This window comes from Sardina pilchardus, chromosome 1 (genome assembly GCF_963854185.1).
Source record: "Sardina pilchardus chromosome 1, fSarPil1.1, whole genome shotgun sequence".
Lineage (NCBI taxonomy): Eukaryota > Metazoa > Chordata > Actinopteri > Clupeiformes > Clupeidae > Sardina > Sardina pilchardus.
Genome location: NC_084994.1, coordinates 49554107 through 49624527, shown reverse-complemented (window position 1 = coordinate 49624527; position 70421 = coordinate 49554107). Strand labels below are relative to the sequence as shown.

The window sequence follows — 70421 nt, the reverse complement described above, 5'->3', positions numbered from 1 at the left end:
AATTGTCAAATGCCTAAACCCTGTGTGTGCACTTTGGGTTGTCATTTGCAGGAGAAGAAGCAGATGGAGGAGAGGATCTCGGAGTTCACTGCCATCCTGGCTGAAGAGGAAGAGAAGTCCAAGAGTCTGCAGAAACTCAAGAACAAACACGAGGCCATGCTCACGGACTTGGAAGGTGAGCAAACAGAAGATTTGTGAAGATGGTGGCCTGCTGTGCACAAGTTGTTGTGAGTCTTTGCAGGGCTTTTGGAGATCCTGGACTAACGTGCCTAACTGCTGTCCTGTGTTTTCCACGCTGTCTACTAGACCGCCTGCGCAGGGAGGAGAAGCAGCGTCAGGAGCTGGAGAAGAACCGGCGCAAGCTGGAGGGCGACTCCAACGAGCTCTCCGACCAGCTCGCTGAGCTGCACGCCCAGATCGCCGAACTCCGCGCCCAGCTAGCCAAGAAGGAGGAGGAGCTTCTGGCCGCTTTAGCCAGGTGGGTTATTGACACCAGTCCCCCCCCCACACCCACACTGACAAGGCTACCAGTTCTATTTCGTTTGTCCTGACCGCCAGAGGTGGTGCTTTCAGCTCTGGCGGTCATCCGAAACTCATAGAACCGTTATATGCATAACCTTCGTTTTCCACATGTAAAGCTCTTGAAATAATTATTTTTTTCCATCTATAAACTATAATACTTGATTTTGAAATAGGATGCTGAATTGTGTTGATTGGGTTATTTATTTGAGGATGCTGCTAGAGATATTAGTGCGCCACATCCATTTTCATCTGACTTTTGCTCTCTCCAGGATTGAGGAGGAGGCTGCCCTGAAGAACACGGCCCAGAAGAAGATCCGGGAGCTGGAGGCTCAGCTGTCTGAGCTGCAGGAGGACCTGGAGCTGGAGAAGGGGGCGCGTGGGAAGGCCGAGAAACACCGGCGCGACCTGGCCGAGGAGCTGGAGGCCCTCAAGACCGAGCTGGAGGACACGCTGGACACCACTGTTGCCCAGCAGGAGCTCAGGTAACCTCACCTGATGTTGTACACTGATCCACAACCGAGTGATCTTATTAGTCAGAAACATTGTAACTTATGATCGTTGATAAGCTGTGTTGAATATTTATACAAATTGATCAACTTTAAAATGGCTGATGTATATTCTGAATACACACGTCATCAGCGTTCTAGAACGTGCCAGTGATTCTTTGCACCACTACCATTTATTTCTATCTACATTTCAGAGCTAAGCGAGAGTCTGAGGTGACCGAGCTCAAGAGGACTCTGGACGATGAGGCCAAGTCCCATGAGAATATGCTGGCTGAAGTGCGCCAGAAGCACAACCAGGCCTTCGAGGAGATCAACGAGCAGCTGGAACAGGCTAAACGGGTGAGCACTGGCTGGCAAACCTCAACCACTGCGTACACTATGACTCGTTAGCCAGTTAACACCGGCAGGGCTAATACAATCAGCACTTAGTTTGACATAAGGTCTACTCCACTCGCACATAAGTAGACGCTTCATATGTGTTTTTTTTGTTTTTTTTATCCTAACTGATTTCATTCATTAAACAAATAATTTAATGAATTGATCAATATGCTGGGCATCACTATACAGTAGATATGACTCGCTGTTGTCTTCACTCCAACAGAACAAGGTGTCGATGGAGAAAATGAAGCAGGCTCTGGAGAGTGAGTACAATGAGGTGCAGATCGAGCTGAAGACTCTGACCGAAGGCAAGAACGACTCGGAGCACCGCCGGAAGAAGGCGGAGTCCCAGGTGCAGGAGCTCCAGATTAAGCACGCGGAGAGCGAGAGGCAGAGGCAGGAGCTGGCCAGCAAAGTGGCCAAGATGCAGGTGAGCAGACACACCTGTCCATTCAGAGATCCAAAGGTCTACCAGTGACTTGCAGTATGTCATCTGCTGATACACCATCCTCATTCTCTCTATGCCGCTGATCCCACCCCAAATCTTCCTAGACGGAGCTGGAGCATGTGAACACCTCACTGACGGACGTGGAGAGCAAGTCCATCAAAGCCTCCAAGGACTGTTCTGCTGTGGAGTCTCAGCTTCAGGATGTGCAGGTACAGTGCTGCATGAACCACAAACACTCCACGTGGCCATTTACATACATTCATATACAACTGGAGGCGACTTCTGAATTAACGTTATTGCAAACTTGGTCCAAGTACATGGATCAAGTTTAACCCATTAAGACCCATTCTGTCTGGTCTGACTGATAAAAATCTGTACTTGTCAGTACTTGAATTTGCTCAATTTTGAGTACACCATGTTTTATACACTTGATTTGTCTGTTAATGTTTCCTTCCATTTGTCCTCTACAACCCCAATATTCTACAATGTTTCTCGGCCTCTTGTAACACTCCAGGAGCTCCTTGAAGAGGAGACGCGGCAGAAACTGTCTCTGTCCTCCAAGCTGAGGCAACTGGAGGACGAGCAGAACAACCTGCGGGAGATGCTCGAGGAAGAGGAGGAGGCCAAGAAGAACGTGGAGAAGCAGCTGTACACCGCACAGGCCCAGGTGAGTCCAGGAGCCACCACACACACACACACACACACACATCCGGAGGAAGAGGGTCACCTGAGAGCTTTTACAAATTCCCTTCCCATTTCCCCCCTGCCAACACACTCTAATCTAATTCTGCTACTTCTCCTGGTTTTCTCCCTCCACTCCACCGTTCACCCTGTAGCTGGCGGAGGTGAAGAAGAAGGTGGAGCAGGAGGCTCTGTCCCTGGAGGGTGCGGAGGAGAGCAAGAAGCGCGTGCAGCGCGAGATGGAGAACATCATGCAGCAGCTGGATGAGAAGAACTCGGCCTACGACAAGCTGGAGAAGACCAAGAACCGGGTGCAGCAGGAGCTGGACGACATGCTGGTGGACCAGGACCACCTGCGCCAGATCGTCTCCAACCTGGAGAAGAAGCAGAGGAAGTTTGACCAGGTATGTTTCAGATGCCTGTGTAGATGTACGGAATGTAGAAGATGCCTTATTCCTGTGTAGATGTACGGAATGTAGAAGATGCCTTATTCCTGTGTAGATGTACAGAATGTTTCAGATGCCTTATTCCTGTGAAGATGTACAGAATGTAGAAGATGCCTTATCCCTGTGTAGATGTACAGAATGTAGAAGATGCCTTACTCCTGTGTAGATGTACAGAATGTAGAAGATGCCTTATTCCTGTGTAGATGTACAGCATGTAGAAGATGCCTTATCCCTGTGAAGATGTACAGAATGTAGAAGATGCCTTACTCCTGTGTAGATGCTGGCGGAGGAGAAGACCATCTCCACTAAGTACGCTGAGGAGCGCGACCGAGCGGAGGCTGAGGCCCGCGAGAAGGAGACTCGGGCTCTGACTCTGACCCGGGAGCTGGAGACCATGACCGACCAGAGGGACGACCTCGACCGTGCCAACAAGATGCTCAAATCGGAGATGGAGAACTTGGTGTCCTCAAAGGACGAAACTGGCAAGAGTGTAAGGCCACGTATCTATTCACGTTTCAGTATTCGCCATAGCACTCTGTAATAGGACAGTCCCTTACGAGTAAGGGATGGTAGCATGGGAGGGGCCTCACCCAACTGTTCTTCCCCTCTCTTCTCTGTGAAGGTCCATGAGCTGGAGCGTGCCAAGAGAGCGATGGAGCAACAGCTGCTGGAGATGAAGACGCAGGTGGAGGAGCTGGAGGACGAGCTGCAGCTCACCGAGGACGCCAAGCTCCGTCTGGAGGTCAACATGCAGGCCATGAAGGCCCAGTTTGACCGGGACCTGCTGGGTAGAGATGAGATGGGAGAGGACAAGAGGAAACAGTTGATAAAACAGGTGTGTGTGTCTGTGTCTGTGTCTGACTACCAGTACCAGAAATGTAAAAGAGAACACACACATAGACACAGACACTTAAGCAATTCCAACCAGTGGCAATACTGTTTTTATACAATTAAATTCACATACCCTGAATTTTTCTTGTGAAAACATGTGTGACCAAGCAGAACACATTATTTTTATTTGAATGGGTTCAAATTAAGCTAGAAAGCATCACAGAATAGTGCAATCATTAAACAGCTTTGACTATTCCCCAGATGTGTTCGGACCTCAAAGTTCAATTTTGGCCCCATCATTCCAAATGACTTTTCCTTCAGAAGTTCTAAGACTTGTTTACAATATGCCAAACCGCACCCACAGTAGACATCCTGTTTTGTGGCATTGATGAAGTAATGACTTTGTGTGTGATTTCAGTTATTACTATTGCAGCTCAACTGAATATTGAAATGCAGGCATTGATTTATTCCTTATGTGATACCAGTCCAAAAGCTGTTCCGTGTTGCGTTTTTGTGCATCTTGATGTTGCGTAACATTAAACACCTTCCCTTGCCCAGAGCCATATAAAGAGAGAGTTGCGACAACTCCATTGACGCTAATGTTCCATATTTTCTCAACAATAGTTCCCGGAAGTTAGGATCGAACACTCGTTAACAGACAGTAAAAGACGGTTATTTTATGATTCTAACGAACAGTCAAAATCGTTTCCGGGAACTATTTGAACTACTTGAAGTTACACGAACCACGTCACAAACTGAATTTTCTGTACCCGGGTTGTCGCAACTCTCTCTTTATATGGCTCTGCCCTCGCCCCTCCAGGTGCGGGAGATGGAGGTGGAGCTGGAGGACGAGCGCAAGCAGCGCACTCTGGCCATGGCCGCGCGCAAGAAGATGGAGCTCGACCTGTCCGACCTGGAGGCCCAAATCGACATGGCCAACAGGGCTCGAGACGAGGCCCTGAAACAACTCAGGAAGCTACAGGTAAGGAGCGCTACAAAGCACAAAGCTCAGCGTTCAACATCTGGGCCTCGTGCTACAAGTGCATGAGTGCTCACTAGCCAGTGTGGTGCCTACTTAACACCCCTGTCTGCCCTCTGCCCCCAGGCCCAGATGAAGGACCAGATGCGGGAGTTTGAGGAGATGCGGATGTCCAGGGACGAAGCCCTCAACGAGGCCAAAGAGAATGAGCGGAAGATCAAAAGCATGGAGGCTGAGAACTTCCAGTTCCAAGAGGTTTGTAAGGACTCAAGGAGTCTCCCAACCATCTGCATTTACTGTTAGTCCTGCATCTCATATTCAAATGTGTTCATCTGAAAAGCAACCAAGAATGGTGTATACATAGTAAAGCTACTAGTTAGTGAAATAATGTATGAATAACCAGAATCCATGTGCTCATTGTTGATTGTATGATGTGTTCAGGATTTGACATGTGTATTCCCCCCTCTCTTTAGGATCTGTCCTCAGCTGAACGGGCAAAGAGACAGATACAGTCCGAACGGGATGAGCTGCAGGATGAGATCACCAGCCAGAACAGCAAGAAGTGAGACAACGATTCATACTCTGTCTCTCTCTCTCTCTCTGTGTGTGTGTGTGTGTGTGTGTGTGTGTGTGTGTGTGTGTGGTGTGCTGACATTCTCCTCTCCTGTTTGCAGCTCTCAGCTGAATGATGAGAAGAGGAAGTTGGAGGCCCGCATCGCCCAGCTTGAGGAGGAGCTGGAGGAGGAGAGCCTCAACGTTGATCTGGTCAACGACCGACTGAGGAAGGCCATGCTGCAGGTCCGAAGATTGAATGGTTTTTGACTGACGCAAGTTGAAGTGTTTTCTAGTTAGAAGATGTAGCCTGCTTGTGATGTGTACTCACGGCCCCCGTCCTCCACAGACCGACCAGATGACCACGGAGCTGTCGTCCGAGCGCAGCACCTGCCAGGTCCTGGAGGGCCAGCGCTCCCAGATGGACCGCCAGAACAAGGAGCTGAAGCTGAAACTGCAGGAGATGGAGGACACGGTCAGGTCCAAATACAAGGCCACCATCACCTCCCTGGAGGCCAAGATCGCGGCACTTGAGGAGCAGCTTGACACTGAAACTAGGTAAAGTCACAAAGTGACACAAAGTGTGTGGGGGGGGTGGGTGTTGGTGTAGGTGTGGGAGTGTGTGTAGGTGTGGTCACAGTTTAATATTGAAGAGATATTGGTTTTGAGGTGAAGCATTAAAGGGAGAGACGATCGATAGCGTGACACTTTTGAAACTCACTGTGAACTGATGTTGAGGGCATGATTTGTGTATCACAATTAGTTTATCAAGTAATAATGTTGTTTCTATTGTATGTCAATGGTTTCTTTCTTCTCCTCCCAACCCCAGAGAAAGACAGCAGGCCTCTAAACTGGTGCGGCGCACAGAGAAGAGGCTGAAGGAGGCCATTTTACAGATTGATGATGAGAGACGCAGCACAGACCAGCACAAAGATCAGGTGAGCCGGATGGCATAGAGCGGGAATAAATGCAACATAAACTTTGCCATCACTGTTCCTAGAGGCCTGCCGTATGCTGCAGTTCATGGAGGGCCTCTTCTTTGCCTTCATCCTTTAGGTTGACAAGCTGAACGTCCGCATGCGTCAGCTGAAGAGACAGCTGGAGGAGGCCGAGGAGGAGTCGACGCGAGCCAACGCCTTCCGCAGAAAGCTGCAAAGGGAACTGGACGAAGCCACGGAGTCGGCCGACCTCATGAACCGCGAAGTCAGCTCTCTAAAGAGCAAACTCCGGTATGTCATTAAAGTGTACCGGTACCTATACCCTCCGCTCTGAGCACTGCTCCACCTCCACCCAAAGGCTAAAGAGTGGGCGAGGTGTTTACTAGACCGGAGTGTATGGACAGTATATCGTGAAGTGGAGGAACCCCAAGCAGTCAACACTTGAATCACAAAATCATCTAAGGCCAATGTAGATTAATCACGCTACAGTCACATGATGTAGTTTATTGCTCAAAAAACACATTGAAGTTTACTGTATCTCTTTTAATTCTACTCGGTATGGCACATGACTGCACTGTGTCCATTCCACCACTAGCTTCAGTGGGTGACCTGTAGTGTTATCTGAATCAGTTGACAAGATAAATGGTAACTTCTTCAAATTGTATTTTGTCCACATCAAATGTATTTTGCCCTGACGGTAGTTTCTAGTTACAGTATGGTTTCACTTGACAAAGCCATCATGCTGGTGTTACTGTACATTACAGCGTGATTACTGGTATATCCCATTAAAACCCACTGTGTTTGCTTCCAGGCGTGGGGACTACTCTCTGAATGTGAGGAGACTCGTTGGTCGCACAGGCACGGATGGCAGCGATGACGAGGCGGAGGTGAAGAGTGAGACCCCTGAGCCCACACCGGAGTGACCTCTGACCCCACCACTGCCCCCCTCACTCGTGGCGCTCAGATGATTGGAATTGCGCTTACCTCACCTTCCGTGTCGTTTACCCAATCTCACGTTCCCGCCTTAATTGTGACGTGCTTGAAATGAAAACGCCCCCTGTGACCTGCTTTTACATGTAACCATGTCTTGAAGGTGTACTTGCTAGCAGCGTAAGGACCAGTGAGCAACAATACACAATGTTTAGAAAAGGAACATAGAAGCACTCAGGATTTTGGTGAAATTAACATTTAAGAGATTTATTCAAATAACTGCAGTTTGTCCACGTTTAACTCTGTTTCTGGTTTTTTTTTTTTTTAATCAGTATTTTTTTTCTACTTTACTTGAATACCTTTAAAGTACCTACATTCCTGTGCACACTTAGTTCTCTTGGGGTGTTACCACTTCTACAGCTTACCACAGTTGTCTTTCTACCTGTTTTGTTCTTAGAGGAGGCTTGTTGCAACTGAATCTTACTGTACACGTTTTCTGAAGACTTAATAAATTACACATTGTTGTTTACAAAGTCTCACCAAAATCAACAGTTCACACCTGAACGGGCACATTTTGTGGGAACAAAGTGGGAACTGCTGTCTTGTGTCGCCTTAAAAAAAATCTCCATTTCTGAATGGGCTCATTTTTTTTCTGCGTTTTTGTCTTTCTGTTAAAGATATTTGGGTGATGGATGCCACTAGGGGTTAAGTATAAATGTATGCTTGCAATTAATCCATTTTAAACATTTATAGTCCGCTTACTGTGACCAATCAATTTTATGTACTGTTGGTCCATTTAATGTATATTTGCATTTCAATAAAGTTTATGGTATAACTTGCTTGAAGGGTATTCCATTATTCAACAGCTCAACATGGATTTGGCACCCCTAAATCATGACATATCTTGACCCATCTCTTATGAAATGTAAAGCCTGATGATTGCCTTTTCAATTACAGATAGACACGGCCTAGAAAATTGCATCAAATGGCACAGTAGCCCATCATATGCACCACTGGTTTCCTGTCCTCTCTCAAGGAAACAATTTGTGCTGAAGCCTAAATGTGTGCACATTGGTATCATATGGAGATGTATGATTTCACATTAGAACTGCTGTCTTGCCCTCTTTGGACTTTGATTGTGGAGCTAACATTTACAACATATTGTATTATGTCAATGCGGAAACGAAATGCACAACTAAGAAATTACCAGCAGAGGGCTCTGTGTTCGAAAATTCTAGCCTTGGATCGTTACGCCAGTGAGTCACTTGCACCAAAGTCCTTTTATGTGTCTCTCTGCTTGCACACTGCATACTCATGCACACTTCTGCTGGAGTGAGATAGGCTGCTGAAACCTGGCAGAAACCGGTTTGCAGACATTTTGGTGGGCTGGAAAGAAAGGAGTGGCCAAGGTCGACGTAAAAGTTTAGTAGGGGTCGACGTAAGCACTGCAGGCTTGACAGATCATACCGGTGTTTGCTGACCCTGGTCTGCGGCAGATGAGCGGTGAAGCCAGCTAACCAATCGTGTAACGTTAGCTAGTTGTGAATGCATTTACCACTCGCTGTCGTTTGGGTGCGATGAGGCTTGTGAACTAATGTTAGTTTGTTAAAGTTTGCTAATAAGATATCTTTTACCAATGCGTTAGACTGATAAGTTACACTCGTAACTTATTTTAGCATAACGTTAGCTGAGCTTGCACAACGTTACGTTGCTTCTGGCAGTAATACGCCTTTCAAGTCATACTCACATGTTTTATTTAAGTAACTAGCAGCTAATCTTAACAGCAAATTATTAAACGAGGTCCCAAACATTTCGCCAAAACTAAACACACTAGACCGTTAACGTTTACGTTACTAGTAGCTAGCTTCTAGCTATTTCGCTGACGTTAAGCAACTGTTAGCTTAGCTGTCGCTACAATAGCACCATAAGCGACACTTAACTGTTAGTTCAGTTAACTAAATAGACACCAAACGAATTGCATTGTAACTTCACAACACCGATAGGTTAAACAATATGCTACAACTTGCTATACGCCTTTAATGTGTACGTAGGTATGACAAAGTATGCAACATAGGCAGCATTACTAACTGAAACAGCGCTATCGCTAGCTAGCTAGCACCATTTCAGCTGCCGCACCGTCAAACTAGCTTGGATAGCTAGCAGGCTACCACTCTGCTACCAGCATGATGCTCTTGCCTCCTCATACTGACAGAGTCGGTACTTAATTGGCGACCATAAGAAGTAAGTTAACGTTACTTATGTCAATGTTATAGTACTGCTAGTCCTGCATGCGTCACCCAACCTCAACAGATTGGAAGTTGTAAGGGTTGACACTTTAAGTTACTGTTGCCATTTGTGGGTAGACAAATTACTGTAAACGTGAGGATGGGTAGCTAGCTCTTGTCACCTCAAGTCAGATTGCTGTGTGGTCATACAGGTAAATAGTGTCTACGTTGAGGAGCTTGCCCTGTGTGGCTCTAAATGTGGCTCTCGTTAAGTTTTTGCTGATATATCTGATAATTTCATGTTCTAACTTAACGTTATGGTTCTCTGATTGCCTATTGCATGGATGACATTGCACATCTACATTGAAATACCGGCAGTCTGGCACGTTGTGAGACTAACCTTTTTTATGTAATATGTAAGCACTATCTTTATAAGAATCAAATACATTTGGTATACCTTAGCAAACAGATTTTGTTTTGTCAGAACGCGTGGTCTCTGAAAAGACACGGAAGGTCAGTTGGCAAGGTTGTTGCAATTACCGTATCCTTTATTGTACATTTTGTTTTTTTGTTGTTGCAATAGTTGTTAAGTGTAGTCCACATCAGTCATCACGACGGCGAAAGAGATAGAGGAATCAGCACCCATTCTGCAGGCTTCAGCAGCTGCATCCCCTCCCTCCAGAATGGAGATGGCTTTGGTGAGTTCACTTTAGTCTAACGTCTGATGTAGACTAAATGTAAGAAGCTCAGAAGTTCTACTACATGTTTTGTCTGTTTCAGTTGGTATTTCAGTTGCATTGTAACATGGTGTTTAAGTTAGTATTGCAATTGGACTTGGTTGATGCCTTACTCCTCCATTGTTTTGATTAGGGTTAAATTCCCACTCCAGAATGATATGGAGGTTTGATGTTCGCACTCAGGGGCTCTTATCACTTCAGACCACCTTAAATCCCCACGGACATAGCAAACGAGGGTGGGACTTTGGGGGTAAGACCCCCATTATTCTCAGTGTCTGATTGGTCTTGAGATAATTGGCCGTTGCCATGGATTTCCATTTAAAAGGTGGGGTAGAGAGAATGAGTAAATTGGAGCAGCTGAAGAGGGAACAAGTTGTGGGTACCAAGCTAGGAGAAGCAGACCCCATTGGGTAAATGGCAAGCGCTCAGTACGAGCGTCACTAACTGACAGCATGATCACTGTGGCTGGAGGACAATACCTAACCTAGTTTTACACTGGAGGTGGTTTTAGATTTGCAAGTCATTATCATCCTCACTGCATTTCACACAGCCTCAGATTCAAAATACTGACCCATATGCAGTCCTGATTTGTCACATAGAAAAAGCACACATGTACACTCTCTCTTAAACGCATAGGCTAGAAGCAACTGCAAGAGCAACTGCATGACTCATGACATTAAAAAACCCTCTCTGGTAGAGAGCAAATCAGCGGAAAGCAGTGTACAAGTGTAAGCGAGTCTGAGAGAGAGAGAAAAGCACTGAGGCTCATGGATTAAGCTGCTTGCTGTGGCAAAGAAAGAGCGCGAGGGGGAGTGCGAGGGAGGGAGGGATGGAGGGAGGCATGGAGGGAGGGAGGGGGAAGAGATAGGCATTGTGTGTTGGGCAGAGAGAGACCGGGAAGGGGGGAGAGATGGAGGCTCCCACTGTAACATGTTGTCTGTAGCTGCAGAGAGGGACAGAGGTGTAACAGGGAGAAATGCAGGAGAAACAGGACTCTCCAGCCAAAGCCAGCGGCGGCCCGGGAAAGGTAGGCCAGCTAGCCAGCGGCAAGCCAACAGATCTCGTTGTCACCCCTTCTGTGGCATGCGTGTATTGTGTGTGGTGCGTGCGTGATGCACCTACGCACTGGTGTGTGCTCTGGGTGCACGCGTCGTGATTCCATGGCACATCGGTCCCTATCCAGATGTTTCCATTGGATATCCATGGTGGGTTTTGGTGGGTTTGGATGTCCGTGTGTCCGTCCATGTCTTGTCGTGTGTCCGTGTGGCAGTATGTGATGATGGCGTGCGTCTCCATGAAGCGTATAAGTAATACTAAGGATGAATACGCTTTGACAGCTTTGCTCTGTGTGTTTCCTCTGTCTGTCTCCATCTTCATCATACTGTATGATGAGGTTTTATGTGCGTGTGTGTTTGATAGTATGTGTTTGCTGGTGGTTGGTGCTGGGTTTCAGCGTTTTCCATCTGTAATTATGCAAATTGCCCCCTCTTATCTCGCAGTATTAGAGGCACAGTTGTCTGAAATCCTGTTGCCGGCACACTCCAAATTTCATGTCGTTTTTCTGAATGCTTCACATGTATGTCAATTTGTATTTCGATTGACACGTGTGTGTGTGTGTGTGTGTGTGTGTGTGTGTGTGTGTGTGTGTGTGTGTGTGTGTGTGTGTGTGTGTGTGTGTGTGTGTGTGTGTGTGTGTGTGTGTGTGTGTGTGTGTGTGTGTGTGTGTGTGTGTGTGTGTGTGTGTGTGTGTGTGTGTGTGTGTGTGTGTGTGTGTGTGTGTGTGTGTGTTAAGAATCCTATATGATGTGTGATAATGTCTGTAGTGGTGGCTGCAGTATATCATTTTTGTGTCGTGTCATTCGTCGGCGTTACCCTAAAGCAGATCATTTTCAGTGATGCACCATCAGTATCCTCCACACCTCACATCCCTCTCTCTCTCTCTCTGTCTGTCTCTCTCTCTCTCTCTCTCTGTCTCTCTGTGTCTCTCTCTCTCTCTCTCTCTCTCTCTCTCTCTCTGTCTCTCTGTGTCTGTCTCTCTCTCTCCCCCCAGGCCCACCCGGCGCTGAAAGCCTTCATGTGCGGCTCCCTGAGTGGCACCTGCTCCACGCTGCTCTTCCAGCCGCTGGACCTGGTGAAGACGCGCCTGCAGACGCTTCAGAACAACATGGCCCCCGGGTGAGCCGCCATTCTCCTCTCTACTCCACTCGCCATTTCACCTTCTCTCCTGGCCTTTTCCTCGTTTTTCCCCCTCTCTCTTCCGGTCCCGGTGCCCTCCCCCCCCGTCCTCTCCTGTCCCCTCCTCTCTCCTCTCCTCTTTGGACCGGCTCTGGCCCAGAGCTGCTTGACCTACATTTACGTCTCACGTCCTCGTGGGCTAATCGAGTGTGACCGTTTGTTTGCTGTGAGCGTGTTGTATGTAGCAGACTCACATGACTGACTTCAGTGTCGTTCTACAAGGTGTGTGTGTGTGTGTGTGTGTGTGTGTCTGTGTTTTGTAGGGAACCATTATCGTTTTGCGGTACTCTGCATTTGGGTTAAGAGGCTGTGAATGCACAGTCTGTAAAAAGACTTTGGAGAGCTTTGCTCTAAAAGGCATGTGGGCTGCCTTTGGCGCTGCTCTGGAAGAGAAGGCTGTTATTTTACCTTTCTCAGTCCCACTCCTTTTGTCTCTCAGCGCGGAGGTGTCATTACTGTCATTTGCGATCGTAGTTAAATGTAGATTAGGGCTAAAACAAAACATCGATATGGCACTACAGAATGTTTTACAACTAAAGCCCTATTCGCACGGGATTAGTATTACCTGTGGACCTCTGGTCATTTTCAAATTATCGCCCCACCTCTGTGTTACTTGCAGCGCATTCACACGGGATAAGCAAAGTCTGTTAATTACTCTATTTTCACTGACATTACACCCGGATATGTCGTATCCTAACGTCCGAAAACAACGCAGAAAGTAGAAAAGATATGCAATTGCAATAGCAATCACTGAGATGCAGATTCGCACGGGATTAGTATTATCACCGGACGTCTGTGTTTGGCGAAATACAGTAGGTAATTTGCAGCAGAATTTTTACTTTACAAATTACGGACATGGCACATTCGCACGGGACTAAGATCTCAGGCATCCTCCGCAATTATCACAAATCACCAAAGGTCCACAGGTAATACTAATCCCGTGCGAATAGGGCTTTATTTTTGCGATGCATCGTTATGCTGTTGCTAAATCTAGATAGTTTTACTAAAATATTAAATTCCACAATTCATATTCAAAACTCATTTGCCAATTTGACTTGCCAGCGTCACTTGTGTCCTTGGGGTGGCACTCATTTTCTAATGTATTTATTCTGTGAATAAATACAGAACTCCTTCTTTGGTCTTTTTTCTTCTTCCTCTTCATGTATTCATTTGACATTGTGATGTGGAACTGCAATGTATTGAGTAGAATTGCTGTGTCGTGATGGTGGGCAAGGGCCAAGGTATGTGTCTGTCTGTCTGTCTGTCTGTCTGTCTTCCTGTCTGTTGGTGGTGTTGAGTTTAGTGTTCTGTGTTGGTTGTGTGTGTGAGCAGCTCTGCTCTCTCTCTCGCTCGCTCTCCGCAGGGCTCCCAGGGTCGGCATGGCGACAGTGTTCCTCAATGTCATCCGCACCGAGCGGCTGCTGGGGCTGTGGAAGGGCGTCTCTCCGGTGAGGACCACACACACCCACACCAGCGCTGCCATGTCACCACACCGCACCGCACCGCACTCATGTCAATCAGCAACATCAACTCACAGCATTATGGGTTACTGTCACACACTTGCTCTTGGTTGCACTCACAAAGCTTCAAATGAAAGCATGAGACTGAGTGATGTAGTCTGATGCCTGTAGTCTGCATCATTAGCATCATGTGACAGGGTTTTTTAATGTCCTATGGCCAATGCATACAGACTACCACTGTGTGGCATCAGTGAGATGGCGTGTCATTCTTTTCACTTGGCTGCCCACAGGAGCAGAATAGAGCTGCATGCGTCAACAGCACACAGAGACAGGAGTGCAAACACAGGCAGTGTGCTATACATGGAACTCCGCATAGGGGGAAACACACAAAAATATGGTGGAAAAATATGCCATTTTGATAGGTGTGTGGGAACAAAAACAAATTTATTTCACATGTCAGCCCAAGCTTGGAAGCTTATAAGTTAATCATTATTTATTGTAATGGGGGATGGGGGGGACGACTTCCTATCGCTATTTTACAAGCGATAAGACCTGCTCAGAGTGCATAGAAGTGCCATTGGCCCTATTACAGTTTTTCTCAAATGCTAAAACACATTTCACAAACGTTTCCTCCATGTTCCCCAATGTCTAAACACAATACCCTTTTCTAAAGCTACATAAGCACAACCACACCTTCTCACTTCAAAACTCAAACTTTCACACCAAAAGAGCAGCTCGAAGCTTAAACACTATACACATCATTACACACCACAGCAAAACAATTTAAAACACAATGCTCAATTTGTGAGAAGGTTCTTTGCTTCATAACTGCCAATGCATATTTTTAAAAAACTTCAGAGTAACGGATCTTCTTAGATCTCTGCAGAGGATTAGGCATTTAGAGTTGTGAGTTTCATATGAAGAGTACAGAAAATTCTGCAAGTACACTACTGTAACACAACTCAATGCAAAAAACAGAATCTATTGCACACAACAGTATTCATGAAAACATGATCAGGGTGTGAAGTTTTTATTTTTTATTTTCTTCATTCACACCACACACACACACACCACAGTCACTGTGCGCATTAGCAACAAGTGTCTTCAATTTGTAGTCGTTGTGTTTAATAAATGACACCAGGTGTGTTCATTGTGTTCAGTTATTGCTGACTGTGGCAAGCATTTTGCATCACATGAGCTTTCATTTGAGAATATGTTTTGCAACATGTGTGTCTAAAAAATACAAAGCAAAATATAGGATTAATGGATTGGGTAGGCTGTTCAGTTTTGGATGTTTCTTTCCTTCAGCATTTGTGAGTTAAACTCAACTATTCAGGTGTTCTATATATTTGCTGCTGTGATGTTAGTTGACAAGGACCATATAGCACTGAATAAATAACAATACTGTACACCAGTGTTTCTCACAGAATTGGATTCAATTTGTGGTGGTATCTGACTTGGGCAACAATGAAGTTGAATAGAGCACGAGTGACCTCGTCTAAACTGACAAGCAGCTGTAACTAAGCATGCTCAGCTCGACATCCAAACAGTATTCTAACGTTAGCTTAGAGATACGACTTGATTGTATAACTTAACTTTATTAACTTTTTAACTTTAGTCTCAACAATTTACTATGTTGTGATGAGACCTTAGCAGAGAGAACTTGAATGCAGAAATGTTGAACAAATTTGCGCCTTGGTCACGGTGTTAAGCGGATTTAATTACAATTTAGCCCGTCGTCTTCTATGCGATGCTTCTATGTGCCAACAACAATCCTTCAACAGTTGTTAATGTTTTGCTAGATGTACAAAACATTACACAACAGGGGGGGCAGTGGGTCCGTTATGAGAGAGAGAGAGCGTTGCGGGGCAAGGAAAGGCTGCATGCGTAAAAAGTGCAGCTCAATGACAGGATGTTAATCTCATTTAAATAGTACAGCATAGAACATTATTGTGTGGCCCACCACAGATTAGTCAATGTATGGGAAACACTGTATACAATACTATAGACGGCATATAAAATAACGCTGTGTCTGTTCCCTCCGCTCCGCTCTGCTCTGTCCAGTCCTTCATGCGCTGCATCCCCGGCGTGGGCATCTACTTCAGCACATTCTACTCGCTCAAGCAGCACTACTTCCTGGACCGCGCGCCAAACGCCGGAGAGGCCGTGCTGCTGGGGGGCGGCGCCCGCTGTGTGGCAGGGGTGGCCATGCTGCCCGTCACAGTCATCAAGACCCGCTTTGAGGTGCGTGCGTGCGTGCGTGCGTGCGTGTGTGTGTGTGTGTGTGTGTGTGTGTGTGTGTGCGCGCGTGCGTGCGATGAAAGTTGTATGGAGAGACGATTCATGATGTATGGCATTGCGTGGACAGATGGCTGGTTAAGCTTCAAAAGGTTGTTCTATGGTACTCAATGTGAGTTGATGCTCAAGTTGTGTGTTTGTGTGTCTGTGTGTGTTTGTTCCAGAGTGGGCGCTATAACTACGTGAGTGTTTTTGGGGCGCTGCGCAACGTGTGTGAGACGGAGGGCCCCAGGGCTCTGTTCTCCGGCCTGACCGCCACCCTCCTCAGAGACGCCCCTTTCTCTGGCATCTACGTCATGTTCTACAGCCAGGCCAAGAGGTCTCTCCCACCGGGTACGTGTGGGTGTGACTGGGTGTGTGTGTGTGTAAAACGTTAGATCTGGCAGATGCACAGCTTATTCGAAGGTTAGGGTATTTTGATTTTGATTTTGATTTTTTCAACTATGCTGTTGTACTGTAAGTGCTAAGTCGATTAGCTTTCAGATGGTCAGCTTGCGAGTTTTAGATAAAAATGCGTCCGTATGTGGAATTTTCACATACCGACCTTTCGGATATAATGTTGGGTTGGTAACGTGTGCTTACGAGGCCAAGCAGTAACTCTGCTATGCAAATATTACGAACTGACATCAACTAAATAAATTGATACACAAACACAGCAGCGGAGAATCATCTCGAGTCAGGAGAAGCGGTAGCATTTTGCGGTCAGGCTTGCGTGAGTTTGAAAACGGGCATGATATTTCTTGTGTACATGATCAAGAGTGGGCACAGGACAGACCCTTAATGAACATTTGAAAGTGTTAGTTTGAAACTACAGCAAACACGGAGATCATGTAGAATTGTTGCAGATTTTCAGGAAAACGGGTCTTCAGTCGGATCATTGGCAGGGACACATCATACTACACAGTGTAGGCCTAATGAAATAATATCAGTAATATCTCCATAATGTGTGCTGTCATGAATAAATACAGTATTCAGAGATATAATGAAGCAAAAATATTTGTATATGTTTTTATAAATCACTAGTATGTGAAGAAAGTGTTTGTATACCGAAAGCTTTATTCGTGATCAAATGTGAATTCTATTTGCCTCTAACTGTAGAATGAAATACAGACCCATAGAGGGCTAGTCATGCTAAATTAACAATACCGTGATATACTGTGAAACGGTCAAAAAAAAAAAAGTAACAAAAATTTGATTCTCATTTTTGGTCGTATCGCCTAGCACTACCTCCATAGTACCTTATGGGTCTTTTTCTTTCTGTAAATGGCACGTCAACACCCATCAGCTGTAGCCAGAAACAGAAATCGGGGACAGTGAAAAATGCTGAGAAAATGTGTGCGTGAACTGATCTTTTAAGGTTGATTTGTGGCGCAGTGGGAGAATGTTGCCTCGTTTCCTTACAAAAGCCACCACAGGCGTGCTAAGAGGCTTAAGTGTTGCGTAAGTCCAATATTAGCATCATCAATGGCAGCAGGACCATCATTATCAGCTCTGCTTCCTGGAGGTGGCCACACTGTCATGGCTAGCAAAGCACTCTCGGATTTGCCTGTCTGCATTCACTGAGCAGGCACAAACAAATTACGTAAAGAGGGTGTCTGTAGGTTAACTTAAGGACACGTCAGAGGCTACCCATGTCTGTCACCTCTCATTCGGCCTCTTCTGTTGTACCCTGCTCTCTCTCTCTCTCTCTGTCTGTTTCTCTCTCTCTCGCTCTCTCTGTCTGTTACTCTCTCTCTCTGTCTGTTTCTCTCTCTCTCTCGCTCTGTTTCGCGGATTCACTCTGATGTGCTGTTTCTCTTCCACAGAGGTGGCGGCGTCTGCGTTTTCTCCTCTGGTGAATTTTGGCTGTGGCGTGGTGGCGGGGGTGTTGGCATCGTTGGCCACCCAGCCGGCAGACGTGGTGAAGACCCATGTGCAGGTCAGCCCGGCCCTGTACCCTCGGACCTCTGATGCGGTGCGCTTCATATACACGGTAATGAAATGAGTAACGCAATTTGTTTAATGCAAAATATTTGCTGATATATTACTGATCATTTTTTTGAGTATATTGTTATGTAGTTTAATGTAAATAATAATAATAATAATAATACATTTTATTTATAATGCACTTTACATCAGAGATCTCAAAGTGCTACAGGTTAAAAACAAAAATAAGATGAGCAATTTCATTAAAAAGAAAACAAAAAGAGGAAAAAGAAAAAGGTTTAAGAACATCTAAAAGGGACCAAAAGCTTTGCTAAAAAGAAATGTCTTTAGGTCTTTTTTAAAACAGTTAATGGATTGTGGTGCCCTCAAGGTGTCAGGGAGGGCATTCCATAGATGAGGGGCAGCAGCACAGAAAGCCCTGTCTCCCATGGTCCTAAGTCTGGTTCTGGGTATGTGGAGGAGGTTTGAGTGAGTGGAGCGGAGGGAGCGTGTTGTGTTTTGTGGGTTGATTATTTCTTTGAGGTAGGGGGGGCATGACCATAAATGCATTGGTGAGTGAGGAGGGAAATCTTGTACTCAATCCTGCTGGAGACCGGAAGCCAGTGGAGTGAGTGGAGGATGGGGGTAATGTGCTCATGTTTCCGCATGTGCTACAAGTGTAATTGCAGTCTATTTTTTGTTGACTTGATAATGAATATACTTCTAGTCTGACTGAATTATGATACAAAACACATTATAAAACACAACATTTTGAATAAATTGCCCCAACGTTCATTTTAGTAGGTCAGGAGAGAGTTGTTTAGGGTTCTTTTACCTCAAAAACAAAATCTTTCCCCCTGCAATAATGGCGATAAATTATCATGGATCTCTCTCTCTCTCTCTCTCTCTCTCTCTCTCTCCCCCTCCCTCTCTCCCTCCCTCTCTCCCTCCCTCTCAGGAGCATGGCCTGAGTGGGTTCTTCCGGGGCGCAGTGCCTCGCTCCCTGAGGCGGACCCTGATGGCCGCCATGGCCTGGACTGTGTACGAGCAGCTGATGGCACGGATGGGGCTCAAGTCCTGAGGTCTCGCTGGACTGCACTGGGAAGTGTGGTGTGCAGATTGGATTTTATACAGAACTGAGTGGTGGGATGGAGAAGGGGTGTGTTTGTATGGAGAGAGAGAGAGAGAGAGAGAGAGAGAGTATTTATGCTTGATGTGTAAGTGCAAAAAATCTATATTTTTTCACTCTGGAAGGACAATTGTGTATGAGTTTGATGAAGGTGAGTGCCGTGTCTACCGTCATTGTGTTGAGATCATTTTCAACATGAGTGTGTGTGTGTGTGTGTGTGGTGTGTGTTTGTGCTTGTGTAGTGTTCATGTTGTGTAGAAGACCCCAGCCACACGTAACCCACGGTGACATTCCTTAGCGTCCATCTGATCTGACTCTGGTGAGGCCGTCATGCAAGACGACACTCCCAGGAGAATTTATTCGGTGTCTAGTCCTGTGTTGCCGGCCATTTAAAGAACTGCGTGCCCTGATCCCAGACACCACACCTTACCAACCTGTCGCTCTTAGAAATGTGTCTCAGATAAGCACTTCTCTCTCTAATGGATGCAGACGACCCAGAGGGAGAGGTGTGGTTGAGACAGAAGAACACACAAGCTCAGACAATCAACAGTCAAGATTAAATGCTAACAACTTATGGCACATGTATGATTAATGTAACTGGAATCTCTACTTGTTGCAGTGCTATGTGGTACAGATTGCTAAATTCTTTGCTGACAATAGGCGTGAACTTGGAACATACTGAAGATGTTTAAGGATTTTAAGGAATTTTTAAAGTTTATTTTGTTGTTGTTTTTTTTGCAGTGTGGATCCAGATAACTAAACCATTTCAGTAACTAGTGGTGCCATTTTCTTTTGAATCCAACAGTCCTGTGCTTTACCTAGTTGTCCCATAATAACCAGTTTCTGCCTTTGTCATTGAGTTTCATTGCACTTCCATCCTTGCAACTGCAAGGGAGTTTTTACCTGTCCAACCCATTCCTCCTCAAAATTGATCCAAGGAAACACCATTGTACCGCTCTCATGTACAATTTGGATGTGGCTGGTGCTTTGTGATGTGAATTGTTGTGTTGTGGGACGTCCCTCATCACCGTGGTTGTCATCCCTATATAGACCGTTCCGTTCAAAACACTGGAGGAGGAGAAGGGAACATGTTGGACATGCGACGTGAGCCTTATCTTTGTAAAAGCACTGAAAAGATGGCTGGCGTCATCTATTGAGTTTTAGCAATCCGGAAGTCTGCCTCTTGGTGCCAATCCAGAACCGGAAGTCTGCCTCTTGGTGGCGATCCGGAAGTCTGCCTCTTGGTAGCGATCCGGAAGTCTGCTTCTTGGTGGTGATCCTGAAGTCTGCTTCTTGGTGGTGATCCGGAAGTCTGCTTCTTGGTGGCGATCCGGAAGTCTGCATCTTGGTGGCGATCCTGAAGTCTGCTTCTTGGTGGTGATCCGGAAGTCTGCTTCTTGGTGGCGATCCTGAAGTCTGCTTCTTGGTGGCGATCCTGAAGTCTGCTTCTTGGTGGCGATCCTGAAGTCTGCTTCTTGGTGGCGATCCTGAAGTCTGCTTCTTGGTGGTGATCCTGAAGTCTGCTTCTTGGTGGCGGGTAGGTTAACTCCTCACGCTCAGTCAGAGCATGCCATTCCTAGCTTGCCTGGAGCACTTCCAAGTGAAAAGCTCCTTTCCAGGGACTGTCCTTCAGGAGTACGGAGTAGTAAATTTGGCTACTCGCATTTCAAGATGGGCAATTTTCTAACTTGGTGACAGTCAAGACTAGCAGGAGGTGCCCAACAACTGGACGGAGCCTGGTGTCATTCTCTTTCATTGCCTTCTCCCTTGAGGTTGTGAATGGGTCATAGCCAAATCCCATCACACATAACGTGCAATTGTGCTTTACTGTTACAGGGTGACGTAAACGTATTCCATTTGTTTGTGTATGCGTACGTACACAGATGTTGACTCCAGTGCTGGATGTGACCTGGTGTCTTGGTTCTAGTGCAGACTGAGTGTTCACATTTTCCTGCTTGTGCTAGATCAGCGCCATTCAGTGGGCGTCGGCCTTAGCCTTTTTGGAATCCGCATTCGTCAGTATTTTTGTCCTCATGGTTGTTGTAGATATTGTCTGTCCGTGGGGTGTGTTTTTTTGTTTTCTTTTTGTAAAGTTGTCCTTTATTTGTTTATCTGTGAATAAATTTGCCACCCTTTTGATGAAATGTTTGAGACTGTCATTTTGCATTGGTACTTTTTTCCCAATTAAATGCAAATCAAAGTAATGGTGAGGCCACATAAAATGCTTTGTCTTATAATGATGTGGGTTATCAAGGTTGTGTTGAAGAATTAAGAAAAAGAGAAGGTGATGAGGACTATCTGTCTTTAATACACTTATTCGGGCTATATTTGGTTTTAAAACATGTATAGAAAACTGCAGAAAATTGAAAATCTTACTTTATCTTCATGCATGTGTTTGCTCCTCGCTATCATTTCATTTCCTAAGGTTCCCAAAGGATGTTTGTCAGCCATATAATGAGAAAACCTCATGAAATGGCTGACAAACACCAGCTGTCTGTTCATTACCGGTGCTGTGTTTACTGTGTAAACCTTAGCTCAGTGATATTCAACCGGTGTGCCGGGGTAATTGTCCAAGTTCACTTGGTGCAAAAACATGTATTTAGTTGTTACTGTACATATAGTAGGCTATGCCATTGTTGAGTGTCTGTGCCTGCAATGTAGTGACTTGTTAAGTAAATAAATAGGGTGATCTCATGCAGCTAAATTGGCCCACTTTTTGGTAAATCGCTTGGAATACAATATCATAAATGCCTTTTTGATGTGTTTTTATGATTATTAATGACAGTCGATGTAGTATCTAGCTTTTTAATATCTTTGAGTGAAAAGATGTAAAATAGCGATGGATAGGCCTACTTTAAAGGAAAATGCAGACTGAACTGAACTGTAAACAAATGGAGAGACTAAATTGTCATTGTTTTTGCTGTATTAGGGTACAGTGTGTAATTTTGTTACGTTTTTGGTTGGTGGTGTGCTACAGGATTTTTCTAAATGTAGGAAAAAAATGTTGAAAAACACTGCCTTAGGTAGATTACTGTTAATCAACTCATGCAACCCTGTCTTGTTTGTAGCCCACTAGTGTGCTGTGTGATGCATCATGTTGTTCACTCTTGACCTTTGGAGTTAGTTCACAATTTCCAATTGAATCTAGTTCATGTTGTAATGGAAACCTTGTGGGAGCAGTCGACGAAGCGGCATGAGCTCAATGCAAATCAAACCAGTGATAGACTACTTAATGAAATGCCATGCCAATCTCTAGGTATGGTGAAGGGTGATGTGGGGCTATTTTAATTCCAAAGGCTAAGAGAACTTTATCAGGATGCTTAGTATCCTGAATCCATGAAATAACTGGCCTTTAAAAAATAAAAATCTGCCTGCCTCTATGGGATTCTGAGGAACATTTATTTGTTTATGATACATCATTCCTTCACAAAAAAATTGGTGTCCTTAAAGGTTGTATTTTTCCTCATGTTGTTATATCAAGGCATCAAAATCAGTTTCCAAAAGATGATTTTATACCTCTTTTTAGTCAACTTGGCAGCATGTGTATGTAAACTTCATGACCACAACTGTAGGCTCCAAATAATAACAATCCAAGTTAAATTTAACAGTAAACAATTTAAAAGTTGATAGTACTACATTAAGGACAATAGCAATACACAACAATGTCAGTTCAATCAATAGCCGACTGTAAAAAGATAAATATGGTCAAGTGTCTGCGCATTTCTGATTGTTTTGTAAGTTATTGTAGGCCTATTACTAGATAACATCCAATACGTCACGTCCCAAAGACCAATATACACATTTGCTTTATTATTTGCCTGGATAGTCCAGTAGATGGAGCTAAAATACATATTTTATGATAAAGCAATGTTCAAGTTAGATCTGCTGCATGAGAGTAAGTGTCGAGTAAGACACCTGTGCCCTGCTTGTAGGCCTTTGTTTAATAAATTGGTCCATCTCATCTCATGTTTCAGTGCACGATCCGAATAATGATATCACATTTGTTAAGCTCCGGCGAAATCGACTGGCGATGCCTCTGCCTAGAGCTGCGCCACACATCAGCAAAACCATCACTCGTGCAAACACAGTGGTCTAAAAAGGGAGTGGCTGCTGAACCGCTCAACAGTGCCGTGACTCATAGAGACGCCTCTAAATTGAGTTTCTGCCCACCTAGACTAGGCTATACAGTGCCAAGGTCTGTCTATTGTGGGAATCGGCCTCCCATCTCTCCGCTTCAGCATGAGGGGAGCACTGGTTTTCTCATTCTGTAAGTAGACTGCTTATTCTGGCCATCTTTTGCCATTCTGTTGACAGGGCTTTGTCTTATCTTTATAAAAGGCTGTTGACAGGGAGCAGGGCCTTATCTTATCTTTATAAAACCTAAACTATAGTGGGCCTATAAATAGGCCTAGCCTAAGCCTAAAACTCAGAAAATCATTGTAGGCCTGTTTGAAGTTGAAATATTCAGGGAGGTGGTGTTTTTCTTTACGAGGAACTTGTAATTTCACAAGGTTGGATCAATCACACCACTAACCTATCATTAACCTGTCGGTCTAAGCTACGAATTTGCCTTTAACGTGGTATAGGCCATTTGATCTGGTCATTTTTGTCTAGATGTCAGTGACGGTTAACCCAAAAAGCTATTGAACATTTGTTGCGTTTCTCTCTCTACATTTGAATTAGTAAAATATGAAGCATGTTTAATTTATATCCCTTGTGTGGACATACAGTAACACTGTGGACCTGTACTTGTGTGTTTGTGTTGCAGGGTTCTATTCATTTACTGTCTTTGGACTTTCAGCTGGTAATATACTTTTATTGATTCATTTACCATCTACGGCGCCCAACACAGAAGGGTAGAATTCAAATAGAAACAGAATGTGATAATCTACAAATCTCATAAACCAATATTTAGTTGCAAAGGACATACACCACATATTTGACTACCACTGGGGCATGTTTAGTACTGTGTTGTTACACTTCTTCTTTTAAGAACATTCTGTAGATGTTTAGGAACTGAGGAGAGCAGTTGTAGAATGAAATGTGGTCCCAATCTTGCTCAAATCATAATCATATCATAAATACAGTTTCTTCTTTTGCTTGGTTATGTTTTAGCCTGGCTCCGCCTGACTACGTACTTTCGCTCAATTTCATTTATCTTCATACTCCGGTCTCCAGGCTAGTAAAGTTCACATTAGCTTTTGTGAATTGAGTATCAAGTTGTGCTAAAAGACATTTGGTTAATACTGGATGTTTTCCTGAGCCCATAAAATGATTTTCTTTACAAAAACCGGTCTGGTTTTAATGCAATGCCACCTTAGGCCCAAAAGACAACGACCATCCAATATTGTCTTTCAGCTCTGTCCCTAGTTTGCAATGATTCTAGATTCTCTGAATATTTTAATAAATATGACCACCGCTCAGTCCTGCACATTTTCTCCATAAAAATAAATCACGCTTTGTCTCCATCTCCTCTCTAGCCCGTACTCCTGCAACGTTTGTGTATGTAAATGAGTGTGTGCATAGTGTGTGTGTGTGTGTGTGTGTGTGTGTGTGTGTGTGTGTGTGTGTGTGTGTGTGTGTGTGTGTGTGTGTGTGTGTGTGTGTGTGTGTGTGTGTGTGTGTGTGTGTGTGTGTGTGTGTGTGTGTGTGTGTGTGTGTGTGTGTGTGTGTGTGTGTGTGTGTGTGTGTGTGTGCGTGCGTGTGTGTGTGTGTGTGTGTGTCAAAGTCAAATTTATTTGTATAGCACAGTATCATTCATTCATTCAACCTTTATTTATTCTCGTGTGTCATTGAGGGTAGCCCTCATTTTCAATGAAGCCGAGATAAACCATTTAGCACACACAAGGCATTGATACAAAAGCAAAAGATGCTGAACGGAGCGGCGTATAGTCGCCATCGTACCCATGACATCAAGAACAAACAAATTCACAAAGTAGCAAGATGAAGAAGACAAAAAATGCCGGAGGAGCGGCGTAATCGCCAGCGTACCCATGACACCAAGACACAAGACAGACAACAAAACAAATGAACAAATAATAAAATGCAAAAGAAATTAATAACTCAAAATGTAACATTTACCCACATCATCAACCCATCATACACAATGATCATTTAAAGTGCTTTCGTAGATAAGCTGGGGGAGATCACCCATCAAACAAAACCCTGCCCCCTGCTGTTCAGTTGAGGTTCAGTTCCATGCTGTATCAAGTCAAACATATCAAGCAGGGCAGTGAGCTCTTTAGACAGCATCATGAGGACTGTTAATGTGAACATTGAAATCACTAGTTATAACAAAGTAATCCAAATCTGTAGTGTCTTTGGCAGACATGTTCAGAACTGGAATCCACGGATCAGCCGCACAAACTGTATCACACAAATAGTCTCTGTCTTCTTGGCTCCCTCATTGCTGTTTGTTTAAATTGTAATTATTGATTAATTATGAGTAAATAGCATATTACTTTAATTATATCTATATTATATTTGATTAATCAGGGATTTGTCTTTCCTCATCAGGCCCTTGGATTGTCCCTATACTCACTCATGACAAACAAAATGAGAGTCTATCCAAAGGATCTTCTGTGACTCTTAAATGTGACGTTGGTGACCGCTCCCCAGAGTGGCAGTTCCTCTGGTACAAAATTGTTCCTTTCAGAGAGGACTTACCTGCTGACTCACACTGGGCTGGAAGATCTGCATATTCCCTGGAGCTCCTGTCAGACAGCAGCAGAGGAGCTGGAGGCTCCTACACTCTCAACTTAACTGGCTCTGAGCAAAGAGGAGTCTATGTATGCAGAGCAAAGAAAGAAGAGCCGGTCTATTATACAGGCTACAGCAACCACGTCTGTCTTTGGTTCAAAAGCAAGTGATGTTTATGTTTTAAGTTTGAAAGTTGGACTGAGATCTTTCAATTTTGATTTAATTTTATTAAGTGAAAGGTGGTCTGATTTTATCTTCTTTTGTTCTTTCAGATCCTGATTCTACAGGCCATCTGAGTATCAATCCAAACAGGTCAGCTCTCTTCATGTCTGAGTCTCTGTCTCTTAGCTGTGGGGGAAATGGAACTGGTTGGACTCTCCATCGGATCACGGATCACATGGAGATCTCCCAGTGTCCTTTCAGTAGAGGAGCATCGTCCTGGGAGAACAGCACATGCCACATCGGTGCTCTGTCTCAGTATGACAGTGGAGCGTACTGGTGCCAGTCTGAGTCTGGAGAATTCAGTAATGGGCGCCACATAGAGGTTCATCATCATGGTAAGGCATTGATGGCTTATGTACTAGGTCAGAAGCTCCGTTTTACTTGCTGAAATCTAGTGTCAAAACAAAACAAAATGAAGCCGTCCAAATGTATTGGTGTTGCCAGAAAACGAATGGAAATTATACTATTTAAGTAATTCCTATCAAAGATTTTTGTTTAAAAGTGAAAGTTAGCTCATACTGTCATACCTACGTTTTGGACTGATGTGTTTTTGACCGTCAGAGGCTATGTAGGCCTATATGACTATTTGTGTTCCGCATTAGATTCTTCTAAGCAAAATACTTTTAAAAGTTTTTAATGCAATATGCTGGCTTGGCATAACCTCTCAAATAATAATTTAATTTCTTGTTTGTTTCTGACAGATGCAAAAGCATATGTCATATTTACCGCTGATTCCAGGCCCACCATATACGACAACCGTTTCCAGTTTGAGATAGGAGATCCTGTGAAATTGCGCTGTGTGGTAGATAGCTACTTAGCAGGCTGGAGGTTTCTCTTGTACAGAGTGGTTCCACACAGGGATGGGCTTCCAGAAGCTCCTCACCGGAGTGGTGCGGCGCAGCAGTCTCTGGAGCTCCTCCGAGACAGCAGCACACACGCTGAGGGCACGCACACTTTATACCCTGCTGCTCCTCAACATTCAGGTCTCTATGTGTGCCGAGCAGAGAGAGGAGAGCCTGCCTACTACACGTACAGCTCCCCTAACTTGATCTGGATTAAAGGTAACAACATTACCTCTCTCATTCTACTGTATCATTCTTAGATGCCTACTTGCCTCTTTGCATTGCTTGGGACTATAAGGACACCGGGTTTATAAGGACACTTTATATACAGATTGTGTTTCTTTCTCACTCTTATTTTTGATTTTATTCATACAGTTGTCATGTCAAGATTGGTTAATGACAATGTTATTTACTATTAATAACAGGAGTACCTAATGAAGTGTGTGTGTGTGTGTGTGTGTGTGTGTGTGTGTGTGTGTGTGTGTGTGTGTGTGTGTGTGTGTGTGTGTGTGTGTGTGTGTTTTGAAAAAAAAAAAAAACTGGTGTTCCGCATTAGATTCTTCTCCACACGCCTCTCTGAGCATCCAACCCAGCAGAACACATTACCTTGAAAATGAGCCAGTCTCATTCCGCTGTGAGGTGCCAGCCAGTGTTTCTGGCTGGATGTTGAGAAAATATCAAGATAAGGGAAGAAACTCGTTGACCCTCTCACTGATTCAAGATTCAATGATCTTCCCACTGGAAGTGGAATCTTCTGGACAAAAAGCTGTGTATGACATCGTCTCCCTGAACGCCTCAGATAATGGAGACTACTGGTGCCAGTCTGAATCAGGACAACTCAGCAATATTGTGAGCATAAGAGTGGAGAGTAAGTTATTTTGTCCACAATGTTTCTATATGTTATTTAAAAAGCATTCGTCAGAAATAGTGTCTTAAGACCTAGAGCCATTACTGCATGCATTACAATGTTCTTTCCAACAGAGAGACCTTCGGCATATTTGAATGGCCCTCAAGAGGAATGGCTGACTGCTGGAGATTCCGTGTCATTGCGCTGCAGTGTGGGCCTGTACTCCTCAACCTCTGACACAAGGTGGAGAATCCTCTGGTACAAAATTGTTCCTTACAGAGAGGAGCTGCCCACTTTTACAGACAAACAGGGCAGCTCTACATTTTCGGTGGAGCTCCTCCCAGACAGCAGTGGAGATGGAGGCTCCTACACCCTCAACTCAGTTGGCCCTGAACACTCAGGAGTCTATGTGTGCAGAGGAGAGAGAGAACAATCTGATTATCACACAGAATACAGTACACCTAAGCTTCTCTGGGTTATAGGTAGGTGTTGGAAAGACCCAGATAATGGAGACTGAAATTTCTATAATGTATTTTTTAGTATAGTATGCTTTGATAAGAGAAGCACGTGGACTTTAATCCTGTCCTGTCTCTTACTCCTCCAGATCCTTCCCCTAAAGCTGCTCTGATCGTAAATTCCAACAGAACTCAGTATTTTCAGTCTGAGTCCCTCTCACTGAGCTGTGTGGCGCAGGGCAATGCCAGTGGCTGGAGTCTGAGGCGATACGTGAACGATTACTCTCCCTCTCTCTCAGGATGCCCTTTTAACAACACAGTGACTTGGGATCAGTCCACGTGTAACATCAGCTCACTTGATTTTTCAGACAGTGGAGTGTACTGGTGTCAGTCTGAATCTGGACAGTATAGTGACGCTATCAAGATAACAGTGAATCATAGTAAGTTATGACCACAAAAGCATAATGATTTCTTCATATACCTCACGCATACTACATACTACACTTGTATGTAAGCAAATATTTTTAAGGTTGATAATATACTGTATCAGTTTTGTCAATCCAGTAAAATTACTCTTGACCCCCAAGAATGGTAACTTACTGTATGTACAGTATATTCATTCTCATGTCTCCTTGACTCTGTACTGTAATGCTTGTAGATCCTCGTCCTACGTTAGATGTGTCTCCCACCTGGCCAACTAAAGGAGATACTGTGACTCTGAAGTGTGCGGTGTCAGGATCCTCATCTGGCTGGAGATTCCACTTTTACAGAGTCATTGTTCCAATTGAAGAAGTTCTCCCCTCAGAAGATACCGACGTCTTTTCACATGAGCTGAAATTATCAGAAAACTCTACTGAGCTCCTCTCAGACAGCAGCAGAGAGGCTGGAGGATCCTACACCTTCAGCACTGTGGGTCCTGAACACACAGGGTTCTATGTGTGCCGAGCACAGAGACTAAATTCAAACTCTTACACTCGTTACAGCAACCTTAGGCATCTGTGGGTAAAAGGTAAGATATCCTATTTGTAGCACATATTTGTACATTTGTATTGTATGTGTCATTTTGTCTTTATGTCAGCAGTTCCCAAACCTTTCAGGCTCTCCTCTAATATCAAAAACTGATACCTCAGCCAGCTAGGATAGTCAGCTTTTCATAAATGTTGTTTCTACATTTAAACAATTTCATCATATCAATCAGTTAAACTTCAATGTTGTATACCTTATATTTGACTTGATTGGTACAGCGGATAACCAAAATCGATTGGTTTATTTTCAGGTGTGAAGACATTGATGTGATGCCATTCATTATTTATTTATTTCTCTGATGAATTCCAGATCCTTCTCCTCCAGCTTCTCTGAGCATCTATCCAAACACGTCACCATTCTTTGAAGACTGGGAGTCTGTCTCACCGACCTGTGAGGTGCAGGGCAACTCCAGTGGTTGGACTTTGAGACGGTTCAGCGGGTTCGCTAACCGCAACAAAGCGTCACACTGTGCTTTCAAGCATGATGCAGTTACTTGGGATGAGAGGCCATGCAATCTAATATTAACGTTTGAAGATAGTGGACATTACTGGTGTCAGTCTGAGTCTGGGCAATACAGCAATGCTGTCAACATATCCGTACATGGTAAGTTGTTTTGCGTCATGTGGATAAAGTCATGGTTGCTTTATTTTTCTAGGCCTCTGTCAGCTGTTGAAGTTACTTGGTTCATGAAAAGATCAGAAGGTCTAACCAGCTTTTTTCCATACTGTTTATTTGCTATGGATGAAAAACATTTTGTCGAGAAAAGTGTTTTGTTTTGCAGGTCAACCAACTCCACATCTTCGAGTCGCCCCCAACAACTGGGGAACTGAAGGATCTTCCTTGACATTGACCTGTGAGCTCAGAAGCTCCACTACAGGCTGGAGTTTTCTCTGGTATAAAGTTAGTCCACCAAAGAAAGGCTTTCCTGTTGAATTTAACAGCGTCACAAGGTTTGCCTACTCCGTGGAGCTGGTTGCAGACACAAGCGTGGGAGCTGGGGGCTCGTACCCCCTGAAGCCGGCTTCTCCTGAGCACTCCGGTGTTTACGTCTGCAGAGGGCAGAGAGGAGACCCAGCCTACTACTCTCAGTACAGTCCACCTCAGCTCGTCTGGGTCACAGGCGAGTTCAGACCCATCTCTACCCGTAGCACTAGTCCTGTGTTTGTTTGTGAAAATGTTGTCGTTTGATCACCAAGTTGATTTGGATGGTTTTAATGTGGATTTGTGTTATACGTGTACTTATAGTTGCAGTTTATGTATCTATTCTCAATTCAAATACAAATGTGATTTCAGGTCCTTCGCCGTCTAGCTGGCTAAGAATCAGTCCCAACAGAACTGAGTTCGTTCCATCTCAGTCTCTGTCCCTGAGCTGCAAGGTGCTTGGGAACGCAGCTGAGTGGACATTGAGGCGCTATACGTCAGCAGAGCTTTCAGACTGTCCTTTTAACTCAAGATCGGGCACTTGGGCCGAGTCCACATGCAACATCAGCTCTTTAGACACATTTGACAGCGGTGTGTACTGGTGCCAATCTACATCTGGAGAGCGCAGTAATGCTGTCAACATAACAGTACATGAGAAAGGTATGTTCCAGTCCATGACTGACACAAGAATTGTAAAACCATTGATTGTGTAGAATGTTACCCCATATAGCAAAAAACACTGGGACTGAACTGGGCTACACCCACGGTATACCACAACATCCGGCACTGTACAAATTGGACCCGATCCAGCGTTCAAAAGCATATCTCTGTCCACAATTGGTCTGGATCTGATTGATGGATCTGGTACCAATAGGGACTAACACTGGCCCAGTACTGTATGATACTCTGTGTTACCCACTTGGTCCTGATCTGCTTATCATATGCAATACAGGTCCGATTATTATGTGTGGTATATGGACCCATTTATCAGTTCTTAGCCGGCTGTAGTATTTCCCAAACTCTCACTGTTTCAGGATACTTTGACCTGTAGTAAGTCAGTGAGTGATTGGGAAGTACTACAGAAATCTGAATGAGAAAAGGCCCTTTTATTGAATTTTGGTGAATATTTTTATGTGAAAATGTGAGTTTATGTGAGTACTGCGTCCATGTACGTTCACATTTCATCATAATTTGACCTGTAGGAAGTAGTAGTGAGTGATTGTGAAGATGCCATGTATGCGCTCATACAGTACAGTACAACAGTAGCCTACAGTACCATATAATTCCAAATTAATTCAAGGTGCTAGATTAGGGTATGATTAATTCAAATGCAATTTCTAATGTATAAGTCTACAGCTGAAACCGTTTGTAACCTCATAAGGCTGTTTTTTTGCCAATGGTTTGAAGGCGGGTAGTCGTTCAGAGCACTCAGAGTGGCATAGTCAAGAGCAACTAAATATTTACCTGCCTTCAGACACCGCGTCTTAAGGCGGTCGCCATGTTGTTGTAATATACTGTAGGCCTACTGTATGTGTGGAGGTATACTCAACACTGTTTTCCTTCATTCCTGTTTGTGAACACAAAGCACTGTGAAATGGATATTTGACGTCTGACATTCTTGTTTGCCACAGGAGACTTTAAAAGTCGACTGGAAGTCAGTCCAAATCACTGGGTGACTGAAGGATCTTCAGTGACTTTCAGCTGTTCAGTAAGAGTCCCCTTTCCAGGCGTGAGGTTTCACTGGTACAGAGCTGTTCCAGTCAGTGAAGGCTTACCTCTGGTCAGGAGCCCATTTGGAGAGACTAAATACTCTGTGGAGCTCTTGTCAGACAGCAGCAGAGGAGCTGGAGGCTCCTACATTCTAAACTCCTCTGCTCCAGAACACTCAGGCCTCTACGTCTGCAGAGCAGAGATAGAAGAGCTAGCCACTTACACTGAGTACAGTCGTCCTGAGCTCCTTACAGTAACAGGTAGGTGATGGAGAGGATATCAGTGTCTGATGAGGAATAGAAGTTTTTGGTCCCCCTATAACTCTGTGTTCGGTCCCCTGAAAGCTGGACAGACCATGCATATTTTGTGGAATATTTCTGTGCCCAGTGAAAGACGGCGCAATGCAAAAATGCTAGTGACTTGTAACACTAACACACCAAATCATATCATGACAACAACCCCCAGATGAATGTCAACTGACATTCTGTTCCCAGACGGCACTGCAATTTACACATTTCTATGTCAAGAACCGCTCAAGCAAGTTTCATTCGGCTTAGAAAACAAAAAAACAGTGTTGTGCTAATGTTTTGTGGTGTGATGGTTCAAAGCTAATGCAATTTGATGTGCTGCATCTCTTACCACATTTTTAAGATGCACGCCAAATTTGATAAAATTCAACTGACATATTTCAAAAACTGTGTGGACCCCAGTGATCACTATTTGTGGATGGTGCAGTTTAACAGTCACTTTTGGAGCAGCATATGGTGTGTGAATACATATAGATTCAATCTATGTTAACATCTATAGACCTATAGATGCAATCTAGTATTTTTAGTCTGTTTCATAAACATTCTGTGCTTGAATTTCAATATGTTTATCTTGTTATTTCCTGTGCTGGAACATGGCTGCAACGGAACTTGGTATTGGTATTTTAAGCTGCTTGAATTTTCCCGTTGGGGATCAATAAAGTATCTATCTATCTGAACTATAATCTCATGAAGTACGTTGGGCTATAGGCAGAATGGTTTGAGTACAGTGGTAGCCCACTCTTGATTTGTCTGTTTTCTCAACTCTTCCAGGTCCCTCTCCCTCTGTCTGGCTTGATGTCATTCCCAGCAGATCCCAGCATTTTGTATCTGAGCCTCTCACTCTGGCCTGCAAAGCACCGGATGCTGCAGCGGTCTGGTCAGTGAGACGGTTCACTTTATCAAAGGAGCTGTCAGACTGCCCCTTTGATAAGAAATCACAGATGCTGGGTCCATCCACATGTAACATCAGCTCTTTAACTCTGTCAGCCAGTGGGGTGTACTGGTGCCAGTCTGAATCTGGGGAACGCAGTAATGCTGTCAACATAACCGTGCACAGTGAGTGATGGGGCCATCAGAACTTGAAGTGAATAGCCTAATAGAGAATAAATTGCATGAGAGAACACAGAACAAAATCAGATTTAGCCAGTTTCACATTATATTGATAAATATGAATATACCGGATTCGTGTCAATGATGGGTCAAAGACGGAATGGCTTCTCTTTACTGATTGAGTATTTCCTGTTTACAGCTTAAAAAATACACAAAGTTCAATAATATGTGAATAGACTTCTGACCCCTTTATGTTTAATGTGCGGTTCTTAATCATGGCCTGAACCATGGCCTGATGCACACTAATTTTCTTTACTTGTGCAGGTGGCAGTGTGATACTGGAAAGTCCAGTGCATCCCGTGAAAGAAGGAGAGCAATTAACACTCCGCTGTTTAGGCCGAAAAAGTGTCAAATCAAACCTCAGTGCCACATTCTATAAGGATGGATTACATGTGGCGAACCAAACCTCTGGAACAATCACCGTACCGAACATCTCTAAGAAAGACGAGGGGTCCTATGTTTGTGAGATTGAAGAAGAAAGGAAAAGAAGGTCATCCGGAAGCTGGGTCTCAGTCAGAGGTGGGGAAAAGTTATTATTTATTTTACCTCAGATATAACATGAGGTTGAGACAATATTCTGTTGATGATATTTGACTACTCTTTACATTTTTCTCCACAGTTGCACCTGGAAACAGCCAAGGACCACATGAGACTGAACCCAGAGTAGGCTACCATAAATACAAAGAAATACTTTAAAATTGGTTATTGATTATCGGCTAACCATGAATGTTTCAAATCTTCAAATTGTAAATGCATTTTAATGTGTGTGTGTGTGTGTGTGTGTGTGTGTGTGTGTGTGTGTGTGTGTGTGTGTGTGTGTGTGTGTGTGTGTGTGTGTGTGTGTAAAGTGGATGATTAAACATTTTGTCATTTTGTAATGTTACATTTTGTAATTTTGAAATAAATTGCAAAGTTGTGATGTGCTTGCTTATGAGTTGAAGTAGCTTACTTATTAATTAGTCAGATAGCCTATAGCCGACAGTGAAAGTGCTTTATTGACATGATGGGCCCCCAAAAGCTTCTGAAAGCTTTCAAGTATGCTCATATGAACATCTGTGACTCACACTCGTTTCTGTAATGTCCCTCATTCTTATTGATTATTGTGGATTACTGACACAAGGAGGCAGAATATCGCAAGGTTCCGGTAAGCCATGCAGCGACTTAGTGGAATGATCCACATAGCTTCAGGGTTGTCACCCCGTTTTTGCTGTGGTGTTGTTTGTTTGTCTTCACGAATTGCATACAGGCTTTACACAGCAAGTGCGACTACTTGCTTGATTAATAATCGTACATTTGTGGATGCTAGCAGTGAGTCTTTCAGACGAACTTATGTCACAGGCCACTTTGGAGCGGAGGTGCACACAATGTCGGATATTTGGTTGATTCGACCATTAGTAAACAGTCACTTTACTTTGGATAGACAATGAAAAAACGTTAATAGCCCTGAGCCAGCTCCTATATGTAATCTCGTGATGCAGCGTTTGTTTGCGTCCCCAACAGGCGTTTAGGCTACTGTACCTGGTTATGTCCCCAAAACGCCCACAAACGCCGTATATTTGTGTGACAGAATCATCTTTTGAGGGTGGCTGTAGCCTACAGCATGCCGTAAAGGAAGTGGAACTAGAATGAACCAGAGCCATGTCTTTATATGGCTCTGGAATGAACCATAAGGCTATGTGCGCATGGAGTTCGAGGACGAGGATGGAACGTTTACCTGTTGTCGCACTAATTATCTGTGAGTAGACTATACGAAAAGGGTTTAATATCCAATGCCAAACACATTTGTGAAAAGTGGGATGTGGCAAGTAAATCGCAAGCGTGTCTAAATGATTTGACAGCCTAATCCATCAAAATACTTATTGATGTGATAACTTTTGCCTACTTATGGCTGTCAATTTGGGATGTCAATGTAAAAAATTGTTGTAGCCTAAACAAGACTTTTACGATGAAGGAATTCAGTTGAACGGCATCAAAATCGGCTAGGCTACTTTCGATTTCCCCTCACTGACTTTTTATGTGCTGGGATTTGCAGCAATAGCCTAATGTTTAAAAACACCAGCCGCAATCCATTACGAAACATGATGTAGGCTACTCAAATGTACTTTAAATTATTCCTGAAAACATATCAAAACTACCTAATTTATAGCCTATAAAGTGTCCTTTAACCTTCATCTTAAAATGCCATCTTAAGATGTGACCCCCTTCTGGGTCATTCCACGTCAATTCAACCAGGTCCACCCACGTAGGTCTCAAAAGAAATTGGAAAAAAATAGGCCATTGTCTATCCAGAAATATGAAAAAAAATCTCTGTACATTTCCACAAGGTGGTAGGGTGCTCTGAAACTGAGATCCACAATGATTTTTCAGATTTGTGAGGTCTACTGAAGTCTTCTTGAATTTCCCCTTGGGGATCAATAAAGTATCTATCTATCTATCTACTGTTCAGACCCATGAAGGAATTTGTTTTCTCTTCATTGGTTTTTGTGAGAGTGTTTCTACATATCTCAATAAGGAATATAAATTAAGAGCCTTTATTGAGTACAAATATGTATTCTAAAGGCCTAAACAGAGAGCCCAGCCAAAAACTCCAATAACATTTCGATCAACTTTGAGAGACAGCTATGACCATGCAGGATCATCCAGACCAAACATAGCCTACTATTCCTATGTACCAGAATGTAAAATTTGAGGCTCACACGGTTTAGTTATTGTGCTATGGGCTTGTGAACTTTGACGGAAAAAAGAGGCCGAACAAAATCGACACCCCCCTCCCCCCGTACAACTGGCTGTATCAAAAGTATATTGATAAGGGGTGAAGTGAAGGGGTTTTGTTTCTGAGTGATCACGCCCTTCAATGCCATGGTCTATTGTCATTTTTTGTGCATAAATTAATTTAAATGTGAAAAGGAGCACTAAAAGAGAATTCAGGCAACATCTGGTGTTTTGTGCAACCGGCCCCTGTTCTCAAACAGAACAGGTACTGTAGTTCCAAACAGTAAAACTGAAGATCTAATGCCTGAGGTTGAATATGACTTTACTTAATAATATGCATATGGCTTTCTCAGGTCAGGTTGTGCAAGCTTTTTTATACTTGTTCCATTGACACATGCATGGACTGACCTACAAGTGTGATTTCATGGAAAAGCTTAGGGGCGTGCCTACATACTATTTAGTGTTTCTAAATCTTGAAGGTATTGTAACAATTTTCTGCTCTAAATTTTTAAAGTTAGCACCTTCCGAGCAGACATTTTTGCCTACCAATTTGGGAACCTGAAAAACCTCACCTGTGAGCAGTCCCCTAAAGCTTTAAGCTGTCGTGATATGAGAGTGGAAGTGAAAAGAAGGAAGTGAAATTAAATCTGCCCAGAAAAATTCCAGCATAGTGCAATACTAGCCTATCTCATGTTCATCTGCTGTAATGTACAAATACACTCAAGAGCAAACAGAGCAGGTCATTGGCCTGAAACCTATATACAGTGCCCTCCAAAAGTATTAGAACACATGCTTAAAGTTAAATATAAAATCATCTTTTGGAAATGTATCTCAATGCCTTAAATAAAACAATGAGGAACTATTCAACCTTTAAGGACATTCATTTTCTTTGTGAATTAATAATGTATTGTAAATAAAATACAGGGGGTCATAAGTATTGGAACGCCCATGTTAAATTCCCATAGAGGATTTTTATTTTTATTCTTAAAGGCCAGTTATTTCATGGATCCAGGACACAATGCACCCTGTTAAAGTTGGAATTCAAATAACCCCATGTCAGCACTATACCCTTAACATACTAAGAGTTTGGCATGCTTTACAGTATGTCAGTTATTAGCTGTTAGCTAATTAGCTGGTTTCATTCTCATTGAGCTCAATGCAATTCAAACCCCGCGAATTGGTGTCTGTCGTCGAGTCTGACAAGCAGCCTGCTTTAATACAGTGGCCTATAAGTGTCTTTGCTGTTGACAAATAAAAACCCAATCACATTTCAATAATATTCCCCTAATCAGAAAGATCACATAATATGTTTTTGTAAATTGGGCTTTTTTTTAAAAAAAAAATAACAAAAATAAAAAGCACTGAAATCAGGGAGTGATTTCCTGTTTTCCTGCAAGCCAGATATAATGTGTGTGTCTGACTGATCATCAAAACTTGATGTGTTTGTACGCTGTCCATAATGTGGCTCTGTAATGTGTTTGTGTTTCAGGTTTCTTGTCTCTCATAGACTGTGGACACTGCCATGGTAATTGCTTACCGTTGATGAATATACAGTAGACAGTTTCATACCTGTATCATAGATGTTTCAAAAATGTTGTAAATACGATCATTCTTGTAAAGTCGTGCGAGTCAGTCAGATTATCTGGCCATATTCTGTGCCATACCATAGGGGCTGATGCATCACACCCTCAGCTTCCATCCAACATTTTCTAGTGTTAGCTATATGACTTAAATGGACAAAATAATGTTATGTTGTCCTCAGAACTCCTCTTAAAATAATTCTGTCCGGATTTCTCTTTTAATAACTAAGTATAAGTATATATACTTTTTTGATACCGTGAGGGAAATTTAGTCTCTGCATTTATCCCAATTTGTGAACACACACACACAGTACGCAGTGAATACACAGTGAGGTGAAGCACACACTAACCCAGAGCAGTGAGCTGCCTGCCCAACAGCGGCGCTCGGGGAGCAATGAGGGGTCAGGTGCCTTGCATAAGGGCACTTCTGCCGTGGACTGGTCAGGGATCAAACCAACAACCCTCTAGTTACAAGCTTGAAGCCCTAACCAGTAGGCCACGGCTGCCCAACTACAACAGTAACTTATTTGAGGATCATTGCTTTGAGATTGTCTTGAATATGAACCCAGATATAAATGTATCATTATTTTTTTTTCTATTCACCAGAGAGTGGAAATGTGCCCAAACTCACTTATGACAAGGAGAAGCAGTGTCTGTCCAAAGGAACATCAGTGACGTTTACATGTGACATTGGTGACTCTTCTCCAGATTGGCTGTTTCTCTGGTATAGAGTGGTCTCCCTCAGACACGGCTTACCTACTCTCACACACCCTTCTGGCAGATCTGCATATTCCCTGGAACTCCTGCCAGACAGTATAGGCGCTGGAGGCTCCTACAGTCTCACCTTAACTGGCTCTGAGCAAAGAGGAGTCTATGTATGCAGAGCAAAGAAAGAGGAACCGCTCTATTATACAGGCTACAGCAACCACGCGTATCTTTGGTTCAATGGTGGGTGACTTCAGAATGACTTTAGACTTATCTCAAATCTGAAAGTGGCGTATACTTATAATATTACCACATTCATTATAAAGAAGGTTATTATACTTATAAAAGAATGGGTATAGAACACCAGCCATCAATCTTGGCACCATGTGTGCTAGGGCCTTCATTACACCAAAACTCTGGAATTCACTTACTCAGAGCTGCCAACTCTCACGCTTTCGGCGTGTGACACACGATTTTGCCTGTTTACACACGCACTCACGCCATACATGCATTTTCTCACGCAGAACAAAATCTGATTTTGGGCTGAGACTCGTTCGTTCCTTTTAAAACTTGCTAAGAAGTGCCACTGTACAGTAGTAGACATCCAAGTTTGCGACAGAAGAAGGAGACACCCGCGGGAGAAAATCGCCATCTGGTCAGAGAGTATGTTGACAATGTCACATATCATAGGCCTATTGTTAATTAAGAACTCACTCTCTTAAATTTAAAATCTTGAAAGAAATCCGTTTTTGTGGATGAACTTCATTCCCTAGCCTATATGTTAACTTTAGACTATTGCGCTTTTGTTGCACTGTTTTGTTTGCTGGAACGTGTGGATAAATAACTTCTGGAGAGAGCTAATTCATAGTGCTCACTAAAATCATAAAGGAACATTGCAAGACACTCATCTCTTATATGATCCCTGAAAGATTTTCTTTGACTTGTTAGTGTTTTGTACATGTATTTTATCTAATGACACAAAGCAAAATTAATTGCATCCACATATCCTTGTCATGCATCTTTCATTTCACTCGCGTAAAACCGTGAGATAGAAAGCTACCTCACGTATTTCTTAAAGCGACAGGCACTCAATTACACACACCACTAATGCACACTCAATTAGTCCTAGGCCTACACACCATTTAAAAATAGGCCTATGAGTAAGTGTAATAGTCTTGAAATCAGTACACAAATGACTAATTTTTTTTAGCTACTAATAGTTATGCAGATTGTAAAATATAACATAATCAACAAAATATGTACAGTTATGAATTCCAAAATATAGAAACATATGACCATCTTTTTCTCTGTGTGTGGAGGGTTGAGCAGAATCTTAGATGGCCACTGGTGTGAATGATCACACAATATTCATTATTAGGTTACTGATGATTAAATCACCAAATACACTAAAATTGTATTTTGTATTTATATTGTTATAAAAAAGCATCGAAAAAGTATCGAAATCACAATTCTTGACTTAGTATCGGGATCGAAACAATAATTTTGGTATCGCGACGAGTGCGGTAAAAACTTTTGGTCACCCCCGACAGAATCTCACTCCAAGGTTTTTTGAAAAGTTGGCAGCTCTGCTTACTGTACCTCTCAACTCTGTGAACTGGACATTATCCATTTTATGCTTAGTTTAAATCAGCATATTCACTCTAGCTTCTTGAACTTCATCTAATTCACATTTAACTTATTGCAATATTCAAAAACGGAAGAGATTGTCTTTAATGTGTTTAATTTGTAGGAGTTATGTGAATGAAGAGATCTGTTTTTGTTTTGTTTGTTTGTTTTCTTTCCATTCAGATCCTGAATCTTCAGGCCGTCTGAGCATCAATCCCAACAGCACCAGTTTCATTGAGTCTGAGTCTCTGTCTCTTAGCTGTGGGGGAAATGGAACTGGTTGGATTCTCCATCGGATCACGGATCACATGGAGATCTCCCAGTGTCCTTTCAGCAGAGGAGCATCATCCTGGGAGAACAGCACATGCCACATCGGTGCTCTGTCTCAGTATGACAGTGGAGCGTACTGGTGCCAGTCTGAGTCTGGAGAATTCAGTTATGGTGCCTACATAAAGGTTCATGGTAAGTTAGTGACCTAATGTACAGTATCTACATCTCTCTTGTATGACTGGGTCAGAAGCTTTGAAATATGACATTTCCTTACAATACATTTCTAAAATTCAATTTCATTAGCTTTAATCATGATGGATCGGACACATTAAAGGCACCCTAGGGTTTTTACACATTATTTTAAAATAATGTGTCCAAAATCATTTTGATGGGACATCAACCCTTAAAAGTCACCTCTGCCGCACTTTGAGCCGTTTTATCACTTGTAAAACAGCCATAGGACGTTTAGTGTTCAGGTAGGAACACTGCCCCACTTTATGGTATCGGAGCCATACTTTGTTGCCAAAGGCATATATTTAGTTTGTTTATCATTGAGCTTCTCAACTATAGGGGGACCTGAGAGCAAATCTTCTTTAGTGTTGCTTTAAGTTTAGATAGAGTATCACTCCAGTTCCAATCCTTAAAGGGATGGTTCAGAGTAATTTCACCCTAGGATCCTTTCCATCATGACTTTGAGCAAAACACCCCAGAAGCTTTTTTCCCCTGGTCAAACATTGGTCGAGTCAGGACTATCAGCCAAAGGCACTAATGGAATCAATGGTGTATCTTGTCAATTCTCTCACTAATAATGCCCGGAATGGTACCAAACTTCTACAGCTCAAATAGGGTCTGTAGGGTCATAAAATGAGACATTGGAAAGTTTGTAGGTACACTAGGTGTTTATTTAAATAATGCTTGCCTGATGACTTCTACTCTCTGTTGCTACTGTTACCACTGCGTCGACGTCACTCACACGTACACAGGAAACACATACTACTTCTGCTAGGGAATAATTGATAGTCATCTGCATACAGGTGAAAGGAGATGTGAAAGGAGTTTGTTTTATTATGTTGCCTAGAGGACGCATGTATAAGCAGAAGAGGACTGGACCAAATATGAACCCCTGGGGGACCCCACAGGACATAGAAGCAGAGGATGAGGACTACTGATCAATAGACACTGAGAATGATTTATTGCTAAGATATGAGGAGAACAATTGAAGAGCTGTACCTCTCATACCAACCCATGACAAATAAAAAGAGTGGTGTGGTCGATGGTGTTGAATGCAGCACTAAGGCCTAGTCAAATAAAAATAGCATTATCACCAGTCTAGAGTGAGGAGCAGATCTTTGTCACTTTCAACAAGGCTGTGTCAGTGCTGTGACATGCTTTAAAACCTGATTGAAAGGGCTCCAAAATATAGCATTAGATGCCGCTCAAAATCGAACATAAAATAAGACCTTGAACGCATTACATTCTATATTACTGTCTGATATACCACAACTTGATACAGGAGTTAGAGAAGCTGCATCTTGACATTGCTTGGCAACCATTCCTCCCTCCTAAGGGTTTCCTCGCTTCAGTTCTTGATACCATTGCCTCTGCTTTATTCTTTATTCCTAGTGGGGACAATATTGATTAATGCTACCCTATATTGATTAATGCTACTTCAAATAAAGTGCTGCAACTTGAAAGTCTAGTGCAAGTAATAATCTGACATCAGAAATGGACTGTCACTTCTAGCCTCCGTTTGGACACTTTTAATCTGATTCCAATGGAGTAATGGCTCAATCTGAACAAAAATCCCTCATGTAAACACCTAAACCAATCTGATTCAGTCCAATCCATATAAATCTCCAAACGCCCTGGAGTCACCTGATAATACGGATCAAGAAGCTACTGGAGATGTGGAAGGTCATGGAACTTGCACATCTAGAAAGGCACATTTCTCAGAGAAGGCCTTGAATACTTCAGTGTTAAGACCCTGCTGGTCAGTCCTGGGGTTGCGCCCTCTGGTCTAATGCCTGTGTGGGCTCTGCCCCTTGAATCTGTTTCCCTGATTTGCAGAGCAAGGACCCCATTGGTGTTTGGAGTAATGGGTGGTGCTATATAACGACCAGAATGAATGGACGTGTTCTCTCTGGCTCTCTGATCTTGGCTCTGCTCTCTGCTCTTCGCTTGGGCCTGCTCTCTGCGCTCGATGGCTGCTCCTCTGGGGAGAGCCGCAACCCGTTGCCAGCTTGCACCTAGACGTCGCGTTTTTACACTCTTTGTTTGATCACCCCTAGACACTTTGCATTACACTTTTCTTTATCATATACTGACTTTACTCTTTTAATGTTTCAATAAATATAATATTTAAAACCTTTAGCTACAGTGTGGTCCCATCCTTAATGTCACGGCTACCTTGAGCCCGGTGGTTGTGACATTCAGGAAGACAATAGTTATTTGCACTTATCATAAGAACATGGCTCCATGGTATAAGAGTCCAGGTGCTAAGATGGCCTGTTTTAGCTCATACCTGTCTACTGTCCCAAACGTCTTGTAACATGTTGCTGGCATCAGATTCATAGAATTTTTCTGTGACAACAATATTGCTGTTTTTTTGCGCATTTCTGGAATTAGGGTTGTACATTTCAATTCACCTTTCTGATTGTTGGTTTAATCTTGTTTCATGATTTTGTTCTTTTTGATGTTTTCAATTCACCAGGACATGGAATTGGGCCCAAACTTGTCAAGGACACAGGGAATCAGTCTCTCCTCAAAGGATCTTCTGTGACCCTTAAATGTGACATTGGTGACCCCTCCCCACAGTGGCAGTTCCTCTGGTACAGAGTTGTTCCTTTCAGAGAGGACTTACCTGCTGACTCACACTGGGCTGGAAGATCTGCATATTCCCTGGAGCTCCTGTCAGACAGCAGCAGAGGAGCCGGAGGCTCCTACACTCTCAACTTAACTGGCTCTGAGCAAAGAGGAGTCTATGTATGCAGAGCAAAGAAAGAAGAGCCGGTCTATTATACAGGCTACAGCAACCACGTCTTTCTTTGGTTCAGTGGTGGGTGACTTCAGAGTTATCTCAAGTGTTGACCTCATACCGTACATACATGCATACATACAGTACATACAGTACATATACTGTGGATATCATACATAATTATTTTACATACATACATACAATGCTGTGAAAAAGTATTTGGCCCCTTCCTAATTTGTTCTATTTTTGTATATTTGTCACACTGACATGTTTCATTAATATCATTTCTAATTTTAATAGAGAACAACGTGAGTAAACAAGAGCAGCTTTTAAATGATAATTACAGTGCATGAAAATGCACTGTAGCTGCTACTGTTATCCTATTTACAGTGCATGAAAATGCACTGTACTGTTCTTCCTAGTCTTCTTATTACAGTGCATGCAAATGCACTGTACTGTTCTTCCTAGGCTTCTTATTATTATTCCGCTGATCGATTTTTCTAACCGCAATTTCTCTTCAACCGTTTAACTTAGAAACTTCATTCAAACTCTGTAACGTAGGTATTCTAATGGATCGGGTTGCTATGACTTTTCAACTTTGTAACTTTTATACTTTTTGAACTATTAAATAAAAACTATTCAAAATTTCCCCATAGACTTAACATTGGCCTCTATGACATCACAATCGGGTCGTTGAGCAATTAGAATCTTATGCCAGGTGGCCAGCACCACCTGCAGCAGCCCTCTCTCTCTCAGACTTTAAGCATACAATCTCTCTGTGAAGACTACATATCCTGTTAACTGTTTCCTCTTTCCACAACTGTTTCAAAATAAAAGTCCTCACTGCAATAATACACTATTAAATCATTTAACCACTGAAACTACTCAACTATTTAACTGTTCAACCATTCCAACTGTCAGTTATCATCAACTATGCCTCCAGTCAACTAAATGAAACCTCCATGTACCTAGCAACCAACATAGCAACCATTAAAACTAAGCGTTTTTGACAGTTTCCATAGCAACCAACATGATTACACTACAGTAACTTCTTTATTCCTGATAGTGGGCACCATGGATACCCTAGCAACTACTGTTTCAAAATAAAAGTCCTCACTAGCAAGTTAGCATTGTTAGCATGGTTAGCATTGGTAGCATTGTTAGCATAGTTAGCATTTTTAGCGTAACTGCTAAAAATGATTAGCTAAGTTAGCTAATCAACCTGGTTAGCATTGTTAGCATAGTTAGCATTGTTAGCATTATTAACATAGTTAGCATTTTTAACACAACTGCTAAAATGATTAGCTAAGTTAGCTAATCAACATGGTTAGCATTGTTAAGATAGTTAGCAATGTTAGCATAGTTAGCATTTTTAACATTACTGCTAGAAATCATCAGCTAAGTTAACTTATTAACCTGGTTAGCATTGTTAGCATAGTCAACATTTTAGAATACCTGTTAGAAATCATTAGTTAAGTTAGAACAGGAATGTTTAAGCTTTAAAATGTCTACCTTAACACCATCAACTCTCTTTAAACCAGGGGTCTCAAACTCGCGGCCCGCAGGCCAATTGCGGCCCGCGAGACGATATTTTGCGGCCCCCGGGCTGAAGTCGAAGCTTAATGTTAGTGCGGCCCGCGCAGATGCATCTGGGCATTTTATATTTTGTAACAATCGTGGGCTGGGCTCTATGGCTGCGCTACCATAGCTCAGGTTCGTGACAGCATCACGAATTAGCAATTGTTTACTTGCAACATGTTCCAGCCCGCAACTTTCTGTCAAAATAATAATGTAGCCTAAGTCGCCCCTTGAGGGTATTTTTTATGCAATAAACGACGCGGGTTAAAACAGACGGGAGGTACGGTGACAAATCTCATTTGTAGCCTAGACTCCACCTGATAGACATCAAGTGTTTCGATTCAAGCAACGTTTTCACGAACTAGCCCCCTCATTACAAACTACACGCAGGAGACATGCGGTTTGTAATGACGCGGAAGCGATGCATGCAGGCCATAGTTTTGCACAAACTGAAGCAGAAATACATCAAATGTTGAAACAAAAAATCACGTTTGGTGAGGTCTTGGGTCTCTTATTCACATATCTGATTCTGAAGTATGTCTGCCTTTTGGAGATTATGATCGATCGTAATTGACAGTGATCTGGGTGCGTCTGTGAAGGTGCGTCTTTTGAGTGAACGACAGTGTTTTCTAACCGGCTACCATGCTTCGACCCTCTGCCCAACATAAATGGAGGTGCTAGTGGTAATTGAGATGATAGTGTCCTGGACCCCGTACAGACAGCTGAAAAACTACAAAGTCATTTGAAAGGCTACTTCATTGTTTACAAAAGCTTTGTGTTTAGTAGCCTAGTAGGCGTAGCCATAGTTTACTGTTGTTGGTTTGCATTTGACTGTTTTGCTGTTGATTTCTTATGTAGGGGAAATTAAAAAAAAAAGTAAAGTAAAACAGCTCAAATATGTTCAACATTCAGTATTTACTGAGAGGTGCATAATTCGAGGTAGTTGTCATCCAGACATCATATGCTGATTAGATAGGTATAGGCTATACAGTATTTACACCTTCGTAAACCACAGACTTGGGGGGGGGGGGGAAGTGGCAACCTATGCGGCCCCCCAACCAGTTGATGTTGGTTACAGTGGCCCCCAGCTCATTTGAGTTTGAGACCCCTGCTTTAAACTATGCAACCACCATGTTTACCCTAGCTACACCTTAGTAGCCATATCTAAATTTTTTTGCATTTTCATGCACTGGTAATTCCTTGGAATTGCATTTCTAGTTATTATTACAGTGCATGCAAATGCACTGTACTGTTCTTCCTAGGCTTCTTATTATTATTCCGCTGATCGATTTTTCTAACCGCAATTTCTCTTCAACCGTTTAACTTAGAAACTTCATTCAAACTCTGTAACGTAGGTATTCTAATGGATCGGGTTGCTATGATTTTTCAACTTTGTAACTTTTATACTTTTTAAACTATAAATTAAAAACTATTAAAAATTACCCCATAGACTTAACATTGGCCTCTATGACATCACAATCGGGTCGTTGAGCAAATAGAATCTTATGCCAGATGGCCAGCCCCACCTGCAGCAGCCCTCTCTCTCTCAGGCTTTAAGCATACAATCTCTCTGTGAAGACTACATATCCTGTTAACTGTTTCCTCTGTCCACAACTGTTTCAAAATAAAAGTCCTCGCTGCAATAATACACTATTAAATCATTTAACCATTGAAACTACTCAACTATTTAACTGTTCAACCATTCCAACTGTCAGTTATCATCAACTATGCCTCCAGTCAACTTACATGAGACCTCCATGTACCTAGCAACCAACATAGCAACCATCGAAATTAAGCGTTTATGACCGTTTCCATAGCAACTAACATGATTTTACTACAGTAACTTCTTTAATCCTGATAGTGGCAGCCATGGATACCCTATCAACAAATGTTTCAAAATAAAAGTCCTCAGTAGCAAGTTAGCTAGTTAACATGGTTAGCATAGTTAGCATTTTTAGCATAACTGCTAAAAATGATTAGCTAAGTTAGCTAATGAACCTGGTTAGCATTGTTAGCATAATTAGCATTGTTAGCATAGTTAGCATTTTTAGCATAACTGCTAAAAATGATTAGCTAAGTTAGCTAATCAATGTGGTTAGCATTGTTAGCATAGTTAACATCATTAGCATAGTTAGCATTTTTAGCATAACTGCTAAAAATGATTAGCCAAGTAAACCAATCAACCTGGTTATCATTGTTAGCATAGTTAACATTTTAGAATACCTGTTAGAAATCATTAGTTAAGTTAGAACAGGCATGTTTAAGCTTTAAAATGTCTACCTTAACACTATCAACTCTCTTTAAACTATGCAACCACCATGTTTACCGTAGCTACACCTTAGCAACCATATCTATATTATCTATCTACATTTTTTTTGCATTTTCATGCACTGGTAATTCCTTGGAATTGCATTTCTAGTTATTATTATTCCGCTGACAGCTTTTTCTAACCGCAATTTCTCTTCAACCGTTTAACTTAGCAACTTCATTCAAACTTTGTAACGTAGGTATTCTAATGGATCGGGTTGCTATGACTTTTCAACTTTGTAACTTTTATACTTTTTGAACTATTAAATAAAAACTATTAAAATTTCCCCATAGACTTAACATTGGCCTCTATGACATCACAATCGGGTCGTTGAGCAATTACAATCTTATGCCAGGTGGCCAGCCCCACCTGCAGCAGCCCTCTCTCTCTCAGGCTTTAAGCATACAATCTCTCTGTGAAGACTACATATCCTGTTAACTGTTTCCTCTGTCCACAACTGTTTCAAAATAAAAGTCCTCACTGCAATAATACACTATTAAATCACTTAACCACTGAAACTACTCAACTATTTAACTGTTCAACCATTCCAACTGTCAGTTATCATCAACTATGCCTCCAGTCAACTAAATGAAACCTCCATGTACCTAGCAACCAACATAGCAACCATTAAAATTAAGTGTTTTTGACAGTTTCCATAGCAACCAACATGATTATACTACAGTAACTTCTTTATTCCTGATAGTGGGCACCATGGATACCCTAGCAACTACTGTTTCAAAATAAAAGTCCTCACTAGCAAGTTAGCATTGTTAGCATGGTTAACATAGTTAGCATATTTAGCATTTTTAGCACAACTGCTAAAAATGATTAGCTAAGTTAGCTAATCAACCTGGTTAGCATTGTTAGCATAGTTAGCATTTTTAGCACAACTGCTAAAATGATTAGCTAAGTTAGCTAATCAACGTGGTTAGCATTGTTAACATAGTTAGCAATGTTAGCATAGTTCGCATTTTTAGCATTACTGCTAGAAATCATCAGCTAAGTTAACTTATCAACCTGGTTAGCATTGTTAGCATAGTTAACATTTTAGAATACCTGTTAGAAATTATTAGTTAAGTTAGAACAGGAATGTTTAAGCTTTAAAATGTCTACCTTAACACTATCAACTCTCTTTAAACTATGCAACCACCATGTTTACCCTAGCTACACCTTAGTAGCCATATCTACATTTTTTTGCATTTTCATGCACTGGTAATTCCTTGGAATTGCATTTCTAGTTATCTTTATTATTATTCCGCTGACAGCTTTTTCTAACCGCAATTTCTCTTCAACCGTTTAACTTGGAAACTTCATTCAAACTTTGTAACGTAGGTATTCTAATGGATCGGGTTGCTATGACTTTTCAACTTTGTAACTTTTATACTTTTTGAACTATAAATTAAAAACTATTAAAAATTTCCCCATAGACTTAACATTGGCCTCTATGACATCACAATCGGGTCGTTAAGTAATTAGAATCTTATGCCAGGTGGCCAGCCCCACCTGCAGCAGCTCTCTCTCTCTCAAGCTTTGAGTATACAATCTCTCTGTGAAGACTACATATCCTGTTAACTGTTTCCTCTGTCCACAACTGTTTCAAAATAAAAGTCCTCACTGCAATAATACACTATTAAATCATTTAACCACTGAAACTACTCAACTATTGAACTGTTCAACCATTCCAACTGTCAGTTATCATCAACTATGCCTCCAGTCAACTAAATGAAACCTCCATGTACCTAGCAACCAACATAGCAACCATTAAAATTAAGCGTTTTTGACAGTTTCCATAGCAACCAACATGATTATACTACAGTAACTTCTTTATTCCTGATAGTGGGCACCATGGATACCCTAGCAACTACTGTTTCAAAATAAAAGTCCTCACTAGCAAGTTAGCATTGTTAGCATGGTTAGCATTTTTAGCATAGTTAGCATTTTTAGCATAACTGCTAAAAATGATTAGCTAAGTTAGCTAATCAACCTGGTTAGCATTGTAAGCATAGTTAGCATAGTTAGCATTTTTAACACAACTGTTAAAATGATTAGCTAAGTTAGCTAATCAACGTGGTTAGCATTGTTAAAGCAACACCATGGAGTTTTTGGGGTTCGGGTACGAACCGGTACGAACCAAAGAACTACAAAATTCGACTGCTTTACGGCATAGGCTACACTTCCCCCACCACTTCCTCAAATTCCGTGCGAGCGTTGAATAGACAGTTGCCTTATGAACATGAGCTAGGCCTACGTGATCTTTTGGCGTTTGAAAAAAATAAAACCCACGAAATTATATTCATATGACGATATGCTGAAATGTAGGCTATGCTATAGGCTAGGCTACCTGGAATATACATTTCACACGCAACGCATGCAGTCCGAGTTTGCCCAAGAGGTGAGAACTCCTCCTGCAGAATTCGGCTTGTCAACAAAAGCACATGTATCCTAGCTCTGTCATCTAGTGTCATCATGCTGCCAACCAAACTGCACGGGAGCTGGTTATGCTAGTTATAGCTCAACGTGTAAATCTACCACATAGGCTACTGACCAAACAATTATCTTGAAAAACAAAGTTATCACGTGTAAGATTCTGTCATCATAAGAGCTCTGCCTCTCAAAACATTTTGGGCGTGCAAATATATGCCAATGGACGTGAATACCATAGGCCTACAATATCTGGTGACCATCGATTTTTTTTATGTTATAAAGACACTAAAAATGACCACCCTAGATTAGGCTACGCTATTGCTCATAAATATCGTAGGCTAATCGTTTTTTTTTCTAATAAGTAGCCTAATTCTAATAAGACCAACAATTACCAACATTATCCCAATACCGAGAACGTGCACAGACATGAGCTGAAAGCCTCGTTTTACAAATGTATCACATAACTGGTATCGTAGTACCACATCATTTAATATTTAATGTGCAGCCTCAATATGTCTAGCCTATATTATACGCTATGTCTAACTTGCTTCTGGTGTAACCGTGACAGATTTTACGACATAAGTAGAAGAAATTAGAAGAAATTACCGTTTCCCAACTGTAGGGGGACCCCGAGAGCAGAACTTACATGGTGTTGCTTTAACATAGTTAGCAATGTTAGCATAGTTAGCATTTTTAGCATTACTGCTAGAAATCATCAGCTAAGTTAACTTATCAACCCGGTTAGCATTGTTAGCATAGTTAACATTTTAGAATACCTGTTAGAAATTATTAGTTAAGTTAGAACAGGAATGTTTAAGCTTTAAAATGTCTACCTTAACACTATCAACTCTCTTTAAACTATGCAACCACCACGTTTACCCTAGCTACACCTTAGTAGCCATATCTAAATTTTTTTGTATTTTCATGCACTGGTAATTCCTTGGAATTGCATTTCTAGTTCTTATTCCTCTTATTATTATTCCGCTGATCGATTTTTCCGTACGCAATTTCTCTTCAACCGTTTAACTTAGAAACTTCATTCAAACTCTGTAACGTAGGTCTTCTAATGGATTAGGTTGCTATGACTTTTCCACTTTGTAACTTTTATACTTTTTAAAATATAAATTAAAAACTATTAAAATGTCCCCATAGACTTAACATTGTGATCATGACATCATAGAATCTTTATGCAAATGTGAACCACTCAGAGCAAATCAGAAGCCTGCGTTGTACACAGAGGCGGGAGTAACAAAAAAATCAGAAAACAATGGCGGCAGCCCTTGGGGTCGTAACTGGAAATATTAAATGTGAATTAAGGTTTCTTGACCACTTTTAATGGTTTATTTTGACACGGTTTGTTGTTTATATGCGACACAAATGTGTTCAGGACATACAGATCATTGTAGGTTAACGCAAGCTCTCTAACGGTAGAGTTAGCTTGTTAGCTTGTTGACCCATGATAACCTATTGAAGACACATCAACTAAATCGCGAGCACACTGAAATGAACTACTACCGTGTTTCTGTACAACTGACTTGTTGTCAACATAAAAACATTAAAACGGATTGTTGTGTGTATGCCACCTGAACATACTTGGGCTAGATAAACCACTGGATATAATCTGAAGCACTAGACTGTCTCGCTAACTAGCAGGCTATGTAACGTTATCAAGCCAGGCACTTGAATTAAAATAACGCAGACCACGAGAGTCCTAGATAGTTCAGCTGTAAATAAACCTAACTTCACTGAATCAATGTCAACTCCCGGTGTTGATCCCCGTCTTTTGGCAGGCGATTAGGCATAACATTTAAATGTTTACCACCGTTAGCCTGTTGTGAAACTCATAGCCTGCTTCATCTAAAGTTAGGCTACAGCCAGGATGAATATTCAATATTGTAATACTCCAGACACTTTGTCACACTTGAGGGAAACTTCCCATGCTTTATTTATCAACCAAGTAGCTAAATATCACAACCGAGTTGCTGTTTTAGCCACAACTCACGCTTTTAACAGAGCATTCTTTAACAGATCTAATAACTCTGTCCAACTCCACTCTCCGACTCCGACCTGTGCAAACAAACACACGCAAATAATACACGTAGGCCCTACCTAAAACTCCACCCCCAAGTTCCCCTTAAAGGGACACAACTATTTCAGGAACTCAACAGGTAACAGAAGAGGATATCACAATATGATATCAATGTAATTCGGCTACACAGCCTGCCGAAATGACCGTTGAATATTTTATCAATTTGAAAAATATAGACCTAATCATTGATTCAGCCAATAACGTCGGCGTCGCCTAACTGTGATTTTTGTGTGCAATGCACACCCTAGCTCTTCTACAGTCACGATAATGCAATACAATTATGACGTTTGTAGGCAATGTGAGCCTGCATGATAGACAGTAAAAGAATGACCTCTGAAGATTTCACCATTTCTAAAAAAGTTAATTTATCCACACATATTGTCTACACAAATTATCTCTTGCTGTGATCCCTTGTGCTCTCATCCTAAATGGCAGAGTTTATTGTAGCAAAAAAACAACCATTCGTGGTTTAACCATAAATGCATGACTTCATATCACAACATAATATCGATGTTAAAATATGATGATAAAATAAACTAAGCCTAGTTTGCCTTTGGACGGTTCAAGAGCTCCATGCTGGTGTGTTATATAAATTGTCCTTACTGTTTATCAACACTCATGTCTGATTCAATTACTACCTAGGAACCTCCACCTAATTTAGCAACCTACATAGCAGAGTAACCACTATGAATACCCTGATAAACCTAACAGCTATCTCAATTTCCCTTGCAACAATATAGAAATCATCGCAATCACCCTAGTAATGTTAACAAAGACCACTTTCCATTCAATTAAACTTTCCATTTCCGCTTTCTCTCCATCCATTTACTTCCAACTATTTATTCCTTCATTAAACTGTCCTCCTATCAACATCCATTAATCTACCTATACATCCATTAAACTATTTGTCTATCAACATTCATATTAAACTATCTGTCTTATCAACATCCATTAAACTGTCTATCTCTACACAGCCCTTAAACTATGTCTATTAAACTATCTGCCTATCAACATTTATTAAACCACGTCAACCTAGCAACCACCATATATGTCTTAGCAACACCTAACAATCTCAATTACTTATAGCAACAACCTACATTAGCAACCACCGTTATGTCAACCTAGGAACCACTCTTTTTTATATATATTATTTGTGTTAACTACAAATTATATTTTTGGCATTTTCATGCACTGGTAATTCCTTGGAAATGCATTTCTAGTTTAATTTGTTGATGGTAATGAGTTATTCAAAACCTTTATCACCCATATGAAAAAGTAATTGCCCCCCTTAACCGTACAACTGGTTGAGCCACCTTTGGTGGCAACAACAGCAATCAAATGTTTCGAACAAATCGTTTACATCGCTGCAGAAGAATTTTGGCCCAATCTTCTTTGCAGAATTATTTTAATTCTGCTATTTTGGAAGGTTTTCAAGCATGAATTGCCTATTAAAGGTCATGCCACCATAGCATCTCAATTGGTCAGGACTTTACATTGGTTAGCAGCCCCAGAGCAGCCCCAGATCACACTACCACCACCATATCTGACTTTTGGTTTGATGTTCTTCTTATTGCAGAATGCTGTGTTCACTTTATGCCAGATATAATTACACCCATGTCTACCAAAAATATTCAACAGGGTTGGCAGTAATCATACCTGAGTGTCTAGTGATGTTGACTGTCAATTAAATTTGATTAGTTAGTTAAGTTAGTAACTACGGGGGCAATTACTTTTTCACATACTGTAGGGTCTGGTAGGATTTGATTTTCTTTCCTTCAATAAATGAAATCATTAAAAAACGGCATTTTGTGTTTATTCAAGTTATCTTTGTCTAATATTAAAATTAGTTTGACTATTTGAAACATTTTAGTCTGACAAATATGCAAAAATAGAAGAAATTAGGAAGGGGGTAAATACTTTTTCACAGCACTGTACACACACACACACACATACACACACACACACACCATGCTAATGTAGACTCTGATTTTATTTCTCTTCTACCCAATTCGATCCAGATCCTGATTCTCCAAGCCATCTGAGCATCAATTCCAACAGGACAGATTATTTTGTGTCAGAATCTCTGTCTCTTAGCTGTGGGGGAAATGGAACTGGTTGGACTCTCCATCGGATCACGGATCACGTTGAGATCTCCCAGTGTCCTTTCAGTAGAGGAGCATCGTCCTGGGAGAACAGCACATGCCACATCGGTGCTCTGTCTCAGTATGACAGTGGAGCGTACTGGTGCCAGTCTGAGTCTGGAGAATTCAGTGATGTTGTCTTTATAAGGGTTCATAGTAAGTCAGTGTCCATACAACATACTGTTACAAGCCTGGCTCAAAGCACGCAACAGAGTAGGGAAAGGCCACACGCGGAGTAGCGATATATATTAGATTTATTAAATGAATAGAATTGAACAGAATAGATTAAGTTAAGTCAGTAGTGAAGTTGAACTTGGAAAATAAAAGTGTATGCAAGTGAATAAGTAAAGCAGTGGCGGCCGACCCCCAGTCGCGTCTGCAGTACTCTTTTCAAGGCCCAAACCGGGAAGTAATTTACTGCGACTCCAAACACCTGCGTCCAGCTCACCTAGGAGACAGACGTAGCACAGACAGGAGGAGGAGCCAGGCAAATGCCTAGCCCTGAAACTGTCTCTCTCTTTCTCTCTCTCTCCCGCTCTTTTCTGCATGTTCCAAGAAGCCTACGTTCCAAATGATGGTAATGTAATGTTGAAGTTAGATCTGCTGCATGAAGGAGAGTGAGAGAACGTCCGTGTCATGCTTGTATGTTTGATAAATAGGTCCATCTCATCTCAAGGTTTTACGATCGGAATATAAACAATAGATTCTGTGTTATTTGCTTTCTTTTTCAAAATGTTGTCAGAGATCTGAGGCTAATAAAAAAAAAAACATCCGGGGCGATAGCCCTTGAATGGCCATACCTAATGACGCCTCTGATCCGGAGTGTCAAACTCATATCAGGCAGTGGGCCGGATTTGTTGGAGTGAGACCTCATAGGGGCTGTCATTATCAGGTCATGATCATTTTTTTGAGTGTTGTTTTATGATATACCTTTACTATACCCACTTTTGAGCAAAATAGGGGGAATGAGAAGGAGAGCAGTCATGATTTGTTCTATATTTTTGCTTTCATCTTCTGCAGATGTTAGGGTATATATAAGAAGTGAATCTGGCACCTGGAAGAATGGTGGAAAACAGTTTGAAAAAGGAGACTCTGTTAAGTTGCGCTGTATGGTTGATGGGTCTTCAGCAGACTGGAGGTTCCTCTGGTACAGGGTTGTTTTGTTCAGAGATGAGCTTTCAGAGATGCCACGCTGGAACGGTGATACAAGATTCTCTCTGGAGCTCGTCTCAGACGGGAGGAAAGAAGCTAACAGCTACTACATCCTCAACGCTGCTGCCCCCCAACATTCAGGTCTCTATGTGTGCCGAGCAGAGAGAGGAGAGCCTGCCTCCTACACGTACAGCGCCCCAATGCTGATTTGGGTAAAAGGTATCGCAACTTGTCTTTCACACTAATGGCATCTTATTGTGTTCATTCCAATTTTTTGACCAAACGCCTTTCAGTATGTTTTAAAAGAGCTGTTTTAACACGTTATCCTCTACTACAGATCCTTCTCCTCCATGGGTCCTAAACCTCAGTCCCAACAGGACATGGTTCTATGAAAATGAGTCTGTGTCATTCAACTGTGAGGGGCCAGAAAATGCAAGTGGTTGGATCTTGAGAAAATACAGGAATGAAGTTTCAACGGAGATTGAGACTCCGGGAAAGGCTGCATTTAACATCAAATCCCTCAATATCTCTCATAGTGGAAACTACTGGTGTCAGTCTGAATCAGGAGAGTTTAGTAATATTGTTAAAATGGGAATACAGAGTAAGTTACTCTTCTATTGTATATATATCTATATATATTTCAAAAATGAATTCAATTCAGTGATTTACATTGAAATTGTATGCCTTTTAACAGAGAGACCAGATCCATATATACACGTCTCTCAAGAGGGTTGGCTGACAGCAGGAGATTCCGTGTCCTTGCGCTGCAATCTAGACAAGTCTTCAACCTCTGACACAAAGTTGAGAATCCTCTGGTACAAAATTGTTCCTTACAGAGAGGAGCTGCCCACTTTTACAGACAAACAGGGCAGCTCTACATATTCTGTGGAGCTCCTCCCAGACAGCAGTGGAGATGGAGACTCCTACACCCTCAACTCAGTTGGCCCTGAACACTCAGGGGTCTATGTGTGCAGAGGAGAGAGAGAACAATCTGATTATCACACAGAATACAGTACACCTAAGCTTCTCTGGGTTATAGGTAGGTGTTGGAAAGACCCAGATAATGGAGCCTCAACTGAAATTTCTATAATGTATTTTTTAGTATAGTATGCTTTGATAATATGTGTGGACTTTAATCCTGTCCTGTCTCTTACTCCTCCAGATCCTTCCCCTAAAGCTGCTCTGATCGTAAATTCCAACAGAACTCAGTATTTTCAGTCTGAGTCCCTCTCACTGAGCTGTGTGGCGCAGGGCAATGCCAGTGGCTGGAGTCTGAGGCAATACTTATACTATTATCGTCCCTCAGGATTATCTCTCTCAGGATGTCCTTTTAACAACACAATGACTTGGGATCAGTCCACGTGTAACATCAGCTCACTTGATGTTTTAGACAGTGGAATGTTCTGGTGTCAGTCTGAATCTGGACAGTGTAGTGACGCCATCAAAATAACAGTGAAGCATAGTAAGTTATGACCACAAAAGAAGAATCCTTATTCATATTCATCATGCTTTGTATCAACATTTTTATTTGTACTTGATAACCTCACTGTGTACTGTAATGCTCGTAGATCCTCGTCCTACGTTAGATGTGTCTCCCACCTGGCCAGCTAAAGAAGATACTGTGACTCTGAAGTGTGCGGTGTCAGGATCCTCATCTGGCTGGAGATTCCACTTTTACAGAGTCATTGTTCCAATTGAAGAAGTTCTCCCCTCAGAAGATACCGACGTCTTTTCACATGAGCTGAAATTATCAGAAAACTCTACTGAGCTCCTCTCAGACAGCAGCAGAGAGGCGGGAGGATCCTACACCTTCAGCACTGTGGGTCCTGAACACACAGGGTTCTATGTGTGCCGAGCACAGAGACTAAATTCAAACTCTTACACTCTTTACAGCAACCTTAGGCATCTGTGGGTAAAAGGTAAGATATCCTATTTGTAGCACATAATTGTGCAGTTAGGTGGGCTTGTGTCTGACTGTCAGTGTTTATATTGTTGAGGTCAGACATGATAATCATCCAAACATCTTCCTGCTGTACACAGCACTGCTTGCCATGCGCACTGCAATTCAGTGTTGTGTGTTGCTGTGTGCAGGGGGAATGGCTAAAGTAAACGTGAATATATTTTATGGCTAAAGTCAACGGAGTATCTTTGTGACTGTGGTCTGTGACTATGGAGCCCCAGAGGAGACATGCCAAAAAAACATAAACTTCTCCACGTCCTTTTAGGGTCTCTAGTCTTACAGTTGTCACAGTAGACCTCTGAAGTTATAACAAAAAGCTGCCATCTTTGTCAATATACAGTAAAGTAGGGTGACCAGACGTCCCCGGTTTCAGGGGACAGTCCCCGTTTTTGGTTGCCTGTCCCTGGGAAAATACAGAAAAACGACCTTTGTCCCCGTTTTTTGGAGATAAAACTTGCATGTAGCCTTTTTCAATCAGACTAGATAGTCAAACTGAAAATATCCCCGTTTTCCCACATTTTTGGGATTATGTCCCTGGTTTTGGTCTTGGACATCTGGTCACCTTAATATAAGGGGATCCGGTAATTTTTTTTTTACAGTTGTTATAAAAGTTACCACCTCCACAAAGGGATAGACAATTAGGCATGGGGTCATCCCTATGTTCCCCGGTTTTCCCAAAAAGGGTCCTACTGTATGTATGCTATAGCACACAATGGAGTCAATGGGCGAAATTGCAAGCAGTTACACTTTCAACATTCGTTTGAAATTCAGATTGGGGTTCAGCTTGTTTCTGAACACAATGGTTTCAAGGAACTGCCTTTCTTTAGCTGTCCGATGTATGCTATCAACCTAATGATTTTCCCAGTGTTGACAACAAATTTTCTGGTAGCTACAGTATTATAATTCGATGGTAGCGTCATTAGCTTGCTAGCTATATTGTGTACATAACCATCTAAAACACATTGTTAAAACTATTCATATTTACATTCTAGGGAATGCACATTAATTTGAGAATAAATTAAAACAGTTCTGGCAGTGTAACTGGAATTACCAAAAAAACGGAACCTTGTTATCCTTGATAACTTTGAAAACTTTGTGCCTTTTATTTATGTTTTCTAAAGGATTTAATCCTTGTTAAATCAAATCAAATGCCTTTACCCATGGGGGTGTTTCAGCCACCAGTTTGGGGGCAGTAACCACTATTATGGCTACATGTTGACTGTATAAATGGGGAAATAACAGGAATTTTGAATAGTCATTCTAATGAGAGTTACTCTCTCATTTAGCCCAACACACTTTTTGTCATTTGCCTTTGAGTGGGGTCTGTGATCGTCGGTACTTTAAAGGCAAATTTTTGCTACTCCAGAGATCATTTCCAGTGTAACTTGAAGTTAGCTTCGATTAACACCCGGATCTCCTTGTCTGGGCATAGCTGGTAGCCTCTGGTATGTGAACTTCAGAGGTATATTGCCTTCTTCATGTTTATTAGCTCACCAGTATAATCCTTTGGTTTGTTATAACCTAATAATACCCAGCTTTTCTTGTTTGCCTCATATTCAATGAGTTCAAAGCAACAGCTTCCAGATGCAATTAACTTCATCAAGTTGCATGGAATCAACTGCAGATCTTTATAAAGACATTGACTCTAAAGGAAAACATACGTCTAAGTAACTTAAGGAAATGGAGATGGATATTTTTGCAAGGCACAATATATCAGTAATGTAATGTCTTTTGTATTCATTTTGGAACTAAAATAGTTTCTCTGTTGCATTCCAGATCCTTCTCCTCCAGCTTCTCTGGGTATCTATCCAAACAGGTCACATTTCTTTCCATCTGAGTCTGTCTCACTGACCTGTGAGGTGAAGGGCAATTCCAGTGGTTGGACTTTGAGACGGTTCACAATCTACAACAAAGTTTCACACTGTGCTTTCAAACATGGAGCAGTTACTTGGGATCAGAGGCCATGTCATCTAAGATCCTTAAAGGCTGCAGATAGTGGACATTACTGGTGTCAGTCTGAATCTGGGGAGTACAGCAATGCTGTCAATATATCGGTAGATGGTAAGTTGTTTTGTTATTATTTATTTACACCTAGTAGACACCTAAATTCTAAATGTATTGTAGATATGTTGTATATGTATATTATTGAATTGTGTCATTAAACTGAGCATCCCTGTGAATTGTAAAAATATTTGCAAGATCAGTAATCTTTGAAGGAATCAAGGCATAGCCTACATTTTTGCCTGTGATGCTTTTGTAAAATGTGCAAGGTTTTTTCTTTTTTTCCTCCTGGTGTTCTGACATAGCCTACTCTACAGAACCCTGGAGGGGTCATTGCAAGATATTATTTTGGTATATATCCAGAAAACGTGTACTCATTTTACTAGATTGTGCGCTCATTTTACTAGATCGTGTGTACGTTATACTAAATTGTGTGCACATTTTACTAAATAGTGTGTCATTTGACTAAATTGTGTTCTCATTATTGTTGTAAATTGAGAGCACAAGTTAGTCAATTGTGTGCATGTTTTACTAAATAGTGCACTCGTTATTGTTGTAAATTGAGAGCACAATTTACACATTATTAGCACATCCAGATTATTATTATTTGTTCCCATTTTGTGTCTGGCATGGTGTTATAAAAGTCCTTAACAGACATACTGCATCACTCTGTTATTGCAGCCCATTGATTTTGAAGGTTATTTAACCCGTCATTCTTATCCAGTGATCTTCTTGGTCACATCTTCTGCCAAGACAATGTGTCCTACTAAAGTAATCCTTTGTTTACAGTTCAAAAACCAACTACATCTCTACGTGTCCATCCAAACCACTGGGTTATGGAAGGAACTTCAGTGACAATGACTTGTGTGGTTTATCCATCACAGTCATCCATAGATTGGAAATTCTATTGGCACAAAGTTGTTTCCCCTGGAGAAAGCATCACTATTAAATCTTACAGATCCGATCAGGTGAAGAAGTTCTCTGTGCAGCTCCTCACAAACAGTGATAGTGGATCTACAGGGTCCTACAAGCTGAGCTCAGTTGGTCCACAACATTCTGGAATATATGTGTGCCAAGGAGAAAGAGGAGGTTATCACACTGAGTATAGCAGGCCTCATCTAATGTGGGTTACAAGTGAGTGTTTGAGAAAACGTCTCATTATCTACAGTGTGTGTTGATGTTTGCCAGAAGTGCTTTTTCTAATACCTTTACCCCAATCACAGGTCCTTCGCCGTCTAGCTGGCTAAGACTCAGTCCCAACAGAACTGAGTTCCTTCCATCTCAGTCTCTGTCCCTGAGCTGCAAGGTGCTTGGGAACGCAGCTGAGTGGAAAGTGAGGCGGTATGCTTCTGGAAAGCTTTCAGACTGTCCTTTTAACTCAAGATCGGGCACTTGGGCCGAGTCCACATGCAACATCAGCTCTTTAGACACATTTGACAGCGGTGTGTACTGGTGCCAGTCTACATCTGGAGAGCGCAGTAATGCTGTCAACATAACAGTTCACATACCAGGTAAATTTGCATAACATGTCCCACAAGATTGAAATTATCACTAATAATTTGGAGGGTGATGACGAGAATATTTCTTTGCAAGTCTGCATCATTTAGAAACTATGATCCAGATATTTTACTTTAATATTCTGTACATTAATATGATCTGAAAGTGTTCACTCATAATTCTAGCACTGGTAAAGGAGGTGTGATTTTTAAAAAGTTGCTGTTTTTTTCCTCTAAAAAACCTACAAAAAATAATAATAATAATAATAATAATAATAACATAGAGCCCTGGGGCCTTATGTACAAAACTTGCCTACGCACAAAAATCTTTTCACAGTTGGATGTATCAAGAGGAAATGAGGGTGAGAATGTGCGCTCCTCCCTGGTTTCTCCTCTGCAACTATAGAGATCGCTAAGACATGTGACCAAAGTCATCAAAACACAAAGAATTATGGGTAGGTTTGGCTCGCCTGATGCCAGCCCATGTAAACTAGTGGGTCTGGGTCTATGATCTGGCATGATAATAATGAAAACTAAGCGTGAAAAAATTGTGTGAAAAACAGTTATAATCTCGCGCTTCCTTAGTGCTGCTATCCAAGCCATTCCTCGCCTTTTTGTCACCTCTGAAACATGACGTATACTATTATTTTTCCACGCTGGAAAACTATAAAAGATAAGCTTCATGTTACTCTATTGAATTTTATGACACAGCAGGTAAACGGCATTTCGACAACTGCACTTCGTTGTTCCCGCACGTCAGTAAAACAACTTAATTTTGGGCCACCTATTCCCAAAATGCGTTGCGTTTTACGTCACGTTCTCAATCTCTATATATGTGTGGCGTACGCACATTTCCAATGTGTATCGTCAGTTGGCGACCCTTAGAGGCAATGCAGTGCAACATTGGGACAGGGTCTGAATTTATGTGAGATTCAACACATTCTTCCTGTTATATGACAGTGGAATTGTTTTAAATTGGCATGAATTGAATTAATCTTCCTGTCATTCCAATTCCAATTCAAATTCAACTTCCTGTGGGGTGGGGCCAATTCAATTCAAATTCCAATTCATGAATTGTATTGCCAATTCTAAAATTCGGAAAATGTGCACAAGCCTGTATTCCATACACATCTTTGTACTTGAGGCCCCTTTTGTTTGAGGTCACAAAGTTCTGTCAGTAAGAAAGAAAAAACAGTTAGCATAGAGTAATAGAGTTATCCTGCTAGTGGCAAGCTCTAAAAAATCAATAAAACACATAAAGTGCTGTCTTGTAAGGATTCTGTTTATGTTGCACAGCACTTGTAATGACATTTTGGGTCTAAAATCTGTCTCCATAGCATACTGTAGCTTTGTGGCCACTTGGCTGAGCTAGCCACAATAACTGGAACTAAGCTAAGCTTATATTATATTTCAAAATGGCCAGAGTTCTCCTTTAAGGTGTCAGAGAGTGAGGTTTACTACTGCACAGTACTTGATAACTTGGTACTCACTGGCTATTGGATGTTTACATTCATACAACTGTTTCTCTTCATAGAACTATCATATTCATACATCTCAGTCAGTCCAAATCACTGGGTGACTGAAGGCTCTCCAGTGACTTTCAGCTGTTCAGTTGGAAACCCTTCTCCAGGCATGAGGTTTCACTGGTACAGAGCTGTTCCAGTCAGTGAAGGATTACCTTTAGTCAGCTATCGTGGTCGATTCCATGAGACTAAATACTCCGTGGAGCTCCTGTCAGACAGCAGCAGAGGAGCTGGAGGCTCCTACATTCTAAACTCCTCTGCTCCAGAACATTCAGGCCTCTACGTCTGCAGAGCAGAGATAGAAGATCTGGATGCTTACACTGAGTACAGCCATTCTAAGCTCCTTACAGTAACAGGTAGGTGATGGAGAGGCTAGTGTGTGTTATATGTGTTTACAGTTGTGGTCATTCATTTACATACCATTTCAATTAACCTATTATCTGGTTTGATTTGCATTGATTTCAATAAGCAGATTGAACAGGCTAGTAGGCTAACTGAAATAAAACCATGCCAATCTCTAAGTATCGTGAAAGGTATGTGGTGATGTGGGGCTATTTTAATTCCGAAGGCCAAGAGAACTTTATCAAGATGCAGAGTATCCCGGATCCATGAAATAACTGGTATTTAAAATACAGATCTGCCTGCCTCCTTATGGCATGCAGCACTCAGTAATTCACAATGGTTATGAACAACCATTATAGTGGACATTACTGAAATTGTTGTTTTTTATTCAACATTTAATAATTCTGTCAAATGTCTTATTCTCTGTTTTGGTATTTGTGACATGTTTATCTCATATAGCATTTATTACATTACTGAGAGGACAGCAGCAACAACTGCACATTTAATAAATATCACTTGCTGTGTTGTGTGGTGCAATGTATGCCACATCAGAGCTCATAGAAATAGGAAATCTTGTTATTTCCTGTGCTGGAACATGGCTGCATCGGAACTTGGTATTGGTGTCTTAAGCTGCTTGAATTTTCCCGTTGGGGATCAATAAAGTATCTATCTATCTGAACTATAATCTCATGAAGTACGTTCGTTGGGCTATAGGCAGAATGGCTTGAGTACAGTGGTAGCCCACTCTTGATTTGTCTGTTTTCTCAACTCTTCCAGGTCCCTCTCCCTCTGTCTGGCTTGATGTCATTCCCAGCAGATCCCAGCATTTTGTATCTGAGCCTCTCACTCTGGCCTGCAAAGCACTGGATGCTGCAGGGGTCTGGTCAGTGAGACGGTTCACTGTGTCAAAGGAGCTGTCAGACTGCCCCTTTGATAAGAAATCACAGATGCTGGGTCCATCCACATGTAACATCAGCTCTTTAACTCTGTCAGCCAGTGGGGTGTACTGGTGCCAGTCTGAATCTGGGGAACGCAGTAATGCTGTCAACATAACCGTGCACAGTGAGTGATGGGGCAGTCAGAACTTCAGAACAGATTATGGGTCAAAGACTTAATGGCTTCCCTGATTGTGTTTGTGTTTTTTCAAGCTGTAAACAAATACAGGAGTTCTGACCCCTTTATGTTTAATGTGTGGCTCACTTCTCACACATACTGATGCACACTAATTTTCTTAACTTGTGCAGGTGGAAATGTGATACTGGAAAGTCCAGTGCATCCCGTGAAAGAAGGAGAGCAATTAACTCTCAGCTGTTCGGGCCGAAAAAGTGTCAAATCAAACCTCAGTGCCACATTCTATAAGGATGGATTACATGTGGCGAACCAAACCTCTGGAACAATCACCGTACCGAACATCTCTAAGAAAGACGAGGGGTCCTATGTTTGTGAGATTGAAGAAGAAAGGAAAAGAAGGTCATCCGGAAGCTGGGTCTCAGTCAGAGGTAGGGAAAAAAATGTTTGTTGTGTGTGGTTTAGACAACCCACAGAGCAACTTCCTGTCTAAGAGACAGTGCTCATTGTTTCTTTGACTCAAACATCATTTGATCCCTCATACAGTATGTAGCACAGAAACCAACAAATGTAACTGCAACCAATCTAATGTTCAAGATAACTCAACATACTCTGTATCAAATTGCTTAAGGTCTTTGTAATGATTTCTTTTCCAGGTTCATCCATACTATCTCTTCCGCCATCAATACTATAAACTTTAGATACAGCGCCCTCCACAATTATTGGCACCCCTGGTTAAGATGTGTTCTTTAGCTTCTAATAAATTCATTTTTTTTCCAAATAATATAGGACCACAATGGAAAAAAGCGTAAAATCCAACCTTTAATACAAGTGCATTTATTTAGAAGGAAAAAAATCCCACATTAAGAAATAATTATTCTTCATAAAATCACCTGTTCCACAATTATTGGCACCCCTAACAATTCCTAGGAAATAAATGTAATTAAAGTATTTCTGTCATTTCTGTCATTTCTACAGTAGTTTACAAAGTCAATCAGAGTATGTAGGAACATTTAATTAGTAATTCTTAACATCCTGTTTTCCTGGGCTATCAATATGACGTGACACAGAGGCCATTTCTCTTCAACATGGGAAAGACAAAGGAACACACTGTTCAAGTAAGGCAGATGTGTATCGACCTTCACAAGTAAGGCAATGGCTATAAGAAAATAGCCACTCGCACACCTGCCCATATTTATGGTCAGAGGAATCGTTAAGAAGTTTAAAACAACTGGAACAGTGGTAAACAAGCCTGGAAGAGGACGCAAGTTTATTTTGCCACCACGCACAGTGAGGAGGGTGGTAAGAGAAATAAAAAAATCTCCAAAACTCACTGTTACAGAATTGCATCATATGGTTGCATCTTGGGGTCACAAAGTCTCCAAAACAACCATCAGGCGCTATCTACATGCCAACAAGTTGTTTGGGAGGCATGCAGGGAAAAAACCTTTCTCACTCAAAATCATAAGCACAAACGTCTGGAGCGGTACTGGGCCTTCAACTGGGACCATGTGCTTTGGTCAGATGAGACAAAGTTAGAGCTTTTTGGCAACAAACACTCTAAGTGGGTCTGGCGTAACAAAAAGATGAGTATGCAGAACAGCACCTCATTCCCACTGTGAAGTATGGGGGAGGATCGGTGATGCTGTGGGCCTGTTTCTCTTCCAAAGGGCCTGGGAACCTTGTTAGGGTGCATGGCATCATGAATGCTTTGAAATACCAGGACATTTTAAATCAAAATCTGGTGGCCTCTGCCCGAAAGCTGAAGATGGATCTTCACTGGGTCTTTCAGCAAGATAATGACCCTAAACATATGGCCAAGTCTACACAGAAATGGTTCACCAGACACCGTATCAAGCTCCTACCATGGCCATCTCAGTTCCCAGACCTCAACCCCATTGAAAACCTGTGGGGTGAGTTGAAGAGGAGAGTGCAGAGGAGAGAACCCAGGTCGTTGGCTGATTTGGAGATTTTGTGCAAAGAGGAATGGTCGAAGATCCCTCTTTCTGTTTTCTCTAATCTAGTGAAACATTGTAAAACAAGATTAGGTGCTGTTTTATTAGCAAAAGGGGGTTGTACAAAGCATTAACATCAGGGGTGCCAATAATTGTGGCACACATGATTTGATGTAAAATAATTATTTCTTAATGTGGGATTTTTTTTCCTTCTAAATAAATGCACTTGTATTAAAGGTTGGATTTTATGCTTTTTTTCCATTGTGGTCCTATATTATTTGGAAAAAAAATGACACATCTTAACCAGGGGTGCCAATAATTGTGGAGGGCGCTGTAGCATTCATTGTGTAGTGTAGTGTATTTACGTGCACTTACACACAAATATATACATTTTTTCATTACAATGAAAAAATGCATCTGCATCTTAAAGGAACACTTCACCGTTTTTTCATATTAATCATGCACGCATTATGAAAAAAAAAATCTAGATTTTTTTTATATTGATTTTATTACTCTATATGAGCCCAATATTGAAAATCAATTGGAATTTGTTAAAAATATGATTTTATACAGAAGTTACGATACTGTCCATGCATTGAAACGTGAGAGTATGTATCAACTCGTCTTAGTTAAGGGAATAACGGTGAAGTGTTCCTTTAACTCTAGATGGAAATGGAAAAATGTGTCATCGTGACTCAACTCTTTTTTTATTATTGTTTCTGTCCCATAGCTGCACGTGATGAACGCAGAGGACCCCGTAAAACGCTGAAAACAATGTACCAAAAATCTAAAGACATACTGTAATGTTCTGAATTGGTACTAGGTAATGGTTCAGATATGAACTTTTGTAAAATATTACTCAAGTACTAATGAAAAGTATATATTGTGTGTGTATGGGGGCTATATAGTGTGTGTGATAATTTCACAAGAAAAAAAAAACTCTTAAGCAAGGTCATTGCACAAAAATGTTCTGTTCCACAGCACCCCTACATGTATGATGTCTATTGGCACCAAGGCTGGGGAATTTCCACTTTCTCTTTTCATAGTTGACCTCAATTTTTCAGAAACAAGATACCAAAGCAAGTTCCCATACGTCTGTCTTTTCTCTTGACACTTTATGTTCATGCTGTTATTATATAGTTATTGTTGTTATTATATGGTTTATGGTTCATGTATTAACTTCTTGTTGAAGTAATTTACGGTGATTACCTTATGAAACGGTCAACATAAAAATGTAAAACTGTCATCAAAGCAGAAGGTGGCTACTTCTAGCATAAGAAACATTTAGATTTGTTTCATTTTTGCCTCCCTACAATAAATAAAAGCACTCAGAGAACGTAGACCTCTGTCTGTATTGTTCTCCCTTGTCATACATTTGAACCTAAACTATTCAGATCGTCACCACATGGCCATACCATGCCATTAAAACATAACCGCCTTCTGAATCCAGATGGTGATACAGATCACTCCCAAAATAGTTTCTTCCTTGGGTCATTTCAGACCTTTCCTGAAAACTTCATCGAAATCCATCCATTACGTTTTTGTTATCTTGCTAACAAACACACAAACAAATCCCGATGAAAACATAACCTCCCTGACGGAGGTAATAATAAATAAATAATAATAATAATTAAAAAAAACATTGAAGTTGAAGAGGGGTGTCCCTCCTTTTGATTCATATTGTATAATATGTCAACTTGAAACAAAATTAATGATTCTAGCCATCTCTAGTGGTAAGTGGTGGTTTTGTCTTAATAAAAGTAAAGTACCAGTAAGTCTTCAAACTTGCTTGTACACACCTGTTGTGCTCAGTCAATTTTTGATTGCATCAGGATAATGAAGGCTGACCACAACATCTAGAACTGTGTGAAGAAAAGTGGCCTAGTAGTGAACCTTCCTAAGGAGCCACGCTTCACATACCAGTGTCACAGCTATAGGTTGATGCCTTCATAAATCATATAGTGAGTTGGAACAGCAGAACATTTATTGTGAAGTCAGTCTGACTGGTCATACCAGTCAAGTGAAATTCCACGTCTTTCCCACATCTTTACACTGCAATCATAAGGGATAGGCAGTATTTCTGATACATGTATTTACAAAATAGTATTTTGATACTTGTATTTTATTGGGTTGAAGATAGCTTTGTATTTTGCACCAAAATACTTTTTTGGTGTGTATATTGTATTTTACAGCTGCTCAGTATAATGGGATGATCCAACACAGCATTGGGTTAATCTTAACCCAGCAAATTGGGTTACTAAATTTAACCCAACAAATGATGAACAGATAATTAATGGTGAATTATAGTGTTGTGCCACTGTTCCAAAAAAATAAATTGAGTTAATGTTTAATGTGTGGTTCTTAATCAGAACCAAGGCCTGGTGCACACTAATTTTCTTAACTTGTGCAGGTGGCAGTGTGATAGGCCTACTGGAAAGTCCAGTGCATTCCTTGAAGAAGCAATTAACACTCCGCTGTTTAGGCCAAAAAAGTGTCAAATCAAACCTGCAGTGCCACATTCTATAAGGACAGATAGCCTTAGCTATCAAGTGCATTATTGACATGACATGATGGGCCCACAAAGGCTTCTGAAAGATTTCAAGTAGGCTATGGTCATATATGAACATCTGTGACTCACACTCGTTGTTTCTGTAGCCTAATGTCCCTCATTCTTGACACAAGGAGGCAGAATATCTCAATGTTAAGGTAAGTCAGCGACTTTGTTGAATGATCCACATTTTTCTGAGGGTTGTCTTCACGAATTGCATGCAGGCTTATAGCAAGTAGGCTACTAGGCTACTTGCTTGATTGATACTTTCGGCACATTTGTGGACGCTATTGAGAGGTGACTCTTTCAGACAAATTTGCGTCATGCAGGCCACTGGAGGTGCACACAATAGGCTATCGGATTTTTGGTTGATTATTCGACCATCACAGTTAACTTCGAAACAGGCACTTTACTTTGGATAGACAATGGAAAAACTCTAGCCCTTCCTTGAACCAGCTCTTTAGGCTATAATATGTTCTCAATGGTGATGCGTTTGTTTGTGTCTCAAAACAGCATGCGTAGCCTACTGTACCTGGTTATCTCCCAAAAACGCCCACAAACGCAGTATGTGTGTGTGACAGAATCGGATCTCTCTTATAGGAAGTGGAGATAGAATAAACTTAGGCTTTGTGCGCATGGAGTTCAAGGAAGAGGAGGATGGAACATTCACCTGTAGTTGCTCTGATCTGTGAGTAGACTCACGAAAAGGGTTTCAAAATAAAGAATGCGAAATATTACATGTGAGGAGTGGGATGATGTGGCTAGCATGTAAATCGCAAGCGTGTCTAAATAATTTGACAGCCTAATATCCATTAAATGCAGAAGTGACATTGCGTGATAACTTTTGCCTATAAGTTTTGGATATTAATGGGAAAACAGAAAAAGTGGTTGTAAAAGACTTCAGCTATGAAGGAATTCACTTGAGCGGCATCAAAATTAGGTTAGCCTACTTTCGATTTCCCCTCACCTGACGTTTCAAATGCTGGGATTTGCAGCAATGTGTTTTTTTTTTTTTTTTTTTTTTTTTTAAACAGCCGCAATCCAAACGTAGGCTGTTGCAGGCTATTTAAAGAGTCACTTCACCCCATAACTCCACCCACTTCACATTTCTGAAAACGGCTTTGAAAATGGGCGAGACGTTCTGAAATTTGGAGAGAGAGTGCAGCACTGCTGCAACTAATCAACCATGGTGATTTCGTGTCAATCTGGGAATGAGTGCTGCAGACATGGCTTATCACAGGTAGGCTAATCAGGGCAGCAGGTGTTGGGGCGTTTCAGTCCTAATTTGTTACGACCCGGTGACGTAGTGTCGGACTAGAAGTGCAGGACAACGTCAGCATTCCAATAGTATTTTGGACCAACATGCCATGGCATGTTTTCAAACGGTAGTATGCGCGAGAGAGCAATATTTCCAATACAAAATCAGACGAAATGTTACTTTTGTCGAGAAACACGATTTTTGTCAATATTAACCCTGGTAATAGTACAGTTCACCACTTAGGCTAAGTATTTTCAATCAATCAACAGCTCAAAAAAACTATTTTAGGGTACAGTGACCCTTTAAATATTGGCTACTTAAAGGGATATTCCGCCATTTTTGGAAATAAGGTCATTGTCCACCTCCCCTCGAGCAAAACAATTGATATTTACCTTTTTCCCGTTCATTCAGCTATTCTGTGAGTCTGGCGGTAGGCCTACAACTTTTAGCTTCAGCCTAGCATAGATCATTGAAACGGATTAGACCAGTAGCATCTCGCCTGCTAGCATCATATTTGAAAGTGACTAAGATTTCCGGTAATTTTCCCATTTAAACGTGTCTCTTCTCAAGTTAGAAAGTGCCATAAGACCAAATGAAACCTGGCGTTTTTCTAGGCTGATTTGACATGGAACTACTCTCATCTGGCTTAATAGGCCTAATCAAGGCAACTTGCACACTACTGGCACTACTACTGCTTGTCTATGGGGACTATTTTTTTCAGCTGCGTGATATCACTGCGCCCATGGTTCGCAAGTTGCCTTGATTATTACCCCAGATGAGAGTGTAGTTCCATGTCAAATCAGCCTCAGTTGGTCTTATTGCACTTTGGATTGCCCTGAGGAAACTCAGTAGAGTCGAAACGTGTAGGCTTTTTATCCAATGCAATAAAGGATTTTTTACTTTTTTCACTACATTGGTGTGCCTCGGACTATTGACTGCCTTACAAACACAGCACCAAGTAACTTCATACAGGACAGTCGCAGTTTTTTCAATTCTATTTATGTCCATTCCGAAGAGCACCCGATTTTAATCTTTATATTGACCCAGCGCAGCACTCTCCTTCTCTCTCTCTTCAAAGATTTCTATTACTGTATATTCTTTCTTGCTTATATGGGACCCTGTAAAGCGGAACCAGTCGTTTCGGTAAAATTTACTAAATTAAGTTATTGTGCTCACGTGAACGGCCATAAACTAAGCTTTCCAACTATATGTATATCGAGGGTATTACACAAACTATTGCTAAGATAATCGCATCCCAAGTTGACATGGTTCTCCTGTCACGATATGCCAGAAGAGGAGAAATCACCTTTTTAAGCGGCGCGTGCACAACGGGAATGACAGCAAATGTGTTGAATCTTCGCCGGGTTTAAC

The 70421-nt window shown here is 41.8% G+C and overlaps 5 protein-coding genes across 6 annotated transcripts in view; all 5 read left to right on the top strand.

The window, feature by feature from the left end:
- Positions 1-8050, top strand: part of myh9a (myosin, heavy chain 9a, non-muscle) — a 24065-nt gene extending 16015 nt beyond the window's left edge. Inside the window, exons 24-41 of the mRNA XM_062548055.1 lie at positions 52-175; positions 307-478; positions 792-1004; positions 1223-1367; positions 1630-1836; positions 1959-2063; positions 2369-2521; positions 2691-2939; positions 3259-3471; positions 3604-3816; positions 4633-4794; positions 4918-5046; positions 5265-5353; positions 5466-5589; positions 5693-5901; positions 6173-6281; positions 6400-6572; positions 7093-8050. Of these exons, the coding sequence (XP_062404039.1) occupies positions 52-175; positions 307-478; positions 792-1004; positions 1223-1367; positions 1630-1836; positions 1959-2063; positions 2369-2521; positions 2691-2939; positions 3259-3471; positions 3604-3816; positions 4633-4794; positions 4918-5046; positions 5265-5353; positions 5466-5589; positions 5693-5901; positions 6173-6281; positions 6400-6572; positions 7093-7204 (2901 nt within the window). The 3' untranslated portion in view covers positions 7205-8050. The remainder of the gene's footprint in view (positions 1-51; positions 176-306; positions 479-791; positions 1005-1222; positions 1368-1629; positions 1837-1958; positions 2064-2368; positions 2522-2690; positions 2940-3258; positions 3472-3603; positions 3817-4632; positions 4795-4917; positions 5047-5264; positions 5354-5465; positions 5590-5692; positions 5902-6172; positions 6282-6399; positions 6573-7092) is intronic.
- A 551-nt stretch (positions 8051-8601) lies between these two features.
- On the top strand, positions 8602-21344 carry slc25a38b (solute carrier family 25 member 38b). 2 transcript variants are annotated; one of them, XM_062548043.1, is made up of 8 exons: positions 8602-9452; positions 10020-10134; positions 12224-12348; positions 13772-13856; positions 15933-16112; positions 16331-16499; positions 17972-18138; positions 19030-21344. In XM_062548043.1, the coding sequence occupies exons 2-8, from the start codon at positions 10120-10122 to the stop codon at positions 19150-19152; spliced, it is 864 nt and encodes a 287-aa protein (XP_062404027.1). In that variant the 5' UTR covers positions 8602-9452; positions 10020-10119; the 3' UTR covers positions 19153-21344. The 2 variants fall into 2 exon arrangements, with proteins under 2 accessions (XP_062404027.1, XP_062404018.1); XM_062548034.1 differs by lacking the exon at positions 8602-9452 and adding an exon at positions 11117-11200 and having other exon boundaries at positions 10028-10134.
- A 7569-nt stretch (positions 21345-28913) lies between these two features.
- LOC134079613 (Fc receptor-like protein 5) lies at positions 28914-34057 on the top strand. Its single transcript, XM_062535711.1, has 8 exons — positions 28914-29274; positions 29601-29894; positions 30073-30435; positions 30585-30872; positions 31844-32182; positions 33002-33286; positions 33605-33859; positions 33960-34057. Exons 1-8 carry the CDS (start codon positions 28914-28916, stop codon positions 34034-34036), a joined length of 2262 nt encoding a protein of 753 aa, XP_062391695.1. The 3' UTR covers positions 34037-34057.
- A 903-nt stretch (positions 34058-34960) lies between these two features.
- On the top strand, positions 34961-66806 carry LOC134094488 (uncharacterized). The gene is made up of 18 exons (XM_062548023.1): positions 34961-35075; positions 37542-37577; positions 38239-38580; positions 40147-40425; positions 42944-43288; positions 53625-53903; positions 54768-55118; positions 55237-55500; positions 55594-55938; positions 56062-56361; positions 56468-56818; positions 58636-58920; positions 59650-59994; positions 60084-60371; positions 61891-62235; positions 62999-63283; positions 63466-63720; positions 65975-66806. The coding sequence occupies exons 1-18, from the start codon at positions 34979-34981 to the stop codon at positions 66046-66048; spliced, it is 4866 nt and encodes a 1621-aa protein (XP_062404007.1). The 5' UTR covers positions 34961-34978; the 3' UTR covers positions 66049-66806.
- Positions 66807-68367: 1561 nt separating this feature from the next.
- The window catches only part of LOC134094480 (uncharacterized), a 23157-nt gene continuing 21103 nt past the window's right edge, over positions 68368-70421 (top strand). Inside the window, exon 1 of the mRNA XM_062548010.1 lies at positions 68368-68480. Within this exon, the coding sequence (XP_062403994.1) occupies positions 68450-68480 (31 nt within the window). The 5' untranslated portion in view covers positions 68368-68449. The remainder of the gene's footprint in view (positions 68481-70421) is intronic.

Excerpts from the sequence above, each read along its gene's own strand:
- LOC134094488 (XM_062548023.1), top strand. The coding sequence starts at position 34,979 with ATGTCTTTATATGGCTCTGGAATGAACCATAAGGCTATGTGCGCATGG. Across the intron at positions 40,426-42,943 it reads TGCCTACATAAAGGTTCATG|GACATGGAATTGGGCCCAAA; the intron begins GTAAGTTAGTGA and ends TCAATTCACCAG. Across the intron at positions 56,362-56,467 it reads CAAAATAACAGTGAAGCATA|ATCCTCGTCCTACGTTAGAT; the intron begins GTAAGTTATGAC and ends TAATGCTCGTAG.
- LOC134079613 (XM_062535711.1), top strand. The coding sequence starts at position 28,914 with ATGCTTGTAGATCCTCGTCCTACGTTAGATGTGTCTCCCACCTGGCCA. Across the intron at positions 29,895-30,072 it reads TGTCAACATATCCGTACATG|GTCAACCAACTCCACATCTT; the intron begins GTAAGTTGTTTT and ends TTTGTTTTGCAG. Across the intron at positions 33,860-33,959 it reads AAGCTGGGTCTCAGTCAGAG|TTGCACCTGGAAACAGCCAA; the intron begins GTGGGGAAAAGT and ends TTTTCTCCACAG.
- slc25a38b (XM_062548034.1), top strand. The coding sequence starts at position 11,150 with ATGCAGGAGAAACAGGACTCTCCAGCCAAAGCCAGCGGCGGCCCGGGA. Across the intron at positions 11,201-12,223 it reads CCAGCGGCGGCCCGGGAAAG|GCCCACCCGGCGCTGAAAGC; the intron begins GTAGGCCAGCTA and ends CTCTCCCCCCAG. Across the intron at positions 13,857-15,932 it reads TGTGGAAGGGCGTCTCTCCG|TCCTTCATGCGCTGCATCCC; the intron begins GTGAGGACCACA and ends TGCTCTGTCCAG.